The sequence below is a fragment of the Vitis riparia genome, chromosome 19 (genome assembly GCF_004353265.1).
Source record: "Vitis riparia cultivar Riparia Gloire de Montpellier isolate 1030 chromosome 19, EGFV_Vit.rip_1.0, whole genome shotgun sequence".
NCBI lineage: Eukaryota > Viridiplantae > Streptophyta > Magnoliopsida > Vitales > Vitaceae > Vitis > Vitis riparia.
The window spans coordinates 3346541-3408878 of record NC_048449.1 but is presented as its reverse complement, the minus strand read 5'-3'; the positions used below and the strand labels follow the sequence as shown (position 1 = coordinate 3408878).

General features: G+C 35.3%; 5 protein-coding genes, 1 long non-coding RNA gene and 1 pseudogene across 17 annotated transcripts in view; all 7 read right to left on the bottom strand.

Annotated features, from left to right (window-relative positions):
- Nucleotides 1–1640: 1640 nt before the first annotated feature.
- LOC117909079 lies at nucleotides 1641–7757 on the bottom strand (annotated as a pseudogene).
- A 1941-nt stretch (nucleotides 7758–9698) lies between these two features.
- On the bottom strand, nucleotides 9699–33392 carry LOC117908888. 9 transcript variants are annotated; one of them, XR_004650282.1, is made up of 8 exons: nucleotides 25785–26157; nucleotides 20519–20564; nucleotides 19875–19924; nucleotides 19689–19730; nucleotides 19011–19092; nucleotides 18836–18922; nucleotides 17322–17693; nucleotides 16496–17238 (listed from the first exon to the last, which is right to left on the bottom strand). XR_004650282.1 is itself a non-coding variant. In XM_034822705.1 (7 exons), the coding sequence occupies exons 2-6, from the start codon at nucleotides 32890–32892 to the stop codon at nucleotides 17323–17325; spliced, it is 369 nt and encodes a 122-aa protein (XP_034678596.1). In that variant the 5' UTR covers nucleotides 32893–32931; nucleotides 33049–33391; the 3' UTR covers nucleotides 16496–17238; nucleotide 17322. The 9 variants fall into 9 exon arrangements, 6 of the variants coding, with proteins under 6 accessions (XP_034678597.1, XP_034678596.1, XP_034678599.1 ...); XR_004650283.1 differs by lacking the exons at nucleotides 19875–19924; nucleotides 20519–20564; nucleotides 25785–26157 and adding exons at nucleotides 32882–32931; nucleotides 33049–33391; XM_034822705.1 differs by lacking the exons at nucleotides 19011–19092; nucleotides 19875–19924; nucleotides 20519–20564; nucleotides 25785–26157 and adding exons at nucleotides 32882–32931; nucleotides 33049–33391 and having other exon boundaries at nucleotides 17322–17393; nucleotides 17536–17693.
- Nucleotides 33393–37688: 4296 nt separating this feature from the next.
- Nucleotides 37689–38327, bottom strand: LOC117909543. The gene is made up of 2 exons (XR_004650388.1): nucleotides 38209–38327; nucleotides 37689–38126 (listed from the first exon to the last, which is right to left on the bottom strand). It is a non-coding gene; the product is annotated as an uncharacterized LOC117909543 (long non-coding RNA).
- A 236-nt stretch (nucleotides 38328–38563) lies between these two features.
- On the bottom strand, nucleotides 38564–47681 carry LOC117909622 (RNA-binding protein 25). The gene is made up of 8 exons (XM_034823700.1): nucleotides 47048–47681; nucleotides 42640–42685; nucleotides 41996–42045; nucleotides 41809–41850; nucleotides 40922–41035; nucleotides 39380–39458; nucleotides 39088–39159; nucleotides 38564–39004 (listed from the first exon to the last, which is right to left on the bottom strand). Exons 1-8 carry the CDS (start codon nucleotides 47584–47586, stop codon nucleotides 38957–38959), a joined length of 990 nt encoding a protein of 329 aa, XP_034679591.1. The 5' UTR covers nucleotides 47587–47681; the 3' UTR covers nucleotides 38564–38956.
- A 751-nt stretch (nucleotides 47682–48432) lies between these two features.
- Nucleotides 48433–51667, bottom strand: LOC117908420 (pentatricopeptide repeat-containing protein At4g21705, mitochondrial-like). The gene is made up of 2 exons (XM_034821999.1): nucleotides 51324–51667; nucleotides 48433–49974 (listed from the first exon to the last, which is right to left on the bottom strand). The coding sequence occupies exons 1-2, from the start codon at nucleotides 51591–51593 to the stop codon at nucleotides 48730–48732; spliced, it is 1515 nt and encodes a 504-aa protein (XP_034677890.1). The 5' UTR covers nucleotides 51594–51667; the 3' UTR covers nucleotides 48433–48729.
- Nucleotides 51668–52912: 1245 nt separating this feature from the next.
- On the bottom strand, nucleotides 52913–54228 carry LOC117909485 (expansin-A12). The gene is made up of 3 exons (XM_034823526.1): nucleotides 54078–54228; nucleotides 53689–53998; nucleotides 52913–53388 (listed from the first exon to the last, which is right to left on the bottom strand). The coding sequence occupies exons 1-3, from the start codon at nucleotides 54226–54228 to the stop codon at nucleotides 53076–53078; spliced, it is 774 nt and encodes a 257-aa protein (XP_034679417.1). The 3' UTR covers nucleotides 52913–53075.
- Nucleotides 54229–60468: 6240 nt separating this feature from the next.
- Nucleotides 60469–62338, bottom strand: part of LOC117908055 (E3 ubiquitin-protein ligase RMA1H1-like) — a 3566-nt gene continuing 1696 nt past the window's right edge. For 2 of the 4 annotated variants that reach the window (XM_034821704.1, XM_034821707.1), the window contains exon 2: nucleotides 60469–61458. In XM_034821704.1, the coding sequence (XP_034677595.1) occupies nucleotides 60692–61453 (762 nt within the window). In that variant the 5' untranslated portion in view covers nucleotides 61454–61458 and the 3' untranslated portion in view covers nucleotides 60469–60691. Of the gene's footprint in view, nucleotides 61479–61968; nucleotides 62025–62338 lie in introns of all 4 variants that reach the window. The other 2 variants (XM_034821706.1, XM_034821705.1) reach the window with 2 other exon arrangements.

Sequence of the window (62338 nt, the reverse complement as noted above, 5' to 3'; positions counted from 1 at the left end):
TTAGACATTGTACTTGCCTTCAGGACAGATGTTGCCATAAGGATACGTCGGACAATTGCAATAGATGAGAGGACAGAAGTAATCATTACAACGGTCATAATAACAGCAGCCACACGAAGATGAGTTAGCTCCTGAAAGAAGCAAAACAATTGAGGAAATGCAGATATATATCCATAGTTCCCAAATATAAGGGATTGGTTAATTATGGCAACTTACCCTTCCAAATACGCTGTAATATGGTCATGTTCACCAATGATGGGGAGATGGCATCATCCCCAATCCATCCAGCTGAAAGCAAAGAAGAGAATAGATTTAGCATCAAATGCCATTGATAACCATTCACACATTCAATAAAATAAAATGAAGAAATTTGATATCGTCAAAGATGAACAATATGCTTGAATTTACTCAAGTAAAAGACATACATGGGACATGAAGTAATAGCACATTTAAAGACTTGAAAACATAACAAGGTCTCCAGTTCAACCATCCAGAGGATTTATAGGAAAGAAGTGAATGTGCCAAAAATGCCCATACAAGTGACAGCAATAAACTATTAAATTGAGTTTTCATGGTCTACAGTTGCCACACGGCAAATAAGCAGTAAATAAACAGTTCACAAAGCAACATGCAATCAACCATTAATTGATCCATCCATGTTTTATGTAAAAACATGTCATAACAAATATTTATAGAATAAGTATGACTATAGTAGGAATGTAGACATGGATCAGTAGAAAGCAACATATAAGATAGTTGAGAAGTTAGAGATCGTCCCAGTCAAGGACATCAGCTCAGATATTCCTCAAGTTTAAAACATTTCCAGGACAGGAGAAAGGACACATGATAACATGTAGCAGAAGAATAAAAAAGTGAAAAAGGATTCGTGTGGAAGACTTGAACTAGCTGAAGTTTTGTCAGGTTGAGTGGCTCATTAGATAATATCACAATGTAATCCAACTTAAAAAGCATACCAAGTGCCAATGTTGATATGCATATTCTATCCCACAGTTATACACCTACAAAAGATAGAAATTCTATTGTGGTGGACAGGACACAGTTTTAAATTTCTTAGATACTTTACAAATTTCATACATAGATATCTTGCTTTTCTTCTTCCACATATAGGTTAATGCCAAAATATAAATATGGAGTGTATGTTCCTATTTGTTAAATTATATCCTCACAATATGAATACATTTATCATATTATACTTCCCAATGGTCATCCAATGTCACATCATTATTTTGTTCCCCAAGTGTAACAAATTCTGAAGACATAGTCCCAAAGGCTTGTATTTCAGACTAACACCCAATTCCAATTGGATGTTATAAAATGGAATGTCACAAAATCAACAACTCCCATGCTTGAGATACAGTGATTCAGAATTGTATTGCTATATGAAATAAAGCTGTCTGAGAAGCAAGGAAATATGGCAGCTAAACATTAAGATATCTAAACAGCTTGTAAACACACAATGGAGAGCAGTTCAAAAATTTAAAACAGAGATTGCTGAAAGTATTTCATGAGCATCCTAGTTTCACAAACAGAAGCCAGATGAAGATACACAAGCACCCAAATTTGTGTTTCCAAAACAGCCTCCAAGGAGAAAACAGTAAAAGGCTATTAGTTCCCACCTTTTAAGTAGTAAACATTGTGACTGATACTATGAGAACATTGAAGAGAATAACTGTTATCCATGGCATTCCAGAAACAAAATGCCGAATCATCAACAACCAAATCACCGATAAAAAACAGTGGCAAGATTCCTCCACAAACAATCAATACTGGCCATGACTTTGCAATGTCAGCCATGTATCTCTGCAAATACAACACACAGGTGATGAATTTTCAAGCTGTAGAATGCACAATATGCATATATGTCCAAAAGCAAGATAAAAATATTAAAAAAAAACAAGGAGGAATAATATATCTACAAATTCTACGTGGAAAATGATGATCCTATACTGTAACCTCTTTGTCAGGACCAATGGGTTGATGGGAGTGTCTGACATGCAGCCACTAATTGAGTGATATGGACAGTAGGTCTCCTCAACATTTCTATTGTTATAGGCTGGTTCAATTGGATGATATGGTGGGTACATGCATGTGTAACTTGAGGAGCATACCAATAAGCTAGAACTATTAACAATTAACTCCATCCTGTTTTAAGACAAAAAAATGTGGATTGCAGGTTTTGTCCATAGGATATAAGAGTTAAAAATCTGAAATTTTCTCTCATTAACACTCTGTATGCTTGACAGCAGCAACACAAGAAAAAACAACACAAGTTAATATAGGCAGAATCCTTCACTCTTGCACATGGGCGCATAAAGAGATGGTTCATAATTTCATCTTCTATCTATGAATCGATAATGGTTGCTGTCACTTTGGTAGATATTGTGGGCTTATATGGCAACAGCTTAAGCTTCTACAAACTTAATAGCATAACATGGTATCAAAGCTATAATTAGCTAGTAGTATCTCCAATCTGTAATCACTAATTTGTCTGTCCACATGCAGGTGTAGGACCATATGTGTGGCAGGAGCCTAAAAGCTTAAGCTCTTAGAAATTTGGCATGTTAACAGATGCCTAAAACAGAATTGACATGTTTAAATCAGATGGACAGTACTAGGACCTTTCTCAAAATATTAAGTGGCAATTTCAAGCAAAATTTAATACAGATTCAAATTACATAGATTAGTTTGTAAATTATCCTTGATACTTCTACAAGAATAATGACTTTAAAGAAGTCATATGGGCAAGGCATACTCAACCTTTAAGACAGATGACCGAGAATTGATAGACCGATGAATGGATTTGTCTATTACAATGTCCTCATTGATTTTCACTCCACCCATCTGCTGCCAGTGCCGCAAAGACATATTTGATGCACGAGCAATAAATTGGCAGCTCCAGAAAACTGGAAAACAGAAAGGATTAAGAAACAGAATACTTAAATCTACCCATTAATGTTGAAAAACAAATATATTCATGAACTGAAATAGTTTCTACCTTTCAGAATATTATGTGTATGAACGTGCAAAAGTACATTTATGCATTTTCAAACAGTTAGAACATTGAACATGATTTGAAACTAACAATACTCAGAACACAATCAAATTCAGTTACCATTAACACTGGGAAATATGACAGGATAACAAGGGCCTTGAAGTTGAAGAGAGGTGTTTCTCATATCTGGAGTAAGGAACTCAAAATAATCATAATTCCTGTCAATCCAGTCATCCATTGTTAGATGGATATCTCCCTCTGGATAATCACAGACCCAATTTAGTGAATCTTCCGAGGGGATAGGGCATTCCATCAAGCAGATGCTCCGGGCATTGGACAGCTTGAATCCGCTGTTCTTCAAACCACTTTGGTAACTTGATTAGGATTAACCCAGTATCTGAGTTCTAATTCCCGAAGGTTTCGTTTTGCATGCCGGTTACCACAAACATTTCCTTCGTAGTCCAACCCAAAAGTTAGCCTGGAAAGATAATGCACAACCACTCACAATTGTGAAAAAAAAATAAAGGGAAAGGAAGCGAGAAATAGTACACTCATCCACTTAACTGCTAGTGCAATAAATAGATAAAGGTTAATGCCATTGTCCTTTTAAACTTGATCGATTTTGTTTTGTCAAAGGCAGAGGCACATGCACAACATATTGTAAAGCAACCAACTGGGCACCATTTTTGCTTAATGTTAACAAAGAAGATACCAATCGACTGCAAAATCATGGCTAGACATTCGCACACTTTTAGTAGTCAGGATTTGAGAAAGAGAGGCAATCAAATATCCATATATTTGAAGAGATAAAGAACAACTAGTAAATGAGGCAATGAGGAAAAGCCCATTGTAAAAATCACAATCAGCAGCAGTATCTTTAGCAGAAAATATGGTGTAAAGGATTTCCAAAGAAATGACCTGCAGACAGCTTGGTTGGGGAATTTGCAATACATTGATTTCATATATCTAACACTAGCACATGCCTCTAAAAACAACCTAACCATGTATGAAAAGCATCGCCTGTTCACCCCATATTACTGAGTTTTCCCTCCTCACTGATCACCTTGTACACTCACTCTGAAGATGAATAGAAATAGCTCATAAGGGTAGAGGACATAGTAGTAATACGTGGAATTAGATCAACCAGGGCTTGCAGTCCCATATGGTTCTGTGCTATGGGATCTATTTCAGAATTCAACTCCTTCTGAAGTTTACTGAGATGTGAAATTTTTATAGCACTTGATGTGGTGGACTCCCTTTTTGAGGGAATACCCTAGTCTCAACAACCTTGGACAACAAGGCATGGCTTTACAACCACTTAGCTTGAATGACAAGTGTGGTGATTCTTTCTGCATTCAAAAGAACTAAATGGGAGTAGTTTACAAATTTGCATCCTAACATTTTCTTTTTTGATGGGCAAATGAGAAAATATATTAAAGTGTCTAAGAGGACACGTAGCACAATACACACGAAGTATACAAAAACACCCAATGTAGGCGTGAAGGACAAAAAAATAAACCTTCTCTTTCCTTTAAGCTCAACCAATTTACAAAATCTATCATAGTCATTGTGTGGTTCTTTATATGCGCTCTAACCAATCCAAAAAAGTATACATGAAATTGGATTTGATTGCTCGTTTGAACTACTTAACATCATTAAAAGACTTCTTGTTCCTTTCTTTCCAAGAGCCCAAAATAAGCACATGGGAGCAGCCTCCATGTTTTTTTCTTTTTTTTTTTGTTTCTTTCTTCTCCATGAAAGAGCCATGTCAACCCAACAGGTTACTTCTAACTGAAGAATGCATCACTTAAACCACTCCCAAGAGAAAAAAAAACCAGCTGAACCACTCTAAAGAGAGAAAAAACTAGCTGCCACAACATACTTGCTTTGGAACAATACAGAAGCAAGTGATCTGTTGTTTCCTCCGAGCCTTTGAACAAACAACACCTATTTGACAAAGTCCACCACCTCCTTTTGAGCTGGTCTAAAGTTAGAATTCTACCTCAAGATGCTTCCCAGGCAAAGAAACCGACCTTCATTAGTGCCCAAGTGCTCCATACTACACTACCTCGGAAAGGCTCTTTATCTCCCCTAGAGAAGGATGAAAAATTTGTTGCTCGTGGACTCATTCCATCTCAATTTGTCCTTCACTTTCTTTTTAAATGACAACAAATGTAATTTCCAAAAGAAAATCTCCATTTCATCAAGCTCCCAATCATTAAATTGCCTTGAAAACCGGGGGCTCTAGCCACCCCCTTCCCCAACCAGCTCCCATGCCTCTGCTAACCATCCATCATTGTTAGAAGCAAAAGAGAATATACTTAGGAATGCTTCTTCCAAGGTTAAATCCTCGCACAATAAGTACTTCCATAAGTTAAGCCTTCTCCAATTCCTAACTGAAAAGTCAGACCTGCTTTTTATACTCTCCCATTTGTTTCTGATGGTTTTCCACACTCTTACTCAATATCCTTCTCACTCCTCTCAACCACCACCCCTTTTCATCCTCTCTCAACTTCCCTATTATGATTTTTTTTCCATAAGGATTCCCTTTCTGTAGCAAATCTCTGGTTCTACTTACCAAACAAAGCCTTGTTTTAAGACATTGAGATTGCAAATTCCCAAGCCCTTGTCCTTTTCCCGAGTGAACTATGGTCCAATTTACTAAATGGGATCTTTTCTCTGACATGCCACCTTCCCATAAAATGTCTCTTGGATCTTTCCAAGTCTTGAAATGATGAACAAGGATATGAAATAAATTGGGAAGGCTTTATAATGTGCTTTTGATTGGGGCAAATCTCTCTTCTTTAGAAAGGAATTGCCTCTTCCTCATCGCTAGTCTTTACTAAATCTCTCTTCCACTACATCCCACACCTTGTAAGATTTATGAGAGGCTCCCAAGAGAGAACCAAATAGGAAGTGGGCAGCTTCCCTATTCTACGCCCCAACACCGAGGCTAATTCCTCCACATTAGCTACTCTCCTACTAAGAAGTATGCTACTTTTCCAAATTAATTTTTAAGCAAGATTTCATCTCAAACAACATAAACACTCAACTCAAATATCAATTTTGATATGGTCAACCAAAAATAGACTAAAAACTTCAAACTTGTAACTAACACAAATGTCATGTAAACTCTTAAACCTTGAACTAGCAATAAACTTAAAATCTTCCCAAAAAACAACCAATGTTTTAGAGTTCAAACCAATGACCAAATTATTACTTGAGACCTTTTAATAGCCGAAAACTCCAACATTCCCCAAATACAAGCAGCCATCTCTGGAACCAGAACTAGAAATCATCCAAATCACTCTATCTGCTAATTACTAAGTATATAAGGGGAAATAAACAAAAGAGCAAATTGCTAGCAATCAACGCTTTCAAGTGGTCCTAGTTCAGCTGTCAAGTTTGTTCAAGCCTGAACTAAAACCGGGGTTCAAGTATGCATGTATGGACTTTTCCTTTTATTTAATAATATTAACACAATCTCAGATACTGTTGCACTATTGCAAGGGCATGACTCACCCTCACCTTAAAAAGCCTATTAAAAAAAACCTTATATATGAATGTTGCAATCATATAGACAGTAAAAAAAAAAACATGTGAATCACCAGCGTATCAAAACAACATTAGAACTTGAAAAGAAAACCAAATGGAGATTTGGGCATTCTAAAGTCCTGAAACCGGGGGAAAAAAATCTAACATTCAAAAGATAGTTTTCTTTTATTTTCTGTAATTCGGAAAACAAATGGAACACATGAAAATAAAGTATACCCATTTAGACTATAAGAAAGTAAGGTGTAAGTGCTACTTGTTCATAACCTACTGGGTTTCCCCTGATTGAATCACATCCATTTGCTTTCAGAGAAAACTAAGTAAATGGAGGGGAAAAACATAATTTAATCTTTCCTCAACCAAGCAAAATTGTTCTATTAGGGCCCCCCAAAGGCAGGTTCTTGTTTGTTAAAGACACAACGGATTCAAAATTTTATTTGTTTTTTTTTTCCTTTTCCTATATTTTCTCAGCAACATCAAAACACAACAAAATAAAGAACTACAGGACAAGACCATACATAACGTAGGCAGTGTTTAGTTATAGGCTACCTCAATGGGCTTCCTACATTTTCTCAGCAAATCAAAAGAGATCAAAATAAAGGGCACCCATAAGTGGAACAAGAGCACATGATGCGGCAAGAGTGTAGTTAATTACCTCAATGGTTTCCCACATTTCCTCAGCTACCAATCATCAAAATGCATGAAAATAAAGGATAGCAATTTACAGAACGAGAGGATACACGATGTGGGTACTATCTTTTGCGGGTTACCCCAATGGGATTCCCACATTTTCCCAGCATCCAAACACCAAAATACAAGAAAATAAAGGACACCCATGTACAAAACAAGAGCAAGCATGATGAGGGTAGCGCTTGTTTGTAGTTTACCTCAAAGGGTTTCCCTTGTTGAATCCAAAGCTGGAGTTAACAATCATAGCAACCCAGAAGGCAATGAACAGAACAAGAAAAGCAATGTCCCTGCATTTCCTGTTGTGCCTTATGATTCCTCCCATTTGTGTACTTCCATCACTTGATGGGTACCTCCCAATCACTGCCCCCAAAGGACCCCTCATCTTCCTCCTCTGAACCCAACTCTAGACACAGAAAAAGATCTTTGCTTTAAGAGAGAGAGTAAAAAAGAGGGCATACACAGAAAAGCTGCCCCTAGTGGAAGAAGAGAGTGTTAATCTAGGAGCGTGTGAATGGGGTTATGGAGCCAAACATAAAAATATAGAAAAATCTAATTAATTTAATAGTTTGTTTTGTAAGATTTGGACAAAGATATTCTTTAATAAATTATTTGGGTAGTAATTTTCAGAGTTCATGTCAGTCAGGTGGCTTGGATGAATGTTTTTGAGTTGGCAGCTACTCATTTTCCTAATAAAATTCTTCATTTAAATCAATCCCTTAAGTTCTAAAAAATTAACTGATTTTCTAGAATAGTTCTTATTTTCATATCAATATATTAATATATTTTATTATAAAAATAATATGACGATAATAATTTTAAAAACCGTTTTAATTATAAAAATAAAAAATTTTAATTATTAAAATACTATAAATATTTTAAAAAATTATATATTTTAAAAATATTTTCATCTAAATCTTACCATAGTCCTCATTTTTAGGCAATTTAAAATATTTTTAATTATTATTTGAAATGAAAGAAATTATTAGAAGCACACGTAAAGATAAATATTTAAATATTTTTTAAAAATTATTATATATATATATATATATATATATATATATATAAATTATTTTGCTATGATTGTGAAAATTTAGTGCTTTAACTCTGCTTTTTATGTTATTTTCTTGTTATAGAAAATAATCTTCTTAAGGATCATGTCAAAAAGTGTGGGCGGCGAGCCGAGCTCAGCCGGCTACTAAAAAATGAGCCGACCAGGAAGCATATATAAAAATATCTTGCAATTTTCCGCCGTTTTGTGAAGAAAGGAAAGGTTACTGTCCCAGTCAGCTTGTGCCATTATTCTTTGTATCCTGGCCGTAGACGGGTCAGGTACGCTTTCCGAGGGAGATCCAACAGTGGAGAATCACGGGTGAGGCATCAGCTCCTGATCAGCCCATTTTTCCTCTCACAAGTGTCCCCACTGGATGGGGAAAGCAGAATATGATGATATAATGGACTTTATTTTTATCCATCGGTGGAGAGAAGTATAAATCACGGTTCTTCAAAAATTATTTTTTTAAGTGAGTAGAATGTTTGATGAGTACCTTCTGATATGGTCTACATCTACTCATTCAATATGCATACAAGCTAATTGACCATACGGGTCTGTTTGTTTAAAAGGAAAATTAAATGCATCCATGACTTCCATGCTCTTTTTTTCCTTAATCCCACCAAATCCAGCTTCATCATGGATCAGACCCGGGCCCTGTACCTTTCCCCACGCTGGTGTTTTCAAATGTAAGATTAGACTGATATAGATTCAGCTATAAGTTACAGCAATCATAATTGTTAACTTATAAAGCAATTAGGCTTACATAGATTCAGTTACAAGTCATGACAAAACAAAGGTGTAGAACCCAGAAAAAAGAATACAGACACTATCTCTTCTACTAAGCGGTGAGCACAAAGGAGCAATTGATCAGTATTGCATGTGGTACAGAAGCAGTTAAAACAAAGCACTCTTCCATAGATCTGCAAAAATGGGAAAGGAGCACCAAAATAGTCGAACCTAGAACATAAGTTTGAACCCTGCTGTATTTTCTATGTAGGAGGAGAGAAGTCAAAAGAGATCCTCTTAGTAAGCCTAACAGAAGGGGGATCCATACAAACCTTGCATCCTAATGCAAGGTGTTCCAAGCATGACAGAATTTCCATCCCAAGACTATGGCCAGCTGCTCTTTTACATAGCAACATCTGGGTCCAATCTTCTCTGGATGGCAGCTGCAGCCTATTGATATAAATGGGCAATGATTAAGAACAATAAGCAGAAAATGATTGGAAATCCCTCAAGGAATTGGGTCATTAAGCTCACCTCAAAGTTGCCAACTTTGTACTGGTAAGCCATCTCTTCCCTGAGCTGAGCTTGCTCTTTCATTGCCTGTGCCTGGGAGTTCAAATGAAATAAAAAAGATGAGAAATCATAATTGCCAGTGGATTTTTTTATCACAAGCAAAATATAGTTTTCGTTTCTTGTTAACATTGGAACTTAAACCTGAACCTCCCATTAACCCACTCCAGCCCTTTACCATTGTTCTTCCTTGTATCTTTCACATTCTCATAGCAGTTCTAACCTGAAAAGTAGATGAAACTATGTAATGTAATAGTTGTAAAGGTTTGGGAAAACAGACCCAGTCCAGGCAAGGAAGCTTACAATAAAATTTTACATGCCGGGCTATTTAAAACAAAATTTTCGCTCCCAGTGAAAATAAGTGAAATACAATTCTAAATTCCAACTGAATCACGTCTAGAGAAGGAACTAGATGATAGCTTTATGAGACTAGAATGTTACTAAATTTTACAACTAAACTATTCCTTGACTGATTTTTTTGACAGAAACTTAGTTACTTTTATGAGAAACAGTGCAGACTTGAGGACTTCACACCTTGAAGCTTGTGTTTCCAATTTTCCATGAGGCTTGCATTGAGATGAGCCTCAAGGAATAAGGCTTGAATGTTGCCTGGAAGCAAAATTAATTGGATATATATAACCTATAAAACAATACCTCTCCCCTTGACCCCCTTAATGGGTATATAACCCGTAGAAGGGTATGGACAGAGGGAAGATAGAATTCCGGAGACACTAGCACATATGAACAGTTAGGAAGTAATATTTGTAACATAAACTGGTTAATATCTCACTTATGAGGGAAAAAATTATTCATGCTTGGAAATTTAGCCTATCAAAGAAAAAGAACCATCAAATTTCTCATTTCTAAGCTGTGATATATTTTTCTGGTTTCAAAAGTAAGATGTCAATAAGTATTGCATGTCTTTTTTAATTCTTTTTGTCTCAGGGGGAGCGTAAGGTTCTCCAATTTGAAGCTGCTGCAATCAAGGATTTTCTGAAAGGTTTTCCATGGTTCTCGACCCTTATAGTTGGTATGGTAAGTTGACAAGAGTGTCCAAGGAAGATAGAGCTTTACCAAAGCTGCCAATAGGTTGGATTCAGGAAACTAAGCACTCGTAACATGAAAAAAAATACCTTCATATAGAAATTCAGGTGTTGTGCACCCAATCCACCACTTGGGAATTCAAGGGTCAGAATAACAAACTGAAAAAGTAATTAAGCCTTTAGAGATATCACCTTGTTGAACATAGGAGCACATAGACATGGAAGTGTTCATTTGGTGTAGTTAGCCCTTTAATGTTTCCAGTTGTTCCTTATTAAATCCTCCAAACTCTTGACTACCCATAGAAGTTTCTTCCTTCTTGTTATCCACTGAAAAACCTGATTTTGATTCTGGCTACACTGCTCTCATTTTCCATCATTTTTTCCAATGGAATAGGGCTTTCCATGAATCTTCCGATAGGTCTCTCGTGCATGTTGAGGTTTGGTACAAAAATCACACCACCTAGTGCTATTTTCATTCAATCATTTGATCTCCTTCCTTCTTGCTTCTCAGTTGTATAATAATTATTGGATTTGGGAGTTGCAAGAGCCAAATTCTCGATGTATGGTTTTTCCAACATCACAATCTAACAACTCTCTTCTGCATGTACATAGGCAAATGCTTCTTTCATTGAGGGAAAAGGTTCTTTTCATAGGTAAATTACCTTACAAAAAATTAACAAAAACAATTAAAATATTTAATTAATAAGAAGTAAGTGCTTTTCCTAGAACTCGAACCCTTGATCTAGTTCAGGATTTAAACCAGCCAGGAAGGCAAAATTCTTGTCTTCTTCAATCAACTTCTGCAGTTGAACAGCAACAGATTCCATTATGAATTGTTGATAGTGGTCTAGTTCTAGTCATATGCCTTCTAGCATATCATAATACTCTGTCACAGATAACAACCATTGCTTCATAGAGTGAATTTAATTCTTTAAGTCATAAACTTGAGCCTTTATCTCCACCTTTGAATATGAATGTCATAACTTCCCAAATCTCCTTAGCTGTTGAAAGGAAGAGAAGTGATTTGCTGATTTTTGGTTGCATAGAATGAAGCAACCAAGGCATGATCATGGAATTTTCAGCTTCCCATGTCTCAAACTTAGGATCATCATCCTTAGGAATGGGAACTTTCTCTAACAAATTGCCCATCTTCTTTTTGCTTTTGATGAATAACTTGGCAGATTGTGACCATCCAAGACAAGTGTGGCCATTGAGTTTGCAGGTTGTGATTTGGGAATCAGGATTTTCAGTAGGAAAAGTAAGGGTAGTGACTGACTGTGGTTTGGGAAGAAGATAAATTGATCATGACTTTGGATAAGGTGATAAAGGACAGCAAGGGCTACAGAAAAGGAAGTTTAAATATTAATGCCATAGGTTGTAGGAAAAAATTTCTGGTAACAAAAACCAGAAATCTGAGAGAGATACTAGGCAATTGAAGTCAAGTTTTTCAAAGGGAAAATCTAGATAACGCTAATCAATTATAAGAAAAGAAAGTCTTCACAATGAAGGCAGAGTAAGAGGGCGATGAGGGCCACCAGATTCTACCATAGAATAGCCCATACCACTCCCCCCGGCCAACAAAAAAGAAAAAAAAAAAAAAACCCCTTAGGGCATAACTCTAACCAGCTCTAATACCATAAGGAGAAATTTAAATTTTATTCATACATATACTAAGATTACAATAGGGATATATATACAGCTCTATGAAATTATTCTAGAAAACTATCAAATTAGTCTGGTCATCATTCGAGGAAAATTTACGGCCTACATATTAGCTTGCACATTTATAGCAATAATACAATTAGGAAAGAACTATCAACCTGCATATTTACAGCCTGCACATCAGCTTGCATATTTTCAACAATTGGGCCATGGCTAAACTCCCAAGATGTTAATTTCTCTATATCAACTACCTCAGGGTCAAATATACAAATTAGCTTACTAGGCATGCACTACACTCATTTAGAAATATACTTGTAACAGAGAAACAGAGGATGAAGACATCCAATGGAACTCTTCATGAACTATAAACATCTTCTTATCTTTGTCGGAAGCTCCTCTCAGACATGCGTCCTGACACATATGTCACACCTAAACCCATGACATATTTTGTTCAACATGTTCTCCACACACATCAGAGTGCCAAGATAACAAGAGGAATGTAAGCAGATGTGTGTGTGAGAGAGAGAGAGAGAGCAGACCAACACGCTCAGAGCATTTTCACTAACTTTACAGCTAAAAACATACTTCAACCTGAAAGGGCTCTTTAAAAGACTGGAGTTTGCAATCATATTAAGAGGGAAAAAAATTGTTAGAAAACAATTAAAAATGAATAATTCCACATCCAATTAAAACATAATTTGGTATCAACAAAGCCTTCCTCTTAAAAGTATTGCCTACCAATACCATCCAGCAAATGAGAAATGTTGAAGAGACTCTAACTTAAGGCATTGCCTCAATCAGCTAAAAGGGAACCCCAGATCACATCCCCAAATTCAGAAGGAAACGGATAAAGAATGACAATCAATTCTCATTGACTGAGCTGATTGGAGTTCAATTCAGAAGGACAAAAATTTGAAACTACCCCTTCCTCCCTATTTGGTTTTGGAGGAAACCATGGACTATAAATTTCTAAAACTTGAGCTGTCCATTATTTTGGGATCAAAAAGTAAATTAAAAGTTCAGCTCTGTTAATCCAACCAGTTCTATTTTATTTGCTCACATGACTAAGGATTTTTAACTCCTCATGTCCCAAAGAATGCAAAACCCTGATATTTGAATTCCTTATCCTAATTCTTCTCAGCAATCAAACAGAATATAATTTACAGAAAACAAACAAGAACAAATCCAAGACATTTCTATTCCTTTCCTACATTTTCCTAGAAACTAAGAAGTGCACATTGAAAAGAAAAGAACAAATAAGAATACTGGTTCAATAAATTTTCCTTGTTTTGTAACATTTTCAGAGAAACGAAAACAGACTGCAATTAAAATTAATTTACAAGACAGCAAACACTAGATATTCGAGAAAGTCCTTTTCTTTTCCGTAGTATGGGCATCATCCATCATCATCATCATCATCATCATGGATGGCGGCGGCAGGGCCGATCATTTCCATTGCCAATGCCGATGTGAGTGCAAGGAGAAGAAGAAGATGATGGAACAGGCCCCCGTGCCATTACTACCGCCTCTTTAGAGCTGCCATAAACCCCAGAACCTCCCACAAGAGCCGCTTCCTTCGAGCTGCTATGAATCCTAGAACCTCCCACCAGAGCCGGGGTGATCAGAATCAACCAGAGAGAGAGTGAGATAGCCATCATTTTCTTCAACGCATTCATGGTGAGTGCTAAGTGTATGGGATATAGCATACAGCACCTTTATACAGAAGTCTAACGTTTTGACAACCCTCTGGATTAGGTCGGTGGCGGCGGGGCCCGCAGGGTTCAAAATCTCGGTCGAGACCATGGCCGGTACCGGTCCGATACCCGAGTTGGAGTAGAAATTGTGGAGAAGATCAGATGAAAGGATCAAAGGCCACAAAAATGAAAAATACAGAGTTAGAACCCTGCATCTTGGAGTCGTCGGCGAGGTCGAAGAAGCACGCCTGCTTGTTCGGATCGCCCAATTTCCCGCCGGAGAATTTGAACTATGGTCGGTGCTCTACATTGAGCTGGGACAGTGAAATTCATCAGCATCAAGTACAGGTAGGAAGGTGAGTTGGCATCCATCCACAGAGAAACTCATGTATTCTAATGTCTTCACCAAAATTTTTAGTTTACCGCTTCTAGATAGGTTGTTGAACAAGCATATGACAATGTATCCTTTGCACTTTTCAGATATTCACCGTGCATTTTGATTTTGACTGTAGCTTGTCCTTTGCTCTTCAACTCGCTTCTCTAGTTTGTCCTTTGCTTCTTTGAGTGCTCCTCTTTATCATAAATTTCCAAACCATAATCCCATTTCAAATTTTTAACCTCACCATATTTTTTTTTTCTACAAGCATAAATATGAGAACAGACCAAACCCTCTGTTCCACCTCTAATGTTATGAGACGGAAGAGGTGATGAATCAGAGGGAAGAAGACAAAGACGACAGGGAAATAGAAAATAGAAATCCTAACCGTCGAATAAGAAGACGTTCCCGGACTAAGTGGTAGTCAATTTCCACGTGACAGCTAAGTAGTGGCATTGATATCGAGAGGCGACGTCGAGTGGGATTCAGTGGCCCCACTACCTCACGTTACTCTGATTTGGTGCCAAGAAATAGGCAGTAGCCACTGGTGCTGCGCCTTGTCACACGAACCCAAGCTAAGAACAGAAGGTTTTATTATTTATAGGAGATTATTAATTTATCTAATTTTTTTGGTAGAACCATTTGTAAAAGTAATTATTTAATATTAAAAGTCAAAGTTGTTGTCATATTATGAATTAGAAGCACGTAAAGATAAATATTTAAATCTTTTCTTAAAATTTAGTGCTTTAATCTTCTTAGTCAGCTTGGGATAAAAGGAAAGGTTACTGTCCTAGGCAGCTTGTGCCATTATTCTTTATATCCTGGCCGTAGACGGTGGTGGAGAATCACGGGTGAGGCAACAGTTCCTAATCAGCCCATTCTTCCTCTCACAAGTGAGGAAAACAGACTGTGATGATATAATGGACTTCATTTTTGTCCTTCGGTGGAGAAAAGTATAAATCACAGTTCTTCACAAAGTGGGGACCAAATTATTCAACAATTTGTCATTCCATCTCTTTTCCACATGTATTCTTGGATTATTTTTTTTAAGTGAGTAGAATGTTTGATGAGTACCTTCTGATATGGTCTACATCTACTCATTCAATACGCATACAAGCTAATTGACCATATATGTCATGACAAATTAACTTGCCAATTTGCCGGCTTTTAATACCTTTCTTGACATATAAATATATAATGAATGCCTAATCTTATTTTTTGTGTAAACTAATTGACCAAGCAGCACATCATGGTCTTTGAAGGTTTTTCTTTAAGGCTCTGAATCTCGACTCTCCATTCATTTGACATTTCATTAATATGTGATTAACCTAATTCAAAGAAATGATTACTTATTCTACTATAAAGTAGCATTTTTTCTAGTATCGTACCACAAGGTGTTGGTATTTTTTTCTATTTTTTCAAATTTAACTCTTATTTCTATATACTTATCCTAGATTAATGAATAAATCGATGATTGTTTTTTAAAATAATTTTTTGTTTTATAAGACAAAAAATATAAAAATAAAATACATTTGACTATTTGTAAAAACAAAAAAATGATATATTTAAATAACATAATGTTTTTAGATAACATATTTTAATTAATTTTAATTATTTTCACTTATTTTAAAAATAATAATAATTCAAATATGAATATTAATATGTAAAAATTATTTTTAAAGCCTATTTAAAAATATAAAAAATAGACTAAAAACATTTCAAATTTCCAAAACATAAATATTTTAAAAATGACTTCCCAAGCTAGGCTTAAGATTTTATTATCCACTTCAACAATCCATTTTTATTTTTATTTTTTTTACCAAAAGTGTTTTTTGATCCCAAATTTTTATGGATCCAAAAGGGTCTATTGCTTTGTAGTCAAGTTCAATTTTTTCTATCTCCGTCTCTTTCTTTTTATGAGCCGTCATTGAACAGTCAAGATTTTATCATACACTGTCACGGGTCAAATTATGAGTCGGTATGGTATAATTGCAAGGGAATCCAAAATATTCCTTCAGAGAAGGAAGAAGATCAATCATTTTCAAGTTTGGCATCACCCATGAATAAGAACATCAAGAATTACATGAATGGACATCAAGCAAGATGCTTTCTACACAATGAATGAATCTCTCTTTTCCTTCCTATTTTCTATCACAACCAAACAACAATAGTACTTTTTTCTCATTCAAATGTTAGGACAGATTCATCACATTTTAAAACAATCCCCAACCTATAAAGAATCCATCAAGCATGAATCTAACAATTATCCAAATAATCAATAGAGACAAGTAAGAGAATGATTGGTATTCCACACATGGGATGGGGTTCTAACAAGCCAAACAGATCCGCCTTGTGAAGAGATGGACAAGCTGAATTTATTTCACAAGGACATCACCAGTTGCCATGTCTTTCTACACACATATATATATGGAACTTCGATTTCTTCCGTTTACCTTCATTTTCTTGGCAACCAAACAATGTTACATGTCATGACAAATTAACATGCTGTGGAACCCAGAAAAAATACGACACACTATCTCTTCCAATAAGAGGTTAAGCCCGAAGGAGCAATTGAAATCAGTATTTCATGTGGCACGGAAGCAGTTCAAACAAAACTGGGAAAGGAGCACCAAAATAGTCGCACCTAGAACATAAGTTTGAACCCTGCTGTATTTTCTATATAGGAGGAAAGAAGTCCAAATAGATCCCCTTAGTAAGCCTAACAGAAGGGATCCATACAAACATTACATCCTAATGCAAGGTGTTCCAAGCATGACGGAATTACCATCCCAAGACTATGGCCAGCTGCTCTTTTACATAGCAACATCTGGGTCCAATCTTCTCTGGATGGCAGCTGCAGCCTATTGATAGAAATGGGCACAGAATAAGAACAATAAGCAGAAATGATTGGAAATCACTCCAAGAATTGGGTGATTGAGCTCACTTCAGAGTTGCCAACTTTGTACTGGTAAGCCATCTCTTCCCTGAGCTGAGCTTGCTCTTTCATTGCCTGTGCCTGGGAGTTCAAATGAAATAACAGAGATGAGAAATCATAATTGCCAGTGGATTCTTTTATCACAAGCAAAATATAGTTTTCGTTTCTTGTTAACATTGGAACTTAAACCTGAACCTCCCATAAACCCACTCCAGCCCTTTACCATTGAGCCAGACCTCAAGGGCCAGAAGCAAGATATAATTATAGCAGGAGCCTGGAGGAATATTGAAGTAAAAACTAAACATTCCACTCTGCATAGAGTGTTTTAATTCCTCCACTTGTTCTTCCTTGTATCTTTCACGTTCTCGTAGCAGTTCTAACCTGAAAAGTAGATGAAACTATGTAATGTAATAGTTGTAAAGGTTTGGGAAAACAGACCCAGTCCAGGCAAGGAAGCTTACAATAAAATTTTACATGCCTAGGCTATTCAAAAGAAAGTTTTTCGCTCCCAGTGAAAATAAGTGAAATAAAATTCCCAATTCCAACTGAATCATGTCTAGAGAAGGACCTAGATGATTGATTTAAGAGACTACAATGTTATAAATTTTACAACTAAAATATCCCTCAACTGATTTTTTTGACAGAAACTTAGTTACTTTTATGAGAAACAGTGCAGACTTGAGGACCTCACACCTTGAAGCTTGTGTTTTCAATTTTCCATGAGGTTCTTTGCTTGCAGGGTAGAGAAAATTATCCTGTACATTTTGATCATTCGTTTTTCCCAGTATTTAAAAAATAAAAGTAAACAAGTAATTTCTTCATCCCCTTGTATATTCACACAAAGCTGACTGGAGACCCCTTTAAAGGGAATATAATTTTTCACATAAGACATTGTAAAACCAAACCTACCCTCAGAAAGAACTGTTTCCTGCTTTATAAAACAAGAGGCATCCAATTCAGCAACCTTTCACAATTTCAGGATCAAGGTTAAGAATGGGATAAGAAAAAGTAATTCCTTTACCATGTTCTGCAAAGCGCCCTCTCATCAAGGATAGGGAGAACAGCGTTTAACAGAAAACTAAAAAAGCAAATTAAATGTTAATCAACAAATTATATACGAAGCGCCAAACACTCTTACCATTTTTTATTACTTCAAAGAGTACCATTATTCAAATGTTCAGTATTTTAACTTGAACCAATGACCAACATGAACAAATAGAAAGCAAGTGAACACGAAAACCCCACTAAAAGTTTAGATACACTGAAGAAAGTATTTATGAAACCATAGATATACTGAAGAAAACATAATTATAACTTGAACCAAAGACCAACATAAACGCATAGAAAGCAAGTGAACACAAAAATCCCACTGAAAGCATAGATGTACTAGAGGCAATATTTATGAAACAATATCTGAAAGCATGAATCCTCCTCTTAGCACCTTTTCTTCAGATGACAATATGGTACCTGATTACTTTAAACTTTATAATAATTCAAAGAATGCAGCATGCACTAGAACATACCATTGTTGTTCTTCATCATTGAATACAGTACGTTCAGTTTCCAGAGCTTTCTTGGAACCTTTTTTCACTTCCCTTTCCATCTTTGGTCTATAATAAGCATCAATATTATAATACATGCAACCACAAACATTGAAACAAATTTTTGTCATCTGTGACATCATGTGTTGATTTATACCTTCAGAATATGTTCATGTGCATCATACTGGTCGTCATATCAAAATGAGTAGCAAATATGGGGATAAAAGATTTTTGCTTTTCTGTAAACACACAAGAAAAAAGAGGTGAACATTCCCCACAAGATAATTTAATATATCAAGAGGAGACTCTATTGTGTTAAAGATGACCCCAATCAGCTGTAGTTTAAAGAGATTAAACGATGTAGAAGAGATGATTTTTGCTACTGGCCTTAATGAAACTGCACATACCAGTACCATGTTTAAATTCTTAGGTTGAAGAAGATGAGAGATCAGTTGGCATCAATTTGAGGGGGAACATGGAATAAATGGAAATTTGACAGAGTTGACCTATGGTGTGGACTACTAGCAAACAACATATCATTTGGTATTGATTCACATCTAAATGGATTTGATTAGGATACAGCTTAATAGAAGAATATTCAGGTGTTACATCCCTGTGGATTTATTAGATTTGATATCTTTGATACTAGTTCGAATTCAAATTTTCTCAATCATGTAATCTATTTAAACCCATTTTGGGTATTGCCATTGTCATTCAGTCATTCCAGATATTTCTTATTTCAAACCAGATGTTATTCTTTGAAAGGCCAACAAACACAAACTCTTTAATACAGAATGAAAAAAAAAACATGTGAACCAGTGCTGGAGAGCCTTACTTTTTGGAAGGAAAGGTAGCTGTGTTATGGTCCTCCATAAATCTGTACACAGAGTAACACAGTTTGATATAAGATAGTCTTAATTTAAATAGAATTTTCTTATCTGAAGTTCACATATCTTAACTAATATTTCAGGAATGCTTTTTAATGAAGAGCACCCTGAATGCAATCAACAGCTACGCTTACTCTTAGAACACCTGCTTCTCCTCCCAGTTAGGCAGACTCTCCAGGTTCACCTGTGAAACAATCAGAAGAATTATTATAAGTTGATATTCTCCAAATCATTTGCAAAACCTGAAGAATTGATTGATGATAAAGCAGATCTCCTAAGAGACCTTACCATGAAACCATATCAATCTTACAAAAAAAATTATGTCCAGTCTGCTGAGGCCGAAATCAGATTGCAATTTTCAGAATCAAGACAAAAGACATAATAATTAATGCCAGTTATAGAGATAAGGAAAGGGCTAGCAAAAGAACCACTTTTGGTCTCCTACGCTCTGTTAAAATCAAATTTTATAACTTGTATTTGATGCATGTGCCACATCATTGTGTGGACACCCATAAGTGGGTCTGATTTCCAAAATTTCACAACCAAAATCAACGGGACTTGTGCACACACAACTCTGGACGTTTCAAAGTGTTTCTTCATAGTTCATCAATCAATATGTGTGATCAATTAACATACGAATTGATAAAAAGTCCACATCTTAATGTAAGAAAGGATGCATTCCAGGACATCACTATTCACGAAGTTCACATCTTTATGTTCCCCACAGAGAACATGTTTTTGGTATCATAGGAGATAAGCAGACAGCAAAGTAGAATACCTGTTTTATTTCAGCCAACCATGCAGTAAATTCTGGTCGTTTATTCCTACAAAAGGTAGATGATCAGGTATGAATGAGAACTGAAAATGGAGATTATTTACAAAAATAAATAAATAACAACAATTTTCAAGCCAAGGATATGTGAGAGACTTACTACTGAACAGAAAAGATAGGTTTGATAACTCTATATTCTAAGAATATCTCACTTATGAGGGAAAAAATTATTCATGCTCGGAAATTTAGCTTATCAAAGAAAAACAACCATCAGAACATCTCATTTCTAAGCTGTGATATATTTTTCTGGTTTAAAAAGTAAAATGTTAATAAGGTTTTTTTTTTATATAAGTAAAAATACAAAAGTATATTATATATAAAGAGTAAAGGGCACCCAAAGGTCAGCCCAAACCATATAAGGAGTTTACAAGAGGCACCTCAAGACATAAGCCAAAAAGAAGAGGGGATACAAAAAGCTTACCCACCCTCATCTAGTACCCATCTGATAAAAAAAGTTGATTAAAGATAAAGGACCTATGTCTATAAACAACTTAGTCCAAGATCAATAACTACAAAAAAAAAAATAATAATAATTGATTCTTTAAACTGAAAACTCCTCATTTTCGAATACAATCCTATTTCTTTCCTTCTAAACCATCCAAAAGAGATGGTTTTAAGTATTGCATGTCTTTTTTTAATTCTTTTTGTCTCAGGGAGAGCTGCTGCAATCAAGGATTTTCTGAAAGGTTTTTGATGGTTCTTGACCCTTTTCAGTTAGTATGGTCAGTTGACAAGAGTGTCCAAGGAAGATAGAGCTTTACCAAAGCTGCCAATAGGTTGGATTCAGGAATCTAAGTGCTTGTAACATGAAAAAAATACCTTCATATAGAAATTCAAGTGCTGTGCACCCAATCCACCACTTGGGAATCCAAGGGTCAGAATAACAAACTGAAAAAGTAATTAATCCTTTAGAATTTTTATTTTTATTTTGGATAACTGAAGAACCTTTCATGGTCATGCCCTTAGGACTCTCTATGAGGACCCAAAACTCAAGAGTGTTGACCGCCCCACAACAACCAGCACTGGGTAAATTCAGGGTATCATTACTGACAGGATTTAAACCCAAGACCATGTGCCACTTACTGAGAACACACTTCCGAATGTTCACCCTGACCAACTGGTCTTTAGAGATATCACCTTGTTGACCATAGGAGCACATAGACATGGAAGTGTTCATTTGGTCTAGTAAGCACTTTAATTTTTCTGGTAGTTCCTCATTAGATCCTCCAAACTCTTGACCACCCATAGAAGTTTCTTCCTTGTTATCCACTAAAAGAAAAAACCTGATTTTGTCTCTGGCCAGCCTGCTCTTGTTTTCCCTCATTTTTCCCAATGGGAGAGGGCTTTCCATGAATCTTCCGATAGGTCTCTTGTGTATGTTGAAGTTTGGTACAAAACTCACACCACCTAGTGCTATTTTCATTCAATCATTCAATCTCCTTCCTCCTTACTTCTCAGTGTATAATAATTATTGGATTTGGGAATTGCAAGAGCCAAATTCTCAATGTATGGTTTTTCCAACATCACAATCCAACAACTCTCTCCTGCATGTACATAGGCAGAGCTTCTTTCATTGAGGGAAAAGGTTCTTTTCCTAGAACTCGAACCCTTGATCTAGTTCAGGATTTAAACCAGCCAGGAAGGCAAAATTCTTGTCTTCTTCAATCAACTTCTGCAGTTGAACAGCAACAGATTCCATTATGAATTGTTGATAGTGGTCCAGTTCTAGTCATAAGCCTTCTAGCATATCATAATACTCCGTCACAGATAACAACTATTGCTTCATACAGTGAATTTAATTCTTTAAGTCATAAACTTGAGCCTTTATCCCCACCTTTGAATATGAATGAGTCATAGCTTCCCAAATCTCCTTAGCCGTTGAAAGGAAGGGAAGTGGTTTGCTGATTTCTGGTTGTATAGAATGAAGCAACCAAGGCATGATCATGGAATTTTCAGCTTCCCAAGTCTCAAACTTAGGATCATCATCCTTAGGAATGGGAACTTTCTCTAACAAATCGCCCATCTTCTTTTTGCTTTTAATGAATAACTTGGCAGATTTTGACCATCTAAGAAAAGTGTGGCCATTGAGTTTGCAGGTTGTGATTTGGGAATATTTTCAGTAGGAAAAGTAAGGGTCACTGACTGACTGTGGTTTGGGAAGAAGATACATTGATCATGAGTTTGGACAAGGTGATAAACAACAGCAAGGACAACAGAAAAGGAAGTTAAAATATTAATGCCATAGGTTGTAGTAAAAAATTTCTGGGTAACAAAAACTAGAAATCTGAGAGAGATACTAGGCAATTGAGGCCAAGTTTTTCGAAGGGAAAATCTAGATAAAGCAGATCAAAGATAAGAAAAGAAAGTCTTCAGAATGAAGGAAGAGTAAGAGGGCGATGAAGGACACCAGATTCTACCATAGAATAGCCCACACCACTCCCCCTAGCCAACAAAAAGGGAAAAAAACACCCTTAGAGCATAACTCTAACCAGCTCTAATACCATGCGGAGAAATTTAAATTTTATTCATACAAATACTAAGATTACAATAGGGATATATATAAAGCTCTATGAAATTATTCTAGAAAACTATCAAATTAGTCTGGCCACCATTCTAGGAAAATTATTGGCCTACATATTAGCCTGCATATTTATAGCAAGAATATAATTAGGAAAGAACTATCAACCTGCATATTTACAGCCTACACATCAGCTTCTTCAACAATTGGGTCATGGCTAAACTACAAAGATGTTAATTTCTCTATATCAACTACCTCAGGCTCAAATATTACAAGTAAATTAGCTTACTAGACATGCACTACACTCATTTAGAAATATACTTGTAACAGAGAAACAGAGGATGAAGACATCCAATGGAACTTTTCATGAACTATAAACATCTTCTTATCTTTGTCAGAAACTCCTCTCAGACATGCGTCCTGACACATATGTCACAACTAAACCCACGACATATTTTGTTCAACATGTTCTCCACACACATCAGAGTGCCAAGATAACAAGAGGAATGTAAGCAGATGTGAGAGAGAGAGAGAGCAGACCACCACGCTCAGAGCATTTTCACTAAATTTACAGGTAAAACATACTTCAACCTGAAAGGGCTCTTTAAAAGACTGAAGTTTGCAATCATATTAAAAGGGAAAAAAAATTGTTAGAAAACAATTAAAAATGAATAATTCCACATCCAATTAAAACATAATTTGGTATCAACAAATCCTTCCTCTAAAAAGTATTGCCTACCAAATTACCAATACCATCCAGAAAATGAGAAATGTTGAAGAGACTCTAACTTAAGGCATTGCCTCAATCAGCTAAAGGGAACCCCAGATCACATCCCCAAATTCAGAAGGAAACAGAAAGAATGACAATCAATTTTCATTGACTGAGCTGATTGGAGTTCAACTCTTACATTTATGGGATAGCATTAGCTATCAATTTAAAACTACAGCAGATGGGGAAAGACAAGAATTTGAAACCACCCTACCTCCCCATTTGGTTTTGGAGGAAACTATGGACTATAAATTTCTAAAACTTAAGCTGTCCATTATTTTGGGATTAAAATAACGAAAGCTCAATTCGATTTTTCTTTTAAAGGTAACTACAAATTTAATCTCAAAAGGCAAATTAAGGTTTCAGCTCTGTTAATCCAACCAGTTCTGTTTTATTTGCTCACATGACTAAGGATTTTTATCTCCTCATGTCCCAAAGAATGCAAAACCCCGAAATTTGAATTCCTTATCCTAATTCTTCTCAGCAATCAAACAGAATATAATTTACAGAAAACCAACAAGACAAACAGCAAAAACAAATCCAAGACATTTCTATTCCTTTCCTACATTTTCCTAGGAACTAAGAAGTTCTCACTGAAAAGAAAAGAACGAATAAGAATACTGGTTCAATAAATTTTCCTTGTTTTGCAACATTTTCTGAGAAACGAAAACAGACTACAATTAAAATTTACAAGACAGCAAACACTAATGATTCAAGAAATTTCTTTCCCTACATGTCCATAATAACCAAACAAAACATGATTAAAAATACAACAAATAACAACAAAGTAAATCTTCTTACATTTTCTCTGAAAGGAAATGAAGTAAGAAATACAACACAACCAATATTTCAGTTCCTTTATTTTACCCGATTTTCCTGCTGATAATATTCAGCATAACTAAGATATACCGCATTATAAATGACACTAGGATTCAAAATTAAATTCTTTCCCATTTCCTACATTTTCTCGGCGACCAAGCAGCTGATGGCTAAGCATGTAAAACAAGTGACTTCCAAATTGAACAGATTTGCTCTTTCTTTTCTCACCAATAACATAAATTATAAACTCTTATATAAAAAACAAAAATTTCTAAATATTTAATAAAACATATTCTTTCAATGACTTAAATTGATTTTAAATTAAATTATTTTTAAGTATTAAAATTGTTTGAGAAAATTAACTTAAAATCCTTTCTAAATAATAAGACTTAGTTAATATTGGTTAATATGTACCTTCATTTATAAATAAGCTTCATTTCTTAATATCTCAATCCTAGTTTCAATTTTTTACACCTTTATTTAACAATTATAAAAGGCACACAAGATCAAACAAGAACAATGCAGAAAGGAGCAAGAACCATATTCTAGAATTCTATAAATCTGACTGATAACCTTCAAGAAGAGATTGGATTTGAAGACTCCATGTGAGATAATTGGTGGATGACAATTTGGTGATATTGGAGAGATTGATTGTCAAGAGGGGATGTTGAGGATCTTGGGAGTTTTGGATGGTGATAGGATCGTTGGTGGAAGAGAAGGATGCACCGGAAGCCATTGAGGAGAAGGGAAAAAAAAAGGAAGAAAATACGCTCAAGAAGATTAGGCTTTTGATACCATGTTGAAGTAGAGAGAGGATTGTTGAGAAACAATGACTTCACTTTTTCATTTATTAAGAATGAATATATATATACAAACCTAAAACACAAAAATAGAAAACAATCTACCCAAAACACAAAAATAGGAAACAATCATAGAATTAGCCCAAAACACAAAAATAGGAAATTACAATTAATTAGAAGAATTTAAAAATAGAAAGAAAATCTATTATAATGAATTCTCTAATATGGGTCTTAGTGTACATGCCCTGAAATAAACTTGGAGAGACCAAGAAATAGACAAGAGGGGAAATGGGTTGTTGAATTAACCTGAAAATATCACTATTCTTTCGTCATTTCCCCAAAAACCGGTAATCGCACTGAAATTCACCCTAGAATGAACTTTTTTTACAAGTCTTGAGAAAATGGAGAGTGGAAACTCGCATAGTGGCATTTTCCAATCAATTCAACAACTTTCAACACTCCCTTCTCCTCCAAATGGCACCCCGCTACTTCTCCAAATCAAAAAAGATCAGGGTTTTTTTTTTTCAAAATCACAGAAAGGAAAAGGTCATTCCCTTGAAAGGACAAAACCCATCTCATATCTCTCTCACATTATCATCTCCCATATCCCACATTTCTCCTCCAATCACCTTCAACACAAAAGGCCCAGATTCAAATACCCAAAACCAAACCCACTAACCCCACAGGGGGTCAGTGATGAGATTGGGAGCTGTGCTGAGAGGTACAAAAAGGTATTTCTGTAGATAATGGTAAGATGTGGGATGTTTCCGTAACTTTTTTAGGGTTTTTTATGTACTAAGACAATTTTTGAGTAGCTTGAGAAGAGCCAAAAAGGGAGATCCATACGCAGGGAGCAGGGCCAGATGGATCTGTGTGATGTGTAAGCTTAAAGTTTACTGTCATGCCAACTCATGTGCTACTCACATGATTCCATTTTTCATTGATTTTTACACGTTTTTGTGACTTTAACGTACACCCAACTTCCATGGAAATTCATGGACGCCCTTTTGGAAAACTTTCTACAAAATTTTTCATCACAGATTTTAAAAACACTTCTCTGAAGAATAACCCTTTTTTTTTTTAAGAATAAATATGAATTTGAGAACAATTTTTTTCCGTTCTTGAAAACACATCCAATGCCACTCCACGGGCCGTTTGGAACCCGTTCTCCAGACTTCCTCTTATCTAAATGAAAACTAAAAAATATTTTTATTTTTTATTTTTTCTTCTTAAAAATAAAAATAAGATATTTTCAAATAATTTTTTTTTTCATTACTTTTTATTATTTCGCTTAAATTTTAAAAATTGTATTATAAGATAATTATACAAGCATTTCCCACTAAATGCCACTTACATTACTTATGCGGTGGTTTAAGCGCTCCACAAGCCAGGAATCAGCAACAACAAAGATTGTCAAGAAAAGTGCCACAGACCATGTTGGTCTGTTGTTTCTTTTTCATTTTCTGCGATTCCAAACACTCCTAGTTGCAGAGACTAATCTACAATTGAAGTTCAATTCCAAAACCCCTGTCCAAGGACCAAACTCAAAATTTTCATGAGCCGGAATTGTTGACCTCAATTCATAAGGCATGACCGCGTCAAGAAAAGTGCCACAGACCATGTTGGTTGTTGTTTCTTTTTCATTTCTGCGATTCCAAACACTCCTAGTTGCAGAGACTAATCTACAATTGAAGTTCAATTCCAAAACCCTGTCCAAGGAACCAAACTCAAAACTTTTCATGCTGACCTCAATTCATAAGGCATGACCGCGTCAAGAAAAGTGCCCACAGACCATGTTGGTCTGTTCTTTCTTTATCATTTTTGAGATTCCAAACACTCCTGGTTGCAGAGACTAATCCACAATTGAAGTTCAATTCCAAAACCCCTCTCCAAGGACCAAACTCAAAATTTTTCATGAGCCGGAATTGCTGACCTCAATTCATAAGGCATGACCGCGTCAAAGAAAACTAAACATAAATTTCTAGCCAAGTATTCACGGGAGAATCCAGCCCCGTGACTTTTATATGGTAGCTGGGTAATAAACAATGGGTGTTAGTGTCCATGCCCCAAAAGAAAGATCCTTCTAGCTTCTCCAAATAAAAAAAAGATCAGGGTTTCTATATTTTTTGAACTAAGAACAATTCAAAATCACAGAAAGGAAAAGGTCATTCCCTTGAAAGGACAAAACCCATCTCATATCTCTGCCACATTATCATCTCCCAACTCCCACATTTCTCTTCCAATCACCTTCGACACAAAAAAGCCCCGATTCGAATACCCAAAACCAAACCCACAAACCCCACGGGCAGAGGCAGTGATGGGATTGGGAGCAGAGAGTTGAAAGGTAGAAAAGGGTAATTCTATAGATAATGGTAAGATGTGGAGTGTTTCTGTAAGTTTTCTAGGGTTTTTTTTTCTTTTTGTACTAAGACGCCTGCAAAATTGGAGATCTGAGACGCCGATCTCAACTTGTTACAATCTGAAGTTATAAATCAACCAAAAGAGAATAACAGAGAAAAGAAAAACGAAGGAAAATTGAAGCCCAACGCCTGAATCGCCGATCTCAACTTGGTACAATCTGCAGGTACAAATCAACCAAAAAGAATGACAAAGAAAAGAAAACACGGAAAATTTGAAGCCCAACGCCTGCAAAATTGCAGATGTAGAAACTTTGGTACAATCTGAAGGTATAAATCAACCAAAGAGAATGACAAAGAAAAGCAAAATGAATAATTTTACAAAGGGGAGGGTGACGTGGCCTTCAACGTGTTGAAAAATAGCGATGTTTTTAAAAAATCGGATCGTACAGACTGATAATGTGCAATATAAAGAAATTTATTTCTTATTCCCTTTCCTGATAAAAATAAAAATCCTTGAAATGTATCGCACCTCATGCACAATGAGCTAATATGCAATATATTAAAAATAGAAGATCAAGTACATAACACAAGAACATAACAACATCATCATCATCATACTTCTTCGTTCATGATAGAAAAGAGATCAATCTCATAAAACATCCGTCCATAGTATGGGCATCATCCATCATCATCATCATGATGGATGAGTGGATGGGGGGCAGAAAAATCCTTGAAATGTAACGCACCTCATGCACAATGAGTTAATATGCAACATATTAAAAATAGAAGATCAAATGCATAACACAAGCACATAACAACATCATCATCATCATACTTCTTCGTTCACAATAGAAAAGAGATCAATCTCATAAAGCAACTGTTCATAATATGGGCATCATCCATCATCATCATCATCATGGATGAGTAGATGGGGGGCAAAAAAATCCTTGAAACGTAACGCACCTCATGCACAATGAGTTAATATGCAACATATTAAAAATAGAAGATCAAGTGCATAACACAAACACATAACAACATCATCACCATTATCATTCTTCCTCGTTCACAATAGAAAAGAGATCAATCTCATAAAGCAACCGTCCATAGTATGGGCATCATCCATCATCATCATCACCATGGATGAGTGGATGGGGGCAGAAAAATCCTTGAAACGTAACACACCTCATGCACTATGAATTAATATGCAACATATTAAAAATAGAAGATCAAGTGATAACACAAGCACATAACAACATCATCATCATACTTCTTGTTCACAACAGAAAAGAGATCAATCTTATAAAGCAACCGTCCATAGTATGGGCATCAACCATCATCATCATCATCATCATCATGGATGAGTGGATGGGGGCAGGGCTGATCGTTTCCATTGCCAACGCCGCTGCGAGTGCAAGGATTAGAAGAAGATGGTGGAACAGGCCCCCGTGCCATTACTCCCTCCTTTTTAGAGCTGCCATAAACCCCAGAACCTCCCACAAGAGGCCCCTCCTTCGAGCTGCTAAGAATCCTAGAACCTCTCGCCAGAGCCGGGGTGATCAGAATCAGCGAGAGAGAGAGTAAGATAGCTATCACTTTCTTCAAAGCATTCATGGTGAAACCCAGTGCTAAGCTACTAAGTAAACTGCACCTTCATATATAGACGTCGAAAGTACTACCAACCCCGTTGATAGAACTTAGCCACCCAGGTGCCCAGGTAGTATACAGAGATGCTTTTTTTAAAAAATAAAAATAAAAAATAAAAAAGCTGTTAGATACCCAAAAAAAAAAAAAGAATTATGTTTTGATGGATCAATTTGGGAATAATAACATTTTCGGAACCCAACTTTCCATAATCCAAGATATGTCCACTGTTTGGAAAAATATTAAAGGAAACATGCACTATCTACTGTTTTAAAATGCTATTTCAAAATTGCCTTTTATTAAAAAAATAATAAAAAATAAAAAAGTTGTTAGATACTAAAAAGAACTTTTCATAATCCAAGATATGTCCACTGTTTGGAAAAATATTAAAGGAAACATGCACTATCTACTGTTTTAAAATGCTATTCCAAAATTGCCCTTTAGTTGTCCCTGTCAGCAGCCACCGTCTCTCACTCGGGCATCAAGGAGCCCTTTTCTGAAGTTGGCCTCCAGACGAGAGAATCCCTAAAAAAGCCCTATTTTTTCCTCTGCTATTCTCAATCCTCGCAGATACTAATATAATCAAGTTATTATTATTTTTTTTGCAACCCCCGTTTGATTCCCAAGAAAATCCACCCCCATTCGATTTCCGGGAAAATCCATCCTCGTTTGATTTCCGAGAAAATCCATCCTCGTTTGATTTCCGAGGCCATTTTCTGAAATTGGCCTCCAGACGAGAGAATCCCTGAAAAAAGCCCTATTTTTTCCTCTGCCATTCTCAATCCTCGCAGGTACTAATCTAATCAAGTTATTTTTTTTTTTTTTTTTGCAACCCCCGTTTGATTCCCAAGAAAATCCATCCCCCATTCGATTTCCGGGAAAATTCATCCTCGTTTGATTTCCGAGAAAATCCATCCTCGTTTGATTTCCGACAAAATCCATGCAAAACCCCCAAGAAAAACAAAAAAAAAGTGCTTTTTTTTTCCTCCATGTGTTTTCTTGATCTGATCTAGGGCTCTTTGATTTTGGGCCATTGGATTTAAATTTCACAAACCCTAAATCCACGATTTTTGAGCCATGCTGAAAAATCCAACCTTTGCCTGCAAATCATGATCAGATTACCAAATAGCATCTTATGTTTTTAAAAAAAAAAAAAAAAAAAAAAATTGGACAGATTTTGCATCCTGCGTGGGCTGGTAGGAAATATCGGGACCTTTCACAGGGACGATGAACAATGGAGGGGCATTTTCGGTATGAAATAACACCTCAGACCAGAATGCATGTTTCCTTTAATATTTTTCCAAACAGTGGGCATATCTTGCATTTGGGTTCCGAAAATGTTATTATTCCCAAATTGCCCATCAAAACATAATTCTCCCAAAAAAGCTGCGTTTGAACTATCTGCTTTTTGACTTTTTCTGAAACCTTCGAAAGTTGAGGTGGAATTTGGAATGAGCATGGGATGGGGCAGTTAATCAGAATGTAGTATAATTAATAAGAGATGTGCTTGCCGAGCCTGCAACTTTGGGTCTTATATTTTCAGGGCCAAATAAGTACTAATGAATTGTCGACCATCTAGGAATCTTGGCCAGCCTGGCCCTACATTGAGCTGGGACAGTGAAATTCATCAGCATCAAGTGGGAAGATGACTTGGCAGCCATCCACAAAGAAACTCATGTATTCTAATACCTTCATCAAAATTTTGACTGCTTGTGCATGACAATATATAACCCTTTGCATTTTTCAGATATTCACTGTGCATGCTAATTTTGACTGTTTGTTGATAGAGAATGTAGCCTCAAGTGCTTTTCAAATTCTAGTCGCCATGTTAGCTCTTCAACTCGCTTCTTTAACTTGTCCTTTGCTTCTTTGAGTGCTCCTCTTTATCATAAATTTCCAAACCATAATCCCATTTCCTCACCATATTTTTTTTTTTCTACAAGCATAAATATGAGGACAGACCAAACCCTCTGCTCCTCCGGTAATGTTATGAGACGGAAGAGGTGATGAATCAGAGGGAAGAAGACAAAGACGAGAGGGAAATAGAAAATAGAAATCCTAACCGTCGAATAAGAAGACGTTCCGTGACAAAGTGGTAGTCAATTTCCACGTGACAGCTAAGTTGTGGCATTGATATCCAGAGGCGATGTCGAGTGGGATTCAGTGGCCCCACTACCTCACGTTACCCTGATTTGGTTCATACCACTTTATGTTTGGATGATGACCAAGCGATCAAATAGGCGCCAAGAAATAGGCAGTAGCCACTGGTGCTGGGCCTTGTCACACGAACCCAAGCTAAGAACAGAAGGTTTTATTATTTATAGGAGATTATTAATTTATCCAATTTTTTTGGTAGAACTATTTGTAAAAGTAATTATTTAATATTAAAAGTCAAAGTTGTTGTCATATTATGAATTAGAAGCACACGTAAAGAAAAAATAAAATTATATATATATTAAATATTATATATTAAATATATATATAATTTTGCTATGATTGTGAAAATTTAGTGCTTTAAATCTACTTTTCCATTATAGAGAATAATCTTCTTAGTCAGCTTGGGATAAAAGGAAAGGTTACTGTCCTAGTCAGCTTCTGCCATTATTCTTTATATTCTGGCCGTAGACGGTGGTGGAGAATCATGGGTGAGGCAACAGCTCCTAATCAGCCCATTCTTCCTCTCACAAGTGAGGAAAACAGACTGTGATGATATAATGGACTTCATTTTTCTCCTTCGGTGGAGAAAAGTATAAATCACAGTTCTTCACAAATTGGGGACTAAATTATTCAAAAATTTGTCATTCCATCAACTGAAAAACAGATGTTTGGAAAGAATTCCATCTCTTTTCCACATGTATGCTTGGATTATTTTTTTAAGTGAGTAGAATATTTGATGAGTACCTTCTGATATGGTCTACACCTACTCATTCAATATGCATACACAAATATTCAAAACCTTTTCTGGTACAGTTTTCATTTCTGGCTACAAGCTAATTCACTATATGGGTCTGTTTGTTTAAAAAGAAAATTGAATGCATCCATGACTTCCATGCTCTTTTTTTTTTCTTAATCCCACCAAACCCCTCTCTTCATCGTGGATCAGAACCGGGCCCTGTAACTTTCCCCACGTTGGTGTTTTCAAATATAAGATTAGACTAATATAGATTCAACTACAAGTAACAACAATCATAATTGTTATATCTTAAAACGATTAGGCTAACATAGATTCAGTTACATGTCATGACAAATTAACACGATGTGGAATCCAACATAGATTCAGTTACATGTCGTGACAAATTAACATGCTATAGCCTATTGATAGAAATTCACATATCTTAACAAATATTTCAGGAATGCTTTTTAATGAAGAGCACCCTGAATGCAATCAACAGCTACGCCTACTCTTTGAACATCTGCTTCTCCTCCCAGTTAGGCAGACTCTCCAGGTTCACCTGTGAAACAATCACAAGAATTATTGTATGTTGATATTCTCCAAATCATTTGCAAAACCTGAAGAATTGATTGATGATAAAGCAGATCTCCTAAGGGAAATGGGCTGTTGAATGAACCTGAAAATATCACTATTCTTTCGGCATTTCCCCAAAAACCGGTAAAACTTCCGAACTGCAATCCCACTGAAATTCACCCTAGAATGAACTTTTTTTTACATGTCTTAAGAAAATGGAGAGCGGAAACTGGCATAGTGACATTTTCCAATCGATTCAGCCACTTCCAACACTCCCTTCTCCTCCAAATGGCACCCCACTAGCTTCTCCAAATAAAAAAAGATCAGGGTTTTTATATTTTTTGAACTAAGAACAATTCAAAGTCACAGAAAGGAAAAGGTCATTCCCTTGAAAGGAAAAAACCCATCTTATATCTCTCTCACATTATCATCTCCCAACTCCCACATTTCTCCTCCAATCACCTTCGACACAAAAGCCCAGATTCAAATACCCCAAACCAAACCCAAAACCCCACAGGCAGAGGCAGTGATGGAATTGGGAGCAGAGAGTTCGGAGGTAGAAAAGGGTAATACTATTGAGGATAACCGTTTAAAAGGGACAAAATTCCCTTATAATTGCAAAAGTAACCTCCTACTTTTAATAACCTCAAAAGTGACCTGTTTCAGACAAAATACCCCTAGCCCCACCCATTTTCCCTCCGAAGTCCGAACTATTACTTTCCCCCGTCACCATTTTTATTCTTTTTCAACACATTTTCTCTTTTTGAAAAATGTACTTTTTTTCAACACATTTTCCGTCAAACTATTTTCTTTGGTTAGTCTGATTTCTCTCTTTTTCAATATGTCTTTTCAAATTTAACACACAAATTCTCTTCAAATTTTTTTAGTTTATAGTGTTTAAAGTTATAGTTGGATAAATAATGTATGTTTATTCTTCTTTTTTTTCATATATTTTTCTTTCATTTTTTATTTATTGAATATTTTCAAACCTTTAATGAGATGTAATAAATATTTAAATAAGTTCGAAATTTTAAATTTTTAAATATCATTTACAACATGAAAAATGGAGTTAAAAAAGGATATGATCAAATAGACTCGATGCCATACATCTATACAAAATAAATTCGATATCTATTAAGTTAAGATTAAATATGATAACTATGGAATAAACTTGAATTTAACTTCTTTCAAGTTTATTCATAGTTAACTTGATAGTAGTTATGTTCAGGTATTCTGTGAAGATTGTGGACTTATCTACCTTTAAGTTTGCACACAAAATAACTTGACAATAGTTAAATTCAGGTTAAAATGTCAACTATAGACATAACTTCATATGGGTCTATACAAAATCAACTTGATACTTGTAAGTCCAGATTAAATACGATACTTTGGAATAGACATAGACTTAACAAACTTTAAGTTTGTTCATAATTAACTTGATAGTAGTTACGTTAAAGTATTTTGTGAATACGGTGGATTTAATTACCTTCAAATTTGTGCACCAAACAATTTGACGACAATTAAGTTAAATTTAAATTGTCAATTGTGGACACAACTTTCAATAATTTTATACAAAATCAACTTGATACCTGTTAAATCCATATTAAGTTTGATAAGTTTAGAATATACACAACTTTCAAGTATGTCCACAAATAATTTGTTGCTTAGAAAGTCCATAGTAATATTATTGATAACTTTAGAATAACTTTGTCATTCAATTAGAAACCTGCTATCGTGAAGCTACATTTAAATTTATATTAACATATATCAAATTGTCCAACTACATATTTCAAATGTCCAACTACATATGTCAACATGTTTAACTACATATATCACAATGTCCAACTATATTACCATAATTAATAAGAATGTCATTCTCTAGCAATTTAAATTGGTTCCATTTCTTCTCATGCTTAATTCATCTTACTTGAGCATTTTGCTACATAAAATACAGTTAACATACATGAATAAATAACCAAGACCATGAGATTCATTATTACAAAAAATTAAAAATGATAACAAAAAGTCAAACAACTTCTTAGCTAAGGAACAAGTTTGGAATATGAAAATTGTATTTCCAATAGTTAGACCAAACAATCAATTATGGACATCTCAAAAAACTTCTACCATGAGCTTATCAATCAAGATGGTCTGATTTCCCATAAATTTTTGTCAGAGGTGTTTCACTTGTATTACCATCTTACTATCTATGCAGATGGCGAGGCAAAGGTTGTTTGCACCGATTTTGTCACACTCAATTGATATATTATAATTTTGGTCATTGTCTCGAAATTGAGCATTAGTGTCAGACAACTTCTTTCCAAAATGTGTTCCTTCTTAGTAATGGATATGACATTGTAAAAACTAAGTGTGACATTAGTCTTTTTGAATGCTTCTTTCCTCATACCCCTGAGAAGTAGAACCATCTTTCCATTAAACACTACTACTAAGTAGAAGCCCTCCAATAGCTCAGGCCAAAATTCAAATTTTGCCAAAGAGAGGTCCTAATATATGTCGACTTGAATGAAATTAATCTCAAAACTCTTAGACCCTTTTCTTTTGGTGAACAACAATGACTTTATATCAAATTCACAGAGACACTAAATCATCCAATCATCGATCTTAATACTAAGGCATTGACTCACCAAGGTTTTGCTCCATGTTATTATGATAAAGTAAGATTTGAGTCCTAATTTACATTAACAAACACATGTGGCCAAATTTTGAGTAGTACTCCTAGAGACATCGAAGAAGTAAAATTAGCTACTTGAATCCCATTTTCACCAAAATAAAAAGGGAAGTCTCTAACATTGACATAAGAGGAAAAACCCAAGAAAACTAAGAAAAAGGAAAGGAAAATCAACTCTAGGTGCCGCATTTTTTCTTCGATTTGGAAACCGAAAAAAAAAATAAAATATGTGGTTTCTTGATAAACAAAGGAATCTAATGAAATAAAAAAAAGGGAAAAAACTGAACAAAGAAAAAAAGAAGTGTATCTTACTAGAATGAAAATCAAAAGAAAAGTGATGAACCCATGTTGTGTTCCAAATGGGCCAAAAGGAATTTGGTATTTGTCTCAAGTCTCCATGGCTTGGCTTGATGGGAAAGAGAGATGGGTATTTGTGATAGAAGAAAGAATAATAATAAAAAATAAAAATGAAGGGAGGTAAATATAATTAAGATGAGGGTTGAAGTAGTTGGGGGTATTTGTCTCTGAATTAGGTGTATTAAAAGTTGGTGGTTAGTTTTGCAATATCATGAGAATTTAATCCCATTTAATCCGTTATCCCTTCTATTAGATTGTGCTAAGATGTGGAGTGTTTCTGTGTAACTTTTCTAGGTTTTTTTTTTTTTTTTTAACTAAGACGCCTGCAGCCCAACGCCTGCAAAATTGCAGATCAAGAGTCGCCGATCTCAACTTTGGTACAATCTGCAGGTCCAAATCAACCAAAAGAGAATAACAGAGAAGAAAACGAAGGAATAATTTGACGAAGGGGAAAGATGACGTGGCCTTCAACGTGTGAAAAATTCAATGCTTTAAAAACCGATCGGATCGGCCGGTTGATCCGGTCCAACCGTCAACCAGGGCTTGATCTGGTCCGGGTCGGACATTGAGCCGGGGGTGCAATCGAACCGCTGATGAAGCGGTCAGCCCGGCGATCCAACCGTTATCTCGGTGAATCGAGCCGGTTCGGGCTTGGATCTTTCCTATCTTATTGGGCTAAAATGGGCTCTGGAAACTTGGAGCGGCTGGGCTCTCACATGGGCTATTTGAAAGACATTTTATTTCCTACACCCTTTCCAGCTCAAGCACCATGGGGTTAAAGTGCAATATATTAAAAATAGCAGATGAAGTGCATAACACAAGCACATAACAACATCATCATCATCGTACTTTCATATTCACAGCAGGAAATAGATAATCTCAAAAAGCAATAGTCCATAGTATGGGCATCATCCATCATCATCATCATGGATCAGTGGATGGGGGGCAGGGCCGATAGTTTCCATTGCCAATGCCGATGTGAGTGCAAGGAGAAGAAGAAGACGATGGAACAGGCCCCCGTGCCATTACTGCCTCTTTAGAGCTGCCATAAACCCCATAACCTCCCACAGGAGCCGCTTCCTTCGAGCTGCTATGAATCCTAGAACCTCCCACCAGAGCCAGGGTGATCAGAATCAACCAGAGAGACAGTGAGATAGCCATCATTTTCTTCAACGCATTCATGGTGAAAACCAGTGCTAAGCTGCTAAGTATACGGGATATAGTATACAGCACCTTTATATAGATTGACAACCCTCTGGATGAGGTTGGTGCCCACGTAGTATCCCAGTCATGGAGTTTTCTTTCACTTTTTGTAAATAGATAAAAACAGCGTTTCTTCCTATTTGTTTTTTCTAAACATAATTTTTTAAACACTTCCCACCTCATTATCATTGGCAATCTTTATCAAACTTTGTTGAAAGTCTACCGTGACTCATACTCCAATTAAACTTCCCGAAGTTGAGGTGGAATTTGGAATCCATGGGTTAAAGGCTTGTGGGAAGGGATGAGCATGGGATGGGGCAGTCAATCAGAATGTAGTATAATTAATAAGAGATGTGCTTGCCTTGCCTGGCTCAACTTTGGGTCTTATATTTTCAGGCTCAAATAAGGTCAAGTCAACCATCTAGGAATCTTGGCCAGCCTGGCCCTACATTGAGCTGGGACAGTGAAATTCATCAGCATCAACTAGGAAGATGACATGGCAGCCATCCACAAAGAAACTCATGTATTCTAATACCTTCATCAGTGTATTCTACAATAACAGAGCAGTTACTACATACAAGCAGAAAATAGAAATCCTAACCAACTGTACAGGTGTGAATTGGACACGGTGAGAGCGTCAAAGAAGAAACATTCCTGGACAAAGTGGTAGTCAATTTCCACGTGTTTGGTTCGGTCATGCAAAATAGGATTGGCAGCTAAGTACGTGGCTTTGATATCGATACAGAGAATGAGACGACGTCGAGTGGGATTCAGTGGCCCCACTTACTACCCAACGTTACTCTGATTTGGTTCCGGATAGGGATACCACTTTTTGTTTGGATGATGACCAAGAGATCAAATCAGAGCCAAGAAATAGGCAGTAGCCACTGGTGCTGCGCCTTGTCATTGGTGCAGGATGCCCAGCCGGTTTACTTAAATCAGAATAGCAGTCAAAGTTGTTGTCATATTTTCGAGTTTTTTAAAAGGTAAACCTTATAAAAAATGGGTACTTACTATTTACTACGTGGGCAGATGTGAGCCACACGTTCTCTTTTTCTTCCTTCCAGCGCGTTCTTTGATGCGGCCGTTTCCTATATCCTGCTTCCTTTGATTTTGGCTAAAATATTATGAATAAGAAGCGCGCGCACATATATATTTAAATATTTTTTTTAAATTATTATATATATATAAATAATTTTGCTATGATTGTGAAAATTTAGTGCTTTAACTCTACTTTTCCTATTAGTGCTCTTTCTTTTTTCTTAATCCCACCAAACCCCTCTCTTCATCATGGATCAGAACCGGGCCCTGTACCTTTCCCCACGTTGGTGTTTTCAAATATAAGATTAGACTAATATAGATTCAGCTATAAGTCACAACAATCATAATTGTTAAATCATAAAACGATTAGGCTAACATAGATTCAGTTACATGTCATGACAAATTAACATGCTGTAGAACCCAGAAAAAAGAATACAGACACTATCTCTTCTAATAAGCGGTTAAGCCCGAAGGAGCAATTGAAATCAGTATTTCATGTGGCACGGAAGCAGTTAAAACAAAACTGGGAAAGGAGCACCAAAATAGTCGAACCTAGAACATAAGTTTGAACCCTGCTGTATTTTCTATGTAGGAGGAAAGAAGTCAAAATAGATCCCCTTAGTGAGCCTAACAGAAGGGATCCATACAAACCTTACATCCCAATGCAAGGTGTTCCAAGCATGACGGAATTTCCATCCCAAGACTATGGCCAGCTGCTCTTTCACATAGCAACATCTGGGTCCAATCTTCTCTGGATGGCAGCTGCAGCCTATTGATAGAAATGGGCACGGAATAAGAACAATAAGCAGAAATGATTGGAAATCACTCCAAGAATTGGGTGATTGAGCTCACCTCAGAGTTGCCAACTTTGTACTGGTAAGCCATCTCTTCCCTGAGCTGAGCTTGCTCTTTCATTGCCTGTGCCTGGGAGTTCAAATGAAATAACAGAGATGAGAAATCATAATTGCCAGCGGGAGTTTTTATCAGAAGCAAAATATAGTTTTCTTTTTTTGTCAACATTGGAACTTAAACCTGAACCTCCCATAAACCCACCCCAGCCCTTTACCATTGATCCAGGCCTCAAGGGCCAGAAGCAAGATATAGTTATATCTGGAGCCTGGAGGAATATTGAGTAAAAACTAACCATTCCACTCTGCATAGAGCGTTTTAATTCTTCCACTTGTGCTTCCTTGTACCTTTCACGTTCTCGTTGCAGTTCTAACCTGAAAAGTGGATGAAACTACATGATAAACCCAAAAATGTAATAGTTGTAAAGGTTTGGGAAAACAGACCCAGTCCAGGCAAGGAAGTTTACAATAAAATTTTACATGCCTAGGCTATTCAAAAGAAAGTTTTTCGCTCCCAGTGAAAATAAGTGAAATAAAATTCCAAATTCCAACTGAATCATGTCTAGAGAAGGACCTAGATGATTGCTTTAAGAGATTACAATGTTATAAATTTTACAACTAAAATATCCCTCAACTGAGTTTTTTGACAGAAACTTAGTTACTTTTATGAGAAACAGCGCAGACTTGAGGACCTCACACCTTGAAGTTTGTGTTTTCAATTTTCCATGAGGCTTGCATTGAAATGAGCCTCAAGGAATAAGGCCTGAATGTTGCCTGGAAGCAAAATTAATTGGATATATATATAACCTATAAAACAATATCTCTCTGCTCCCCCTTATTTACCCCCTTAATGGGCATATAACCTGTAGAAGGGTATTGACAGAGGGAAAATATTATTCTGAAGACACTAGCACATATAAACAGTTAGGAAGTAATATTTATAACATAAACTGGTCAAAATTATTTTAGATAAGGGTAATGCACAATTAATAGAAACAAAGTTTAACAGAATTCTTTGCTTGCAGGGTAGAGAAAACTATCCTGTACATTTTGATCAATTCGTTTTTCCCAGTATTTAAAAAATAAAAGTAAACAAGTAATTTCTTCATCCCCTTGTATGTTCACACAAAGCTGACTGGAGACCCCTTTAAAGGGAATATAATTTTTCACATAAGACATTGTAAAACCAAACCTAACCTCAGAAAGAACTGTTTCCTGCTTTATAAAACAAGAGGCATCCAATTCAGCAACCTTTCACAATTTCAGGATCAAGGTTAAGAATGGGATAAGAAAAAGCAATTCCTTTACCATGTTATGCAAAGTGCCCTCTCATCAAGGATAGGGAGAACGGCGTTCAACAGAAAACTAAAAAAGCAAATTAAATGTTAATCAACAAATCATACGAAGCGCCAAGCGTTGGTACTTCGCGAAGAGTTCCCAGGCACACTCTTACCATTTTTTATTACTTCAAAGAGTACCATTGTTCAAATGTTCAGTATTTTAACTTGAACCAATGACCAACATGAGCAAATAGAAAGCAAGTGAACACAAAAACCCCACTGAAAATTTAGATACACTGAAGAAAGTATTTATGAAACCATAGATGTACTGAAGAAAACATAGATATAACTTGAACCAAAGACCAACATAAACTCATAGAAAGCAAGTGATCACAAAAATCCCACTGAAAGCATAGATGTACTCGAGACAATATTTATGAAACAATATCTGAAAGCATGAATCCTCCTCTTAGCATCTTTTCTTCAGATGACAATATGGTACCAGATTACTTTCAACTTTATAATAATTCAAAGAATGCAGCATGCACTAGAACATACCGTCGTTGTTCTTCATCATTGAATACAGTACGTTCAGTTACCAGAGCTTTCTTGGAACCTTTTTTCATTTCCCTTTCCATCTTTCGTCTATAATAAGCATCAATATTATAATATCTGCAACCACAAACATTGAAACAAATTTTTGTCATCTGTGACATCGTATGTGTTGATTTATACCTTCAGAATATGTTCATGTGCATCATACAGATCGTCATATCGAGATGAGTAGCAAATATGGGGATAAAAGATTTTTGCTTTTCTGTAAACACACAAGAAAAAAGAGGTGAACATTCCCCACAAGATAATTTAATATATCAAGAGGAGACTCTATTGTGTTATAAAGATGACCCCAACAGCAGGTGTGTGAATAGGCAAAGGTTGTGAATCAGCTGTAGTTTAAAGAGAGTAAAGGATGTAGAAGAGATGATTTTTGCTACTGGCCTTAATGAAACTGCATATACCAGTACCATGCTTAAATTCTTAGGTTGAAGAACATGAGATCAGTTGGCATCAATTTGAGGGGGAACATGGAATAAATGGAAATTTGACAGAGTTGCCCTATGGTGTGGACTACTAGCAAACAACATATCATTTGGTATTGATTCACATCTAAATGGATTTGATTAGGATGCAGCTTAATAGAAGAATATTCTGGTGTTACATCCTTGTGGATTTATTAGATTTGATATCTTTGATACTAGTTCGAATTCACATTTTCTCAATCATGTAATCTGTTTAAACCCATTTTGGGTATTGCCATTGCCATTCAGTCATTCCAGATATTTCTTATTTCAAACCAGATGTTATTCTTTGAAAGGCCAACAAACACAAACTCTTTAATACAGAATGAAAAAAAAAACATGTGAAACAGTGCTGGAGAGCCTTACTTTTTGGAAGCAAAGGTAGCTGTGTTATGGTCCTCCATAAATCTGTACACAGAGTAACACAGTTTGATATTAGATAGTCTTAATTTAAAATAGAATTTTCTTATCTGAAGTTCACATATCTTAACTAATATTTCAGGAATGCTTTTTAATGAAAAGCACCCTGAATGCAATCAACAGCTACGCTTACTCTTTGAACATCTGCTTCTCCTCCCAGTTAGGCAGACTCTCCAGGTTCACCTGTGAAACAATCACAAGAATTATTGTACGTTGATATTCTCCAAATCATTTGCAAAACCTGAAGAATTGATTGATGATAAAGCAGATCTCCTAAGAGACCTTACCATGAAACCATATCAATCTTACAAAAAAAATTATATCCAGTTTGCTGAGGCCAAAATCAGATTGCAATTTTCAGAATCAAGACAAAAGACATAATAATTAATGCCAGTTATAAAGATAAGGAAAGGGCTAGCAAGAGAACCACTTTTGGTCTCCTACGCTCTGTTAAAATCAAATTTTATAACTTGCATTTGATGCACGTGCCACATCATTGTGTGGACACCCATAAGTGGGTCTGATTTCCAAAATTTCACAACTAAAATCAACGGGACTTGTGCACACACAACTCTTGAGGTTTCAAAGTGTTTCCTCATAGTTCGTCAATCAATATGTGTGATCAATAAACATACGAATTGAGAAAAAGTCCACATCTTAATGTAAGAAAGGATGCATTCCAGGACATCACTATTCACGAAGTTCACATCTTTATGTTCCCCACAGAGAACATGTTTTTGGTATCATAAGAGGTAAGCAGACAGCAAAGTAGAATACCTGTTTTATTTCAGCCAACCATGCAGTAAATTCTGGTCGTTTATTCCTACAAAAGGTAGATGATCAGATATGAATGAGAACTGAAAATGGAGGTTATTTACAAAAAAATAAATAAATAAATAAATAACAACAATTTTCAAGCCAAGGATATGTGAGAGACTTACTACTGAACAGAAAAGATAGGTTTGATAGCTCTATGTTCTAAGAATCTCACTTATGAGGGAAAAAATTATTCATGCTCGGAAATTTAGCTTATCAAAGAAAAAGAACCATCAGACTTACCCACCCTCATCTAGTACCCAACCGATAAAAAAAGTCGATTAAAGATAAAGGACCTACGTCTATAAACAACTTAGTCCAAGATCAATAACTACAAACAAACAAAAAAAAAATCATTTGCGGCGTATACTCCCTGTGTACTTTGCGGCGTTTGCCTTTGCTAATATATGTGTGTTTACTTATCGAAAAAAAAATAACTACAAACAAACAAAAAAAAAAATCATTCTTTAAACAGAAAACGCCTCTTTTTTTAACGCAATCATGTTTCTTTCCTTCCAAACCATCCAAAAGAGACGGTTTTAAGTATTGCATGTCTTTTTTAATTCTTATTATCTCAGGGAGAGCGTGAGGTTCTCCAATTTGAAGCTGCTGCAATCAAGGATTTTCTGAAAGGTTTTTGATGGTTCTTGACCCTTTTCAGTTAGTATGGTAAGTTGACAAGAGTGTCCAAGGAAGATAGAGCTTTACCAAAGCTGCCAATAGGTTGGATTCAGGAAACTAAGTGCTTGTAACATGAAAAAAAATACCTTCATATAGAAATTCAGGTGTTGTGCACCCAATCCACCACTTGGGAATCCAAGGGTCAGAATAACAAACTGAAAAAGTAATTAAGCCTTTAGAGATTTTTTTTTTTTTTTTTGATAACCGAAGAACCTTTCATGGTCACGCCCTTAGGACTCTCTATGAGGGACCCAAAACTCAAAGTGTTGACCACCCCACAACAACCAGTACTTAGTAAATTTAGGGTATCATTAATGACAGGATTTAAACCCAAGACCATGTGCCACTTATTGAGAACACACTTCCTAGTGTTCACCTTGACCAACTGACTTTTAGAGATATCACCTTGTTGAACATAGGAGCACATAGACATGGAAGTGTTCATTTGGTCTAGTAAGCACTTTAATATTTCGGGTAGTTCCTCCTCATTAGATCCTCCAAACCCTTGACCACCCATAGAAGTTTCTTCCTTCTTGTTATCCACTAAAAAATCCTGATTTTGTCTCTGGCCAGACTGCTCTCGTCTTCCATCATTTTTCCCAATGGAAGAGGGCTTTCCATGAATCTTCCAATAGGTCTCTTGTGTATGTTGAGGTTTGGTACAAAACTCACACCACCTAGTGCTATTTTCATTCAATCATTCGATCTCCTCCCTCCTTACTTCTCAGTTGTATAATAATTATTGGATTTGGGAATTGCAAGAGCCAAATTCTCAATGTATGGTTTTTCCAACATCACAATCCAACGACTCTCTTCTGCACGTACATAGGCAAATGCTTCTTTCATTGAGGGAAAAGGTTCTTTTCCTAGAACTTGAACCCTTGATCTAGTTCAGGATTTAAACCAGCCAGGAACGCAAAATTCCTGTCTTCTTCAATCAACTTCTGCAGTTGAACAGAAACAGATTCCATTATGAACCGTTGATAGTGGTCCAGTTCTAGTCATAAGCCTTCTAGTGTATCATAATACTCCGTCACAGATAACAACTATTGCTTCATACAGTGAATTTAATTCTTTAAGTCATAAACTTGAGCCTTTATCCCCACCTTTGAATATGAATGAGTCATAGCTTCCCAAATCTCCTTAGCCGTTGAAAGGAAGGGAAGTGTTTTGCTGATTTTTGGTTGTATAGAATGAAGCAACCAAGGCATGATCATGGAATTTTCAGCTTCCCAAGTCTCAAACTTAGGATTATCATCCTTAGGAATGGGAACTTTCTCTAACAAATCGCCCATCTTCTTTTTGCTTTTAATGAATAACTTGGCAGATTGTGACCATCCAAGACAAGTGTGGCCATTGAGTTTGCAGGTCGTGATTTGGGAATCAGGATTTTCAGTAGGAAAAGTAAGGGTCACTGACTGACTGTGGTTTGGGAAGAAGATAAATTGATCATGAGTTTGGACAAGGTGATAAACAACAGCAAGGACTACAGAAAAGGAAGTTAAAATATTAATGCCATAGGTTTTAGTAAAAAATTTCTAGGTAACAAAAACTAGAAATCTGAGAGAGATACTAGGCAATTGAGGCCAAGTTTTTCCAAGGGAAAATCTAGATAATGCAGATCAAAGATAAGAAAAGAAAGTCTTCAAATGAAGTAAGAGTAAGAGGGTGATGAAGGCCACCAGATTCTACCATAGAATAGCCCACACCACTCCCCCCATCCAACAAAAAAGGAAAAAAAACACCCTTAGAGCATAACTCTAACCAGCTCTAATACCATGCGGAGAAATTTAAATTTTATTCATACAAATACCAAGATTACAATAGGGATATACATACAGCTCTATGAAATTATTCTAGGAAACTATCAAATTAGTCTGGCCACCATTCTAGGAAAATTATTGGCCTACATATTAGCCTGCATATTTATAGCAATAATACAATTAGGAAAGAACTATCAACCTGCATATTTACAGCCTACACATCAGCTTCTTCAACAATTGGGTCATGGCTAAACTACAAAGATGTTAATTTCTCTATATCAACTACCTCAGGCTCAAATATTACAAGTAAATTAGCTTACTAGACATGCACTACACTCATTTAGAAATATACTTGTAACAGAGAAACAGAGGATGAAGACATCCAATGGAACTCTTCATAAACTATAAACATCTTCTTATCTTTGTCAGAAACTCCTCTCAGACATGCGTCCTGACACATATGTCACACCTAAACCCATGACATATTTTGTTCAACATGTTCTCCACACACATCAGAGTGCCAAGATAACAAGAGGAATGTAAGCAGATGTGAGAGAGAGAGAGAGCAGACCAACACGCTCAGAGCATTTTCACTAACTTTACAGGTAAAAACATACTTCAACCTGAAAGGGCTCTTTAAAAGACTGGAGTTTGCAATCATATTAAAAGGGAAAAAATTGTTAGAAAACAATTAAAAATGAATAATTCCACATCCAATTAAAACATAATTTGGTATCAACAAAGCCTTCCTCTTTAAAGCATTGCTTACCAATGCCATCCAGCAAATGAGAAATGTTTAAGAGACTCTAACTTAAGGCATTGCCTCAATCAGCTAAAGGGAACCCCAGATCACATCCCCAAATTCAGAAGGAAACAGATAAAGAATGACAATCAATTCTCATTGACTAAGCTGATTGGAGTTCAATCTTACATTTATGGGACAGCCTAAGCTATCAATTTAAAACTACAGCAGATGGGGAAGGACAAAAATTTGAAACTACCCCTACCTCCCTATTTGGTTTTGGAGGAAACTATGGACTAGAAATTTCTAAAACTTAAGCTGTCCATTATTTTGGGATTAAAATAATGAAAAGCTCAACTCGTTTTTTCTTTTAAAGATAATGACAAATTTATTCTCAAAAAGTAAATTAAAAGTTCAGCTCTGTTAATCCAACCAGTTCTATTTTATTTGCTCACATGACTAAGGATTTTTAACTCCTCATGTCCCAAAGTATGCAAAACCGCGAAATTTGAATTCCTTATCCTAATTCTTCTCAGCAATCAAACAGAATATAATTTACAGAAAACAAAAAAGAACAAATCCAAGACATTTCTATTCCTTTCCTACATTTTCCTAGAAACTAAGAAGTGCACATTGAAAAGAAAAGAACAAATAAGAACACTGGTTCAATAAATTTTCCTTGTTTTGCAACATTTTCAGAGAAACGAAAACAGACTACAATTAAAATTTACAAGACAGTTAATAACAAAAAAAAAAACATGATTAAAAATACAACATATAACAACAAAGAAAATCTTCCTACATTTTCTCTGCAAGGAAATGAAGTAAGAAATACAACACAACCAATATTTCAGTTCCTTTATTTTTCCCCATTTTCCTGCTGATAATATACAGCATAACTAAGATATACCGCATTATAAATGACACTAGGATTCAAAATTAAATTCTTTCCTATTTCCTACATTTTCTTGGCGACCAAGCAGCTGATGGCTAAACATGTAAAACAAGTGACTTCCAAATTGAACAGATTTGCTCTTTCTTTTCTCACACATCCTCAGAAACCAATCACCAATAACATAGATAGACATATTCCATACATATAACACTACAACATTCAAAATAGATAAACCTAACGACCAAAAAGCAAAACTGAAGCAAGAGAATAAAAAACCAAAACCCTTACCACATATCTGATTCTCGAATAATCCCATACTTTCCCCACGAATTCGTCACCGCTCCCTTCTTTGCCCCCTCCTTCTCCTTCTTCTTCTTCTTCTTCTTTTTCCTCCTCTCCTCCTCTTTCTCTCTCTTCCTCCTCCTCTTATCCTTCTCCCTCCTCCGCCTCTTCCTCTCCCTCTCTTCCTCTCGCTCCCTCCTCCTCTTCCTCTCCCTCCTCTTCCTCCGCCTCCTCTCCTCCTCACTCTCCGATTCTGACCCCGACTCCGACTCCGAACTCCCCGTTACAGATTCAGACGCGGAATCTGAAACCGAATGAGAATCCTTCGAATCGGCATCAGATGAAGGAGACGAATCCTCGTCGCTGTAACGCTTCCGTGATTTCCTCTTGGAGTTCCGCTTGGTTTTCTTGGTGGAGTTATGGTTTCTCTCTTCTTCGGAACCGGAATAGGAATTTTCTCGCGGTTTCCTTTTGGGTTTCCTCTCGTTTTCCTCTTCTTTCTCGGAGATTTCTCTCCTCTCATCTCCGTTTCGATCCTTCGCCATTTTCGCTTACCTCAGGTTTCTGATATTGAAATGACCTACACTCTCAGTAGCTTCTGGTCGTGAGTTCCTAACTTATAACAGGAACATGTTTTGGTAACAAGCAACCAAGAAAAAATAGGACTTTGTTTGGGAATCCAAATATTTTCATGTTTTTAATGTTTTTAAATATATTTAAAAAATAATTTTTGTATATAATACTTTATCTCAATTATTTTTTAAAATAATTAAAAATAATTATTTTAAAAATATTTGTCTGGTTTTCCTTATTTTTGCCTGAATAAAAAACTGTCCCTAAAACAATTTTGTTCTCAATTTTTCATCTATTATTTAGACATTTTGGAAAATTTGAGAATAATTAAGGATAAAATTGTCATTACAGGTTCATCTGTGAAACCCATTTTTCCCTTTTTCAAAAATTAAATGACCAAAATATCTTTTTTATTTTTTATTCTTTTAACCTACGTGTCGGTGCTGAACTCACCTCATCCCTTTTCTATTTTCTCATATTTTCTTTCCTTTCTTTTTCTTACCCTTCATCTTTGAGAAAGACTGAAAACACATTTAGTAATTTATTTTTTGACAAAAAATAATTTTTTAAAAACTTATTCTGAAAATAAAATACTACAAATAAAAATTAATTTCTAAAAATATTTGAAAACAAAAAAAATAGATTGAGAATATTCTAAGTTTCAAAACAGATTTTGATTCTGAATGAACTATTTTTGAAAACTGTTTTCAAACCAAACAGGCCAAGGCTTTCATCCACCTTCTTAGGCTAACTGCTTAACCCCAACTCCTACCATATCCACTTGCAATGCTATTTCTTACCATGCCAACCAAAAATCAAGCAGAAGAAAAATTAACATGGGCATTTATAAAACCAATTAACAGGTTCCATCTGTAAGGTAAACTGAATCTTCCACCCATCAGGCAGATAAAGATTGGAGAAGATGAGAAATCATCATAAAACCAAGTAAATGATCATTACAGAGCTCAAACATCCGTAGGCTCAAGAGGGATCTTCCCAAATATACAGTAGGAGTACTTTGGACTTCTTCTCTAACACCGTTACCCCAGCCTGAGCACTGAATTGCAGCACAGTAATGAAGGAATGAAGGTGTATCACCCATGAAACCTACCTGATCACTCGGCTTTGTCGTGCTTTAAGTTAAGGATCTTCCTTGTTTCTTCATCTTCATCGATGTTATCAGCTTTCATGCTGTCTAAAATTCCATCCACTTCCTTCCCAGCTCTGATACTTGCTCTAATCTGTGCATGATATATTTCCCTATCCATTGGAATCACTGCCTTCAAGGCGCTCACAACAGTCTCTACTTCTTCAACATCTCTGTTATCACCAAGCCAGCTCAATATGCTTGAAATCACTTTAGGTTTGGGCCTCCACCCTTTGTTTTCTGCAAGCACAGCTATGGCTTCCTTCATGCACTCAAAGGCCTTCTCCATATTCTGCTTTTCAATATAGCCTGCTGCAACAATACTCCAACTGTTTGGAGTTGGAGTCTTCCCTTTCTCAATGATGTCCCTAAGCATTGATTCAGCTTTTTCAATTAACCCCTTCTGGTAGAACCCAATAAGAAGTGTATTAGGCACTCGAAAATCATAACAGTTGCCAGATGACTCCCACTCCTTGAGCAAGGCCTCAGTGTCTTCGAGCTCACCAAGTTTTACTAAAGATCCCAGCATGGTTATATAATCTCGATTAATTAGCTTCTTAGAAGCAGTTTTTCTACGCTCCCACAATCTCATCATCTCAGCTTTACTCCCGAAACTCGCATATAGTGAAATCAAATGATTGTAGCCAAGTGGATCTTTATGTAACTTTGTTTCAGCTTTCTTCAGAAAAATGAGTGCCTTCTCATTAAGACCCGCTTTTATGTAGAAATTAGCCACCATGGAATAAGTCATCCAGTCTATGCGAATATGGGATTTGCTCTCCATTTCTTCAAGGATCTTCTCCATGCTGTTCAGATCAGATCGTGCTCCATAAGAGTTTATGCAGAGTCTATAACTGAAGTTATCAGGGGATATACCATTCTCCTGCATCTCTGACAACACATCAGGGATTTTCTCAAACTGGTCGGTATTTATATAGAGGCACATAAGGCCATTGTAGGGGAGAGGAGTGGAAGCAAAACCCAACTCCTTCATCTTCTGCAAATGGGAGAGAGACTTATCAACGACACGTTCTCTGACATAACAGTTCAGCAGAGCGCCATACATTTTGTCAATTTTCTCTTCAGCACTCATGTTATTAAAGTAGTTCTCAGCAGATTCCAGCCCACGGACCTGACCAATCAGATCCAACTGCACAGCACGAGCACTTGGTGAAAATGGACAGAGCTCCTTGCTACTCATCCACTCTGAAACCTTAAAAAAAAACAAAAAGAAAAAGGAAGCCAACAACGAAGAAAGATCAGGAAAAAAAAACATAACTAGAGAGCTGAAGGTTGAAATTTGGGATTCGGAAGTTATCTAGTAAATAAAACACTTCACTATTTGGAGTTAAGACAAAAATAGCATGAAAAAAGTCAATGCACTTGCATAACAATGAAATTTAACAAGAACATTGGGAAAAACAGAGGACATGGAAAAATGGCAATGAGTTTGAGGCTCCTTTTTCCCCTTCAGTTGCATTTTCTCTCCCTTTCTATATATATATAGATGAAAAGGCATCTCAAACATTGATCGAGCATGGAAAGAAGATACATAAGTGTGAATTGGGAGCATGGTAGTGTTCATTAATATATGATTCGAGGGCGTCAGACATAAACACAATAATGGTGCTAACATATACATAAACACATGTGTCAGACAAAGAACTGCATAAGACATAGAGAGGCCCAAATGTTAGATTCAGGATTTCCACAAAGAATAACATTTTTCTATTTTGCAAATCAGAACAGCATAAACCACCAGATTTGGATTTTTCTTTTCTCCTCTCTCTTCCCCAGTATACACCTATTCAAATCAGAAACCTCAATCAAATTCACTAATTCCAAAGCGGATATTTTTGTAAACAGCATCCTTCACCGCTTGACAGACCAAAACAACAAAGATCAGAGTGATTTTCTCAGCAACCAAGCAGACATTCAAATAACAAACCCCAATTAAATTCACAATTTTCACGAGAAACCAAAACAAAATAAGCCTACATAACTCGGATTTCCTCAACAACCAAACAGGCACTTATTCAAATTACAAACCTCAATGAATTCACACCTTTCACAAAGTGGCATTTTTGTATAGAACGCTTTTTCCCATTTAAATAACCAAAACAACACACACCACTATATTCATAATTTTCTCAGCCAGCCACTTATTCAAATCACTAACCTCAATCAAATTCACCTCTTCTACGAAGTGGGCATTTTTCTGACCAACACCCATTTCCATTTTTTTTAAAGCATAAACAGGGACTTATTCAAGCTACAAACCTCAATCAAATTCATCATTTTCAACAGGTGGGCATTTTAAAAACCAACATCCTTTCCATTCGCAAAACGAAAACAACAAAAACCAACGCACTCACAATTTTCTTAGCAACCAAACACAGATTTACGGATAAATCACAAACCTCAATTAAATTCACTACTTTCACAAAGTGGGCATTTCTGCAACCAACAACGATTTCCACTTAACAAATCAATCACCATAAAACACTAAAACCAAAATTTCTTCAGCAACCAAACAGAGATTTACAGATAAAAATCACAAACCTCCAAGGCCTGCGCGTAGCGCTTCCGGGAGCGGAGATCGCGAATAATGCGGTCAAGCTCGACGTCTCTGACCTTTTTCCCCTCCTCCACCCATTGATCAAGCACTGGAACAAGACTCAAATTGGGGGTACCGAGAGGGCTGATTCGGGAATAGAGGTTTATATTGGCAAACCTTCCAGTGTAAACTGATCTGACCGAGCACACATTGGAAATGAGGGTTTGAGAGACGTGAGGGTTTGATTTGAGTCTGTTGAAGATGGATGAAGCCATTTGAGGGATTCTGTTGCTCGGAAGTGACTGTGGAAATGTGGAGAAATTTCGGAGGGTTTAGGACTAGGGTTTAACGTTTTCAAAGTATCAGTGGAAAGTGATACAGGCAAGACAAATTGAGTAGATCCAAGGCACCATTGCAAAATATGGGCCTTATGGCCCAATTTCAATGTTTCACCACCATGTTTAGAAAACATGGGCCTTCTAGCCCAATTGCAATATTTTCATCATTTATTTGCTAAACAAATAATCAATATCTTAGTCTTAATAATGTTTTAGATTTTTAAATTTAAATTATATTTGGAATATATAGGACTTAATATTGACAAGAATGTCAAAAGAAGTATTTCAAAAATGTATCACTCCAATTAGAACTATTCTCTATTTTTTAAAAAAAAATAAAAAGAATAAAGCTAACTAAAAAACGAAAAATAATAATTATTATTATAAATAAGTTCATCATTTTCATTTAAAAATAAAAAATAAAAACAGATGAATATGTTTTTCAAATGAAATAAGCTTTGCTTTTAAGTCATGTTTAAAATACTATAATAGAGAACGATGATAAGAATCAATTACACTTCTCGTCGATTAACATGCTTAGATTTTTTTTAGAATGAGAATAAGAATTAAATCATAAAAACGAAATCCCGTTTTCATCATAATTTTGATTTCTTTCTTCACAATAGTATTATGATCCACCCCTATTTTTTTCCCCCATTTTTTAAATTCTAAACACACCCTGATATGAAAATAAACAATGAATTTGAACTTCAATATATTATCGGGATAGACATGAAATAATTTATATAATGAACTTTACTTAAATTGAAAATTTTAGCATTTTGTATAGGGTCCGGTAAGAATGAGATTTGGTTTTTATGAATAATTTAAAAAATAATTTAAACATATTGATAATTTAAACATAATGTTTCACCACCATGTTTAGTAAGATGACTTGAACCAACAATTTCCTGTCAAATCAAGTTTTAATACAATGTTAAACTATTAACTTTCTTAAAAGTTTAAACTTATAGGATTTAGACTCAATATACATATCATGTTTCTTAACACTTAATTCAAATACTAATTTAAGTACTAAGTTAACATAACTGTATCGATTTAACTTGGACTAAACCCTCGATAAGTGTAATTAATTTTTTTTTATTGAAGTCAAAATTATTACCCATAATGTTGATGGTTAGCATCATAATTCAATCCACTATTCTTTTGTATTCAATTTATTCATTATTAATGTTGAATCAAGTTACAACAATTCCATGGCTCCCATTCTTTTGTGAGCCATGCATGCATGAAAGTATTAAAAAACAATCACAACATTAATGTTAGAAACAAAATGATCAGAGCATATAAAATAAAATAAAAAATAGTTGCAGAGTCATCAAATAATACGTCTCTGAACCAATTAAACAAAATCAAAATGCTTCATCCTCATCGCCATGATAGGGTCTGCAAATTCTGCTAAGTGAACTGATTCTCTGAAGCAAAAGTCTGTCCAAAGCTCCATGTTGAAGGCACGACGTTATAGAATTCCAGTGTCTTTCCATCGACCAAAGTGAGCTTGAAGGAAAGGTTTTGGCTCCTAAGATCCACGCTGCTCTGCCAGTTTGCACCCCAGTTTCTGTGCATGGCCACCCATGTCCCCGTCCTCGACCCTCTTATCCACGCCGCCCTCACGTCTCCGCTACCGCCCACGTTCGAGATCATCACCATGTTGAAGTTCGATTGTCCCTTCAATGTGAAATGGACTCCGCCCCTCCTTTTACATGATATCCTTCATATATCAAAAATAGAATTATATGTAATTATAATTATAAAGTTTTACCGTCACACCACCGATAAAATTTGAATTTATATCCAACAAACAAATAAGAGGAATATAAATTGTGGAGAAGGGTAGAACCGAGATCTCCCGTCAAATCAAACTCTGACATCATATTTAACTACCGATTTTTTCAAAAGTTTTAAGTTCAAAGAATTTAAGTTCAATATAGATATCATATTCCTCCACGATGCCATTATAATTCATAAACATCTAGCTATGTGATAATTGTATCCTTTTCTTTTAGCTCACCTTTTGTAGAGTACTGGAACTATGCCTTCGTTGCCCTGTCTAGCCATGCGAAGGAAGGCGGGCATGGACATGTCGAAATGCTGACGAGGAGGATCACACCAGCCGCCGTTGTTGTTGGAAGGGCAGAAGTTGGTGGCGGTGATAGTGACAGTGGCGCGGCGGAGACACCACTTGGGGTCGAGCCAGTAGTTGCACATGACCAGGTAGCAGGCGCCGCAGGCCTCGCCTTGTCTAAACAACGCGCCACTCACTGCTGCTGTGTTGACTCCAAACCCAGCATGGACTGTGTTATCATATCCGCAAGCTCCTCCTACAAAATAACAATCACAATTTATTTTGGATTATATTCAAAAGAAAAAAAAAAGAGCCCATAATTAATCTAAACTCACCAAGGGTGGAGGGGCTTTGATTGGCCCCATAAAAAGTGGCATGAGCGTCGAACCACCCATCGGCCAACCCATGACCAATCCCCTCCAAAACCACACTAACAACAAAGAAAAATCGCCAAAGAAAATGAGAAGAAAAGTGAATTGGAAACATTTTCTCATCAACCAAACACATACCAACAAAGCTCAAAACAAACTGCAGATTTATACTATCATTTACGCGCTTGTCGGTGAATATAAAAAAAAATCCATTAATTATTGTTCCAAAAGGAAAATAAATCAATATTTTTCAAACGCGTTTTTTTCTTTCTTTTTAATAACAATGAGAGCTGAGGGTACGGAAGATTTGTACGGTTTGGGGTGAGAGTTGAGCAGGTGCATGTGAGGCCGAGTGGTATGTGCCTATGACTTTAATGCCATGTGTCGTGTCGGTGAGTTATTGGCTCAGCACATTTAAAGAATGAAGATTTGTGAAAGTTTAATTATCCATAAGTGTGGGGACAAGCTATTGATGCCATTCTTAAATTAATTTGAAGTTCTAAGATTGATTTGGTTTTAATGCTAGTAGTACGTACAAGAATTTGGAGTTCCATGTATAGCTTTATTTTCTTAATTACTAAATAGATTGAAAATGGTATTTTAAACTTGAATATGTGATCATGTTGGAAAGCAATGTAATTATATCGGTAATTTAATGATATTTAAAAACAATTCATAATGGGGAATGTGCTTATGAGGTCGTGTTTTGACCACCATCTCGTTTTTATCTAAAAATCAATTGGAATTCGATGAGGTTAAACTAAACTTTTTATGGTATTTGAAATTGTACCACGCCATCATTTGTATGATTCATCCCCAAGTTTTAAAGTAATACTATTACACTCATTTCTTTTATGACACATAACATAATGACTAACTCATTCTTGGACTTAAAAGTAGTATTATTACACCTACAATCAATGTTCAACAAAGATAAATCAAAATTTTTATAATATTTAACATCACATCACGTCGATCTATTATAAAAATCGTTATTTAAGTTATCTATTCTCAAATTTAAAAATAGCATTATTGCACTTAGTAGTGTTATTAAAACATCTTTAATAAAATAACTTATATCAGTTATCACGAATTGTGCATTAATTTTAGGTTGTGAATTGTTTTTTCTTTCTTTTATTTAAGTTCATTTTAGCTTTAAAAACAATTAATATTTTTTTCATTCAACTTATTCTTATATAATAAATCATTTTCGTAATAAGACATAATTTATAAACATCTTTAATTTTGCTAAATACTTCAAAAAAATCAACTCTCCATTCCTATTTACAATAATAATAATAATAATAAATATCTTTAAAAATCATAAGACCATTGAATGTTGAAAAATAGCATTCATGGTGGGGCCTACATACAATGAAGATTGGAGACGAAAGCAAAGACCTAGCTTGGTTAGCCCATGTTTTTAGACATATGGGTTTCTTAGGAAGGAGGCAAAGAATGAGATGAGAGGCTGTCCCTGTACTTTAATTTACATCAAAAGGCAAGTCACTTGAAGTTTCTCAATTTTCATAAAAATAAATAAATAAAACATAATTATTTTTTTGGTCAAGCCCATAAGGTACACAAAAGTGTGTACCATGAGAGATGGGCAGAAGAAAAGTTGTTTTTAAATTCCTTGGCATGATAGTATTATTAAAAATTGAAACATTAAATTGAGGTGTCTTTTTTTATAATATCAAAGAAAATTTTAAATTGATTTTTGGGTTGATATTCTTAGTTGTAGTATAGTGCATGGCATGTGCATGAAATATAAATAAATTTTTTTTAAAAAAAAAAGAAAAAAGAATAGTGGGATCATTTATTTTTAAGACCTTAAAGGCTGCATGATTTGACCTCTAGAAGTAGGGTTGGCAAAATTTAAAGGAAATGGAATGGATGAAGATGTAACATGGGGTTCACTACTCCCATGACCTCTTGGAAGCCCAGTCTTTTTTTTTTTTAATATATAAAAGAAAGGGAGAAGAAAGACAATTAATAATTCGGATGATTGAATGTAATAAGAATCATTTACCAATGGCTCCTTTTCAAAAGGGAGAATTATGTTTTGGGGGTAGATGGGCCCCCAAATTAATAAAAGGTCCATGTAACTCTTCAAATTGAGCCCAAGACCCAATAAAAATATGGAAATTGAGTTGAAGGATATCATCCTTTAGTATTTCCAAAAATGCCCTTTGTTGATTTTGAGAAAAAAAATTAATATTTTTGAAAAATACTTTTATTTAATTTAATATTTTTGATTTAATTTAATATTTTTAAAAAATACTTTTATGTAATTTAATATTTTTTAAAATACTTTTATTTAATTTAATATTTTTAAAAAATAAATTTATTTAATTTAATATTTTTAAAAAATAAATTTATTTAATTTAATATTAAAAAAATATTTAATTTAATATTTTTTAAAATACTTTAATTTAATTTAATATTTTTGAAAAAAAAGTATTTAATTTAATATTTTTGAAAACTACTTTTATTTAATTTAGTATTTTTGAAAAAAAAATTATTGAAAAAAATATTATTTAACTTAATTTTATAAAATATTTTATATGTGTTCTTAAAGGGTATATTTGCCCGTTGCTATTTCATATCCTTCAACTCAATTTGAAGAGTTATATGGACCTTTTATTAATTTGGAAGCTCATCTACCCCCAAAAGATAATTCTCCCTTTTCAAAATGTCAATTCGACTTTTTTAACTTTATTGCCTTTTGGTCATGGTACCTTTTCTTCTTAGTGAAGAATGAGAACTTAAAAATTAAAAATTACAAAAAAATAAAAATAAAAATTTCTTTATGCATGTAGAGTATTTTAAGAAATATAGTAAAATAGAACCCCCTTTAAATATGCGTTTACATTTATTATTATTTTAAAAATAAAGTAAAATGAATTTTATTTTATTTTTAAATAAATTATGAAAATAGTGCAACACACCTTAATTATATGGGACTTTATGTAATTTTTATCTCTGTCTTTAAATTATTAAAAAGAAAAAAAACAATAGGAGGCAAAAAAGGAAAGGTCAGGTATATGTATAAGAAGTAAGAAATATGTGCTTTAAAAATCATATCATACAAATAGGGAGCATGGAGCATAACACATGTGATGCCCAAATCCCCTAAACTATAGAATGAGTTTTTTTTTGTTTTTTTTGTTGTGTGATACCTCACATCAAATAGAGGAGAAAGTTCATAATGCTATATAAGTTTGAGTTTCTCTTAATCATATATATGTGTTTTAAACTCGTAAGAGTCCCTTAGACCTAAAACGAATAATATCTACATGGTTGAATGTGGATTGTTATAAATGGTTTTAGAGCCGATCTTCAACTCCGATATGGGGATTTGTTTGTGTCCACATAGGAGTAGGTTCCTCTTAATTATGTAGATGTATTTTAAAGCCTTGAAAACTCTTGAATTCAGAGTGGACAATGTCTACACAATTGAAAGCTAGTAGTTACATTTTGTTTCTAATAAGTAATTGAAATGAAGTGGTGAATATGAAAATGGAAGAATTTTCTATGCTTATTTCTTATTTTAGAATTCCAAATATGTCATTAAGATGATTATAAATATTAGTTTGTGATGTCTCAAACCAAACAAAAACCAATAAAATATGTAAAAAGTGAGGAGGAAAATGATAGGATGAATTGTAATTACACTTAAAAATTAAAGAAGTTATTTTAAAATATATATATATATATATGTTGTGGCAAACAAAATAAATTATCTTTAATGTTGTGTGTGATTCAAGGAAAATAAATGCTAAATATATATATATTTATGAAAATTATAAAAGAAAATAATATATAATTAAAATTAGTTAAAATCTTTTGTTTTTTTCTAAAATTATTTAAACTTTGTATAGAAGAATTAAAATAAGTCAAATGAATTTAAAATAATATATAAAAAAAAATTATTGATTTTAAATAGATTTTAAATTTTCATTCACTTTATTTTTTTTCCATCCTACCAAATCAATAATTTTTTTTTATTTTCTTTTTATTACATTTTCCTTTAATTTTTTTAAGACCAAATATAGCCTTAAAAAATAGTTATTACATACCATGGTTCTATTAGGGTGCTAAAAGGTACCTTTTCAATAGGTACCAAAAAGGCACAATCGATTAGGTGGTGTTATGCATACATCTTCATATTTCATGTCTTTATATCTAAATTTTATTCATTTGTATCGTTATATCTTAATCCAATTTGTTTATATCATTTTCTAATTGCCTAACTTTTAACTGATATAACTTCCTCAATATATATATGTATATATATTTGCTCTACTTGACAACATCATAAAAATAACTAAAAGCATAAAATTTTAGTAGACCAAGAGTACAAAGTAGTATTTACGAGTTTGCTTGAAAACCGTTTTAAAAAATATTTTTATTTTTTAAAAAATAAAAAATTATTTTTGAGACAAAAAATAGTTTTTTGAGAACTTATTCTCAAAATATGGTATTTTTTAAAATATATTTTAATATTTTCAATTATTTTTTAGAGGTTATTTTAAAAAATAATTGTAAAAATATGAAGAGTGAGTGAAAATAAAGCATGTTTTAAAATTTAAACACGAGAAGGGTCCATGATGGGTCGTTTGCCTGTATCTATATATATATACATATTAAAAATAATTTAATTTAATATTTTTTTCCCTGTTTTTAACTTGTATAAAATAATTAAAAAGGCTTCTTCTAAAAAAGAAATAAGTTATAAAAATTATTGAAATAAGAATGAGAATAGATTTATATGAATGAAATGAAAGGCGAATGAAAACTTGTGTGTTGTTATCCTTATCCCAAACCATCAAAAGAGTTCAAGGTTATGTTTGGTTCTAAAAAGTTTGAAGGAAAATGTAGAAAAAGAAAGTAGAAAGAAAAAGTTCAAGAAATAAAAAAAAGTTCAAATACTTTACTTCAAATTCATTTTACTTATTTAACTTTTATATATAAAGATAAATTAATTTTCAAATACATAAATTTTTTAGTCATTTTAATTATATTCGACTTTTTTTTATATATATTTTTCATAATAAAATTAAATATAAAAAATCATTTTTTTAGTCTTTTTTTTTCCTTAATAATTTATGAAAATTGAGTATAGCTAAAAAACAAAATTTAATATGATTCATCAATACGACCCATTAAGATAGCCTAATTGGTCGTAAACATTGAGAAGTATGGTCCCAATAAATAACACATGATTTTGGATTTGAATCTTATCATTGATGATACCTTAAATTTATTTGGTGTTAATTGCTGTGGGACAGTCAACACCCGAGGTTTGACCATGTAGAGCATTAAGGGTTTGGCCATGAAAGGCTCCAATATGGCTTTTGCGAGTTTTCGTTGACCTATTTGATAGAATACTTGAACCTTGACATGACACCAAGAGAACCTATCACCACAAATTGTCACCCCGAACCTTCCCCACTTTACACTTAAATAAAGAAACCATCTTCTCCATACCCTCTCTGTGAGATTGACCCACTGCTTTTGATAGTTGAGATACACCCCTTAATCCCACCACTCCTTTTGACCAAAACCCATCTTGCCCGGAGCTGCTAAGAGGAAACTTCAATTAACATGGTCGTGGGCCTTCTTTCTGTCCAGTTTGAATATTCACACCACCATTAGGCCCTTCAACCTTGAGTTTGTGGCCTTATAGCAACATGTTAGTATCCAAAATTTGTCTGCCTTTCACATAAGCATTCTAAGCATTGGATACTATTCTTCCAACTATTTTCTTGAATATATCATTACTCAAAATCCTGCTAGAAGTTTATATAGGCTTCCCACTTCTTAGGAATCAAGATTTAAGCTTCTCCTAAAACACTCTGCTCGTGAAACTTCCTAGAAAAACACATCCCTTAATTCTTCACGAAGTTCCAACAATACTACCAAAGGCCTATGGTGAAAACCATTAGAGAGACCTCCTGAGGAAAAGGCACATTTGAAACCTCTTATCTCCCCCACCCCCCAAACCCCCTCCTTTCCATTACACATACAAACCAATTATCACTTCAATTGATCTTTTTTTTTTTTTCCCTCAAGATTAGTGTAGCTTATACAACATCTAATTAGAAATATTCAAATAATTTCTTCCATAGATTCTGCAAAATTATTTCCACTCTTTGCTCTAACATGTAAATAACCTAACCTTGTTTAGGAAGGTGAAATAGGTAAAATAAAGTAGTGTGAATTTGGATACACCACTTTTTACTTATTTCTCAAGAGTAGTGATTACCTATAAAGAACTTTTGACCAAACAAACCAAAGCAAAATGAACATGGATAGAGATAATACCAAAATCTTATGAGGGATGCAAACAAATGAGAAACAACAAGAGATCTTATGAGGGATGTTTATAAAGCCTCACTTCCAACACAAGTAAAGGGTCTTATGTACAAATAAGAAGACTCACAAGAGAGTTATTTTTCTGCAATATCTCTTACAGCATACAAGCCTAATTGATTCCGTAATTTGGACAAACAAACTTTAATCTTACGATTTTTTACATCTTTACAAAGGGTGAGAGGGGTGGAAGAATGAAGTCAGAACGAGAGAAGACAAAGAATAAAGCAACAGAAGAGAAAGATGGATACTCTGTTGAGACATCTGTCTAGCTGCATTTCCTGCCTTCTCATCCTAGGATTGGCACTGGCCATCAGAGGATAAGTATTCGGATAGGGATAGGCGAACAAACTTGTGTCTGAGCTCCCAAACATCCTAGAGAAAACCATCTCTCCAAACATCCCAATAGTTGGATTCAATACGCTGGTCAATGTTGGAGTGGCAGCATAACCACCATAAGGGTAGGGAAAGTGTTGTGAATGTGACTGGAAAGGATTAGGATGAAGATGCCGACTTGGATGAGAGTTCAAAGAGGCTGAAGTAGTCGTAGTTATCAACGTGTGCACCCCATGAGCTGGCGGCCTGCGGGGTATAGCAGGGCCAACGTGGAGCTTCTTTGCTTCTGATTCAGATGGGGATGGGCCACGGCCGTAAAGGGGGACTAGTGAAGTGTGGGAGATGTTGCTTTTACAGACGGGGCAGTTCTGCTGCTGCTCTGTAACAGGGGAGGTGCTCTGGACATGGAGCCACTTGTATATGCAGGGCCAGCAGTACAAGTGGCCACAGAGGGTGACGACGGGGTCATGGGCAGAGTCTAAGCAGATGTTGCAATCAAAACTGCCATTAGAATTTTCCGAGGCAGCTTCTGAAGCTGAGATGGCTTTCCATTTTTTCTGGAGTGAAACATCTCCGTCAGATTCGTGTTGTGCTGCAAGCTCTGGGAAGTCCTGTTCTAAGGCCATGCGATCTGTTTCAAAACAGGGTCCTCTTAGCACATGGAAATGGAAAAAAGAAGAAGGATAAAGGACCTTTAGTTTATGTAGTAGATTTCCTGAGCATCTAAACAGGCACTAACATGTGAAACAAAGACCATAAATTCTCAAATAATACGCTGCTGGATGAGGGGAAGAGACTCAATAGACAAAAAGGACAGAGAAATGTGAATCAGCCAGGCCGGCTTCAAATTAATAACAAGAAATCCAACAGGAAAATATTCCCCCTATCCACAAATGCCTATCTAAAAAGCAGACAAATGATGGGTACCTAAAATATATTTTTCTTTCCCTTTGAATAGGCAATGACGGGTCCCTACAATTGCTCATTCCTTCCCCACCTCTCTTCATTTCTACCCCATTAAGAACACTAAAAGACAACCGATAAGGTATTGGCATCACAAAATGGGTTGGTAGCCTGAAGCTCCTCTTTCTGTTCTAACCCTTCAAAGAAAAAATAAATAAATAAAAAGAAAAGAATTGACCATTTCGGTGCCAGCAGCCCAAGTGACCATTCCCAGGTAAGCATTTTCAAGCATACCTAAAATAAAAAATTACTGGTATTAGAGAATTCAATGGTTTTGAAATTTGGTTTTGATTTCTTTGACCTTCTAGCAATGGCAACCTAACGATGCTCGAGTTTTCAATAACATTACTTAAGCCTCCATATTATGATCTAGAAATATGTGACAAACAACTACTTTCTGTTCAAAGGTCAAGACCGGAATGATGGTAATTCAAATAGAAAATTCAAAAGTAAAGCAAGGGCCCTGTGGGCTCTAGAAACGTAAAAGTGGGTCACCAAATACAGAGAATGGGAAACTAATTTTACTGTAAGATTTTGGAGCAATGCGG

Bases quoted from the DNA above. Each gene is read 5' to 3' on its own strand.
- LOC117908420 (XM_034821999.1), bottom strand. From the start codon at position 51,593: ATGGCTTCATCCATCTTCAACAGACTCAAATCAAACCCTCACGTCTCT. The intron at 49,975-51,323 runs GTTTGTGATTTT...TTTTTTTTTAAG, and splicing joins GCTACGCGCAGGCCTTGGAG to GTTTCAGAGTGGATGAGTAG.
- LOC117908888 (XM_034822704.1), bottom strand. From the start codon at position 18,993: ATGTCACAGATGACAAAAATTTGTTTCAATGTTTGTGGTTGCATGTAT. The intron at 17,694-18,835 runs GTATGTTCTAGT...TCTACTTTTCAG, and splicing joins AATGATGAAGAACAACAATG to GTTAGAACTGCTACGAGAAC. The intron at 17,394-17,535 runs GTAAAGGGCTGG...TTGAACTCCCAG, and splicing joins CCTTGAGGTCTGGCTCAATG to GCACAGGCAATGAAAGAGCA.
- LOC117909485 (XM_034823526.1), bottom strand. From the start codon at position 54,228: ATGTTTCCAATTCACTTTTCTTCTCATTTTCTTTGGCGATTTTTCTTT. The intron at 53,999-54,077 runs GTGAGTTTAGAT...GTTATTTTGTAG, and splicing joins TCAAAGCCCCTCCACCCTTG to GAGGAGCTTGCGGATATGAT. The intron at 53,389-53,688 runs GTGAGCTAAAAG...TGATATATGAAG, and splicing joins GTTCCAGTACTCTACAAAAG to GATATCATGTAAAAGGAGGG.
- LOC117909622 (XM_034823700.1), bottom strand. From the start codon at position 47,586: ATGGCGAAGGATCGAAACGGAGATGAGAGGAGAGAAATCTCCGAGAAA. The intron at 42,046-42,639 runs GTATTCTACTTT...ATTGTTTCACAG, and splicing joins GGTTGGCTGAAATAAAACAG to GTGAACCTGGAGAGTCTGCC. The intron at 39,160-39,379 runs GTTAGTTTTTAC...TTGAACTCCCAG, and splicing joins GCTCTATGCAGAGTGGAATG to GCACAGGCAATGAAAGAGCA.